The following is a 72089-nucleotide window of genomic DNA, read 5'->3' on the forward strand; positions in this document are numbered from 1 at the left end:
GTTCGGCCCTGGTCAGCCCATTAGTCCCGGTTCTTCAAGAACCGGGACCAATGGGGGGTATTAGACCCGGTTCGTGAGCCCAGGGGGCCGGCCGGGGCCTCGTGGGCATTGGTCCCGGTTCGTGTGGAACCATTTGTCCCGGTTCGAGCCACGAACCGGGACCAATGGTCCTCGCTGCTGGCCCACAACCTTTAGTCCTGGTTCATGCCACGAACCGGGACAAATAACTTGCCTACATATATACCCACCGCCGCGGCAGAGCACTCCACAGTGCTCTGTTTTTGTCGAGCCGGCGAGGGGAGGGCATTTGGATGCTCTAGTTCACCTCCTATGCACATGAGGTGTTCGATGAAATGCCGAGCCACACTAGTTAAGCATTCTCCTCTCGAAACTCGACCTCCGAGCTCCATTTTCAACAAGACTTGTCTAGATTTAGCGGTCCGTCACGCCCCGTCCCCGCCCCGTTTTCACCGCCGTCGATCGCCCGTGCCGATCTCGTCGCCGGCACCACCGTGGTGAGCCTCTTGTTCTTATCTTCTTTCTGAAAGAAAAAAAAATTCTGACTTCAAATAGATACTTGTCTAATTTTCTTACTTATATTATTCCTTGTTATTATATAGTGCGTTGGTTTTGGTATCCGCCCCCGTCGGTCCTCGTCCTGTCTATGATTCAGATGTGGTATATATTATCTTTTCATAACTATTTGGTTCATTTATTGTTTATGACAATTATGATGACCAACGTGACATATATTTTTAATCTAGGAGGTATGTGAACTGGAAATTCCAACCCACCTAGAAATGCTTCTCGAGAAGTTAACTTTGGTTGAAAAAGAAAACAAATACTTGAAGGAAAAATTGAAAATAATTGAGGATAAGAATATGGAAATGGAGTTGCAAGTTGCCGAGGTCATTGACGATCGCAAGATGAAGATCGATGTGATGCGGTTGAAGATGGATGCAATGCGCTTGAAGATGGATGAAATGCGCTTGAAGATTAGGAATATTAGAGAATATGCCATTGATAAAGAGACTTGGTATCATTATGCTGTTGGGTCAATTGTTACCTTACTTGCGATTTTGATCGCGTTTGTTGTTGCATTCAAATATTTTACATAGTTGTATGTTGTTTTATGAGAGAACTTTATGTATTTATTTTTCAATAATAACAATTGATCACTATTGTGCTTTGGTTTTAATGTGATGATGAACTTGTATTAATTTGGTCATTTCTCTATTCATTTTGTTCTGCAATGGTTTTTTGATATATACTTAATTTCATAATAGAGATGAACCGCCAATGGATGTACAGTGACCGACACACTTTGGAGTACATTACGAATCGGGGCTAATGCCCGAGTCGAAAAGGGTTGTAAATTGATGATGTGGCTTTGAATGGTGCATTTTGAACACAAAAAACTATGGAGTTCAAATAAGTTTAAAAAAATGAAATCCCTTTGTAACAAACGAGTTTCCGTATGAAACCCTGATACTTCGAAAGAGATTGTCCGTTTTGTACACGAAGTGCATCCAGTTTTTGCCGTAACCCTCTCAACTTTCTCGCACATGCTATGTGGGTGAAACGATGATACCATGCCAACTTGGAACCTTTTCAGAGTTCATTTCGAATGCTTTTCAATTTCATGGTCTTATAGCTCATAATAATCAGTAAATGCATGAATATAAATGAAGTCTGAAAGGGTTGTAAATTGATGATGTGGCTTTGAATGGTGCATTTCGAACACAGAAAAACTATGGAGTTCAAATAAGTTCAAAAAAATGAAATCCCTTTGTAACAGACGAGTTTCCGTATGAAACCCTGATACTTCGAAAGAGATTATCCGTTTTGTACACGAAGTGCATCCAGTTTTTATCGTAACGCTCTCAACTTTCTCGCACATGCTATGTGGGTGAAACGATGATACCATGCCAACTTGAAACCTTTTAAGAGATCATTTGAAATGCTTTTCAATTTCATGGTCTTATAGCTCAAAATAATCAGTAAATGCATGAAAAATAACAAATGAAGTCTGAAAGGGTTGTAAATTGATGATGTGGTTTTGAATGGTGCATTTTGAACACAAAAAACTATGGAGTTCAAATAAGTTCAAAAAAATGAAATCCCTTTGTAACAGACGAGTTTCCGTATGAAACCCTCACACTTCGAAAGAGATTGTCCGTTTTGTACACGAAGTGCATCCAGTTTTTGCCGTAACCCTCTCAACTTTCTCGCACATGCTATGTTGGTGAAATGATGATACCATGCCAACTTGGAACCTTTTCAGAGTTCATTTCAAATGCTTTTCAATTTCATGGTCTTATAGCTCAAAATAATCAGTAAATGCATGAAAAATAACAAATGAAGTTAGAAAGGGTTGTAAATTGATGATGTGGCTTTGAATGGTGCATTTTGAACACAAAAAAACTATGGAGTTCAAATAAGTTCAAAAAATGAAATCCCTTTGTAACAGACGAGTTTCCGTATGGAACCCTCATACTTCGAAAGAGATTGTCCATTTTGTACACGAAGTGCATCCAGTTTTTGTCGTAACCCTCTCGACTTTCTCGCACATGCTATGTAGGTGAAATGATGATACCATGCCAACTTGAAACATTTTCAGAGTTCATTTCAAATGCTTTTCAATTTCATGGTCTTATAGCTCAAAATAATCATTAAATGCATGAATAATAAGAAATGAAGTCTGAAAGGGTTGTAAATTGATGATGTGGCTTTGAGTGGTGCATTTTGAAAACAGAAAAACTATGGAGTTCAAATAAGTTCAAAAAAATGAAATCCCTTTGTAACAGACGAGTTTCCGGGACTAAAGATCCAGCGAAACCACGTGGCGTGACGCGCAAACACGTGGCGTGCCGCATATGTTATTAGTCCCGGTTCAGGACAAAAACCGGGACTAAAGATCCAGCGAAACCACGTGGCGTGCCGCGCAAACACGTGGCATGCCGCATATGTTATTAGTCCCGGTTTTATATACGAACCGAGACTAAAGGATTGCCTATATAAACCCTCCCCCTCCCACCCCTCTCCCGTGTTTTTGGGCGTTGAGGTGTGAGCATGCATGCCATGCTCTTGCCACTCTAGCTCATGCATATGAGAGAAGCAGAATGCCGGCTGTTGTTATGGGGGTTGCTCTTCCTTCTTCTCCTTGTGCTAGATATTTGTTATGCATTAGGGGAAGAAGGAATAGCGGCCATCATCGACGGTCAAAAAATCAGGTGAGGGAGTGTCCACCATATATGAGAGAAACTTTAATAGCAAAAAAAATTATCATAAAATAAAATTAATAAGTAATTATAAACAAAATAAAATAAAATAAATAAGTATTTTGTTGTAAGTAGAAACAAAACAAAATAAGCTAACTAGCACTTTGAATTTAAGTAGAAACAAAACAAAATAAACAAAACAAAAAATAAAAGAAAAAATAATCAGTGAATGCAACTAAAATTATCAAAGTATTTTTTGTTAAAAATCATTAAAAACAAAAAGAATTTTCATAAAGAATTTTTTTGGTTAGAAACTTTAATGGCAAAAAGAATTATCACAAAATAAAATAAATAAGTAATTAGAAACAAAAAAATGAAATAATAAAGCAAAAAAGAAAACAAAAAAAAACTGGGAAAAAATAAAAAAAATTGCCACCAACTCGGCCACCACGGCCTGAATACGACTAGAAACTCATCCATGGGCCAGGATTCAAGCCCGCAGTAGGCACAGAAGGCCCATCAGACAAAGCATTAGCAAGTAGACCCGTAAGCCTGCAGTGGAGAGAAGCTCGAGAGGGGTGCGACAGTGGGGCTTATAAACCACTGCGCGCCCCTCTCAACTAGCGAGGTGGGACTAAACTTTGGCCGCGACGCGGGTAGCACAAGGGCCTTTGGTACTGGTTTGTGGCACCAACTGGTACCAATGCCCACCCTTTAGTCCCGGTTGGTGCCACCAACCGGGACCAAAGGCCGCCGCTTCTCGCCCTTTGGGCTGCTGAAAAGTGACCTTTGATCCCGGTTGGTGGAACCAACCGGGACTAAAGGGGGGCATTGGTACCGATTGGTGCCACGAGCCGGTACCAATGGCTTTGATATATAAGCCCGCGCTTCTGAAATTTTCGTCAGTTTCTTCGATCCCTCCGACGTCGCCGGCAGGCTGCCCGAGATCCCGAACACGCCTCTGCCCCCCGACCACGCCACGGTTGCCCCCTCCCCGACCACGCCGCCGTCGCCGATGTCGCCGTGCCTCTGCCCCCGACCACGCCGCCGTCGTCGTGCCTCTGCCCCCGACCACGCCGCCATTGCCGCCGTCGCCGTGCTTCTGCCGCGCCCCTGACCCGCCCCGTTGACGTCGTCGCCGCCCTCTGCCCCGTCAACGCCGTCGCCGCCCTCTGCCCCGACCACGCCACCATCGCCCTGCCCTGACCACGCCGTCGTCGCCGCCCTCTACACCGACGCCGACGCCGTGCCTCTACCCCTGCCCCGACCAACCTCTCCCTCCTTGGTCAGGCCGGCGGCGCCGCCCCCCTGTCCTCTCCTCTGTTTTTTTCATTATATGATGTTTTTTTCCACATTATGTCTATATGTGTGAGTATATGTATGTATATGTTCTTTTCATTATTAGATGTTTTGTTTATATATATGATGATTTGTTTTTTGCATTTTAAAAAAAAATTGATATATGTATATGTTCTATGTGCATATAAAAGTTAGATTTTTAGTACATTTGAGTACATTTTAGGTTAGTTTTATCTATATATGTTCTCTGATTCAGTACATTTTAGGTTAGTTTTATCTATATATATTTAGGAAGAAGGAAGAAGAAGAAAAGGTTTTATATATGCAAAAGTTACATTTTTAGAAAAGTATTATATATCTAGCCAGGAAGATAAGAAGAAGAAGAAAATGAATGAGAGGAAAAAGGAAAATAAGAAGAGGAAGAAAATGAATGAGAGGAAAAAGGAAAATAAGAAGAGGAAGAAAGGAGAAGAAGATGAGAGCAAGAAGAGGAGAAATAAATAAGAAGAGGGCAATTGAAGAAAAAGAAGAGGAGAAGAAGAAATTTTCTATTTTTTTCTTCTTTCTCCTCTATTCCTTTCTATTTTTTTCTTCTTTCTCCTCTATTCCTTCCTTTTCTATTTTTTTCTTCTTTCTCCTCTATTCCTTTCTTCTTCTCCTTTTTTTTTTTTTTTTCTTCGATTGCTTCTCTTCTATTCCTTTCTTCTTCTCCTCTTTTTACGTTTGCCACTAATATATATATCCATCTGTATCATGTTTGAATAATAATTGACATGTTGTAAATATTTGCAGAAACTATGGATCACTCCCGAGACGAAGAGGAAGAAGCGATGTTGGGGGAGATAATCGCACAAGGAAGTGATGTCATTGCGTCGTTTCTCAGAGACACCGATGGTCTCGAAGGACCGGGTGAAGAAGAGGGCTATGTTCATGATGATCTGGAAGGACCGGGTGAAGAAGAGGGCGTTCATGATGATCTAGAAGGACCGGGTGAAGAAGAGGGCGTTCATGACGGCTCCGTTGACCGAACCGAGTCCGGCCAGGTATATATATATTAGTTAAGCCTGTGCTGACTAGTTAATTGATGCATTTATTGTTTTCATATGTACACATATTAATTAACTCTCGTCTTTCTTATTTTTTCTCTAGCCCTCCGGATTGACCTCAACTTCGGTAAAGAAACGAGGCCCGAAGAAAAAGTTGCGCTCGGATGAAAGGTTTGAGATCACAGCAATCGCGCGCGATGGCAAGCCGATTGAACCCATCCGGACAACGGATGCATTTCATGCTCAGTGCAGGGTTCTTGTTAGGGACAAGATCCCGATCAGTATCCAACAATGGTTAAAGCCAAAGAAGGAAGACCCTGAGGTGCCGACGTCTTATGTCTCCGATAAACAGAAAGAAGATCTTTGGACAACGCTTAAGGAAAATTTCACCCTACCGCCAGAGGAGGATCCAGAGAAGCCAGTTAAAGAGGAATTGATCAAGTCTCATGCTCTTAATAAGATGGCAGAACTTTTTAGGAGGTGGAAGGATGAGCTGAAAACGTTTGTCGACAAAGAAGAGACACCAGAATTCACCGGCCGGTTTGAGAAGATCAGAGATCAATGGCGCGCATTTGTGGACCACAAGACATCGGAAAAGAGTAAGAAGATGTCAGCGACAAACAAGAAAAATACTGCGAAGAAGAAGCATCACCATCGCACCGGGTCAGGTGGTTACCTCAAAGCCCGACCTTTGTGGGACAAGGCTGAGAATGACCTGATTACTAAAGGGGTCGAACTAGAGACATTGAGATGGCCAGACCGTTGCTGGACTTGGTTCTTCAGGGTTGGCGGAACCTTGGACCCTATATCAGGGGAGTGTGTTTGGACGGAAGAGCAACTGCGAATACCCGTCAGGAAGCTTCAGCACTATATCGCCGCAGCACATGAAGGGGCGTTCATTCCAGACAGAGAGAATGACAAGCTCACAATGGCCCTCGGGAATCCTGAGCACCCTGGATGGACACGAGGCACGCCAGGCTCCCTTCCGTGGAAGGCTGGGTTTCCGGACGCAGGGGGTACAAAACCCAGGAGAGGAGGAAGAAAGCGGAGCATAGACAACTGCAGGCGCTGCACGGAAGGGTACAAGGGCTAGAGGAACGAGAAGCAGATCGCAGCAAATGACCTGCCGAAGCTTCCCCTGAAGCTACCCTGCCATCTCAGCGGAGAATCAGCGTGGCTTCCACCAAGAAGACTCAGCAGCTGGAGCATGTCTTCACGTGCTACCCCGTGGATGCTATCACAGAGTCTCAACATTGCTACCTTATGACGCAATGGATGACATTCAAAGTCAAGGCGGCTGTTGGCTCTGTTATACCTAATGAACCTCGCTCAACCTACCACGGCTAGCCGATTCTAGAAGGATATGCTAGGGTGATGGTGGATCAAATAACAGAAGGATTTGAGGACCTTGAGCTTGACCACCCTACGGGTGAAGGGGAGATTCGGCTGGGTTCTTCTCTGAAGACTCCATGCCTATGGCAGAAGGAGCTCATCCACCTTCCGAACTGGACGCCTCCACCTCCTCCTCCTCCTCCGGCGAGTCAGGGCCCGCCTCCTACAGCGAGTGATCAGGGCACTCAGTCAACTTCTCCGGCGCGTGACGGCACTCCGCCTCCTTCTCCGCCTGCGCTGGCGCGCCCGAGCAGCCAGCTGCCTCCTCCTTCTCCGCCTCCTTCTCCGCTTCGTAAGAAAGGAAAGACAGTCGCAGCTGCTCCGTCTGCTCCGACGTGTAGCAGTACAGCCAGAGGCAGGCTATACAAATACGGTCCTTCTCTGAAGCCTCTAGAGAAGTTACCATACGAGAGGAGCCCGGAGGAAAACGAGAAGATCGTGGAAGCCGAAGTGAAGAACTTCTTTGAAGGGGTGAAAGCAAAAAAACATCCACCTCTGGAGGAGAAGATAGATCCGGTAAAAGCAAAGCGTACTCTGTCTGCCCTGAACAAACCACCAAAGTCTCCGACGAAAGGCAACTATGAGCGCATTATTACAAAGTCATTTATCGAAGCGCAACGGTCAGGAAGTACTGTCAGTGATCAAAGGTTAGCAGAATGACGAGTTGGGATAAAAGTTGCCCAGCTCAGCGAACAAGAGAACCAATCGTTCCCCCCGCTCAAGGTGTCTAGCGATATCGTCACTAATCATCCGGGGATCTTGTTGCCCGGTACCAATCCTGCAGATTACCTGCCCGATGATGCACATTTTGATTTATTGGAGGTGGACGAACACAAAATACGTGTACGGAAAGCCTCTCGTCAAAGATGAAAGATCTCTAACAACGATGATGCGAAGATTCCATGATTGGTACATGAAAACTTGCAAAGAGTCTGGGGGGTAATATTTTGATGCTGGGAGTTAGAAAGGAGCATGACCTCGTTGGACTTGAACTGTTGATGGTTCCATTTGAGGAGTTCTTCCCGATTTTCAATCTAAAGGTCCTCGATAAATTAATGATCACTTGCTACTGCCTGTAAGTAGTACTACTTCTATCATTAAGTCTCTATATATAGGTCAGCTCTATCATTGCATGTATTTTTAATTATCCTCACTATATTATATGCAGATTGAGGATCGTCGAATTGAAGAAAAGATAAATCGGTGATATTGGGTTCATTAACACAAATCTCGTAGATGCATTTATGATTAAATCTCAGGCCAAAGATACCGAGGCCAACCAGCTACAATCGTTTGTATTGAATCAAAATAAAGCTATAATACTCTTCCCTTACGAATTACAGTGAGTGTTACTGTCTTGTGCATATTCGGTTTCCCTTATTAGTCAAGGTTATAGTAATGTAATTGATGAGTTACGCATGCGTGTGCAGCTTCCACTATATTCTCCTAGAGATTAAGCTTGAGCAGGGACTACTAACCGTCTTAGACTCGAGACAAAAAGATCCCAACGAGTATGCGGACATGACTGAAATTCTAGAGAAGTAAGTTAAATCGATCATTATCGCATCATATCGGCAACTTTGTTCCTTTCCTGATATCAAGTAATTGTTTTCTTTGTCTGACAGGGTTTGGAAAAAATTCACCGCAAAAACTCCGGGACTGCCGAAGAAGCTGCAATTTAGACACCCGAAAGTAAGTACTATAGTAGCATGTTCCACGCATCTCCTAGTGATTCAAGTGCTAGTTTCATCAATACCATTTAGCATGCTTGCTAACTATTAGTTTGATTGACCTCTATTTCTTGTAAAGTGGTTATGGCAAGAACGAGGGAATGATTACTGTGGATACTACATTTGCGAGTCCATCCGCCACGTGACCTGTGAGCGGGGCTACTCTGACAAACAATATGACGTGCGTAAATAATAATATTCACAATTTTATTTTATTACCATCATTTGTGTTTAGTTTCATTTATTCATATATATGTACTGACCCCCTTCTTCAAATTAGATATATCGGATGCGGAATGAACTCCTACCAGCAGATCGTATGCGAGGAATTCAAGAGGAATTGGCAGCATTCTTTCTTGACCACGTGATCGCTAAAGACGGAGAATACCATGTGAACCCTAACGAGTTGAATTTTAATTAAGAGATTATATTGTAAGAGATAATTATATTGTATATATATAGCCAGTAGCGTCGGATAGATATACGAGAACTTCTTGTTCGACCAATCTCTCAGAGAAGGAGAGGTGGTCGATATCACTTCTCTTTGTATGCATATGTTCATGACGATCTTCTGTTTCCTTCATTTGCTTACTAGCTAGCGTGTCTAGTCCTCTCTATACGTATAGTATGCAGCGTCGACCAAGCACGAAGATAAGAGAGGACACTTCTCTATTCATTAGCTAGCTAACACAATATATGAAGCACCTAAATTAACCCCCCAAAACCCCCTAACCCCCCTCCATCTTTAAAAAAAACCCATCACCTGAAATGCTGACGCGTGGATGACTTTTGGTCCCGGTTGGTGTCACCAGCCGGGACTAAAGGCCTCCTGCCCGGGCTCGCCGCACCGGCCACGTGGAGGCCCATCTGTCTCGGTTCGTGTAAGAACCGGGACTAAAGGCCAAAGGCATTAGTAATGACCTTTTAGTCCCAGTTCCGAAACCGGGACAGAAGGCCCTTACGAACCGGGACAAAAGGCCCTTTTTCTACTAGTGAATTCTTTGTTAGTTTGGATGTTTTATTTATTTTTACCAATGAATTGCCGAAGAAACATACTCAGCAAAACCGATGTTGGAAGGACGATATAGATATTCTATGGCCCGACATTTAGACAGCAATATGTGAAGGCTGAATGTACACAGATTTCATCACAAGTCTGTCAACACAGGCTTTTGTCACACTTTATAAATAAAGCAACGACGAAACAACTTACACATCCGAACAATACAAAATGGTGAGGTCGCCCTCATACCATGTCGATCATAAGAAACCGGACCACAAAAAATGCACGCGACTACGCTACCCATAAAGAACATAGGAAGAAGAGTACAACGCCACGCTACGCCCTGTAACACTGAAGTCCCACGTCAACGCCCTTGGGAGGGAAAATGGCGCGTAGCGTCACCACTGCCGAGTCTAGACCAGACAAGGTTTTCACCTGGAACCCTGACACCTAGTGGAGCACCATAATGACATCTTCAAGAAGAAAGCGGAGCCCGCGGATGTCATCGTCGTCAGCGCCAAAGCGCAGAGCTTTCGCTCAGCAGCTCCTCCGTGCCACCACGGGGTCACCAGGACAAGTGCGACGTGTCCAAATACCAGGTCCGAATCGAGGTGTAGCCATTGCCATCGAGGGCACACCCAAGCCACCCGCCGCTACACCTCTCGCCATCCACACGACCAAGAGGAAAAGCCACCACCTCCGACATGGTGCCCACTAGAGAGCCAACCATGTGGACCACCGTTCGGAGCCTCCGCCATGACATCCATATCCGAGACACCACTACCATCCACATAACGATGCACCAACCATGGAAGGGGGAGTAAAACGGGCCTCCTTTCACTCCTTGCCCGGCATGAGACACATGATCTGGGTCGATGCCTCCACGGTAGGAGGCGTCAACGCTCGCGTCCCTAGCCAATCCAGATGGACCGGGAGGCGCACAATCCCACGCCAAGCCCCACCTCACCTACCCGAAGCAGAACCCCATGGAAACTCCATTCCTCGGGCCTAGATCAGGCCTGCCCAAACACGACCCCCAGATCCTTGCCTTACCCACCGTACGTGCGGCCGACACCACCTGAACCCGCCAAGCATGAACCCAAGTACGTGTGTTTTGTCCATACTGATTAATCTCACTAAGGAAAATCTGACAAAACATAAGCTACAAGGCAATAAACAATGTTGTTTTTGTGATCAAGAGGATATCAAGTATTTGGGTTCTAATAGGGGTGCTAGGTGTGGTATTTTCATCAATTTCTAGTTCTTTAGCTTTAACACTATGAGGGTTAAGTAATTCATCAAGTGGCGCAATAGTATTATCAAGCATTGTAGAATTATCAAGCATAGTAGAATTATCAAGCATAGTAGTAGCATCATCATAAATATCATCCATAATAGAAGCAGTGTTTATTACTTGCGAATATCATATTGAATAGCGGGTGATGGTGTCGCAAGTTAACTTAGGGCCAGTTCTTTTCGTCTGATTCTGGAGACCTGATGGTGTCGATCTAGTGTGGAGAATCAAACCACAATCATAGGGAATCGGTCGTGCAATCCAGAATCACAGAAAATGGTCACTTCTAGCGATTTTGAGCTCCCGTGAAAAGAACACGCTTCGATATGAGGGCTCTACCGTTTTAGCATGTAACTACAGCTAAAATACCACCACATCAAAACGATTGGGCTGGCCGTTGCTTCTCGCCTTGCTGGATTCCCCTCATCTCGCTTGGCTAGTTAAGGCGTGTGCCGATGCAAGTCTCTTAGTCAGGTTTCATAAGCATTTTGCTTATGTGGCACTGTATTTAATGAAGAAATACAACCTTGACACTTGGTCATATGCAGAAAAGAGGTGCTAACCCAATCACATGCATGCATGAGCCAAAATCATTAAATTTAGATACAACACATAAGATACAATGCATTGTACTAGTTGTTTCTTGTATTTTTATTACGCATATGATTACGTGCTAAGAGACGATGAATTGACACAGGCCTAAGGTTCTCACGCCGCCGCGCCGCATAACCAAAGTTTTAAATAACGCGCTAAGCCTGTTAGCGACGTAGCTCTTCTAAATGTTATAGCAATCCTATATCATGCTATTTAAGAGGTTTGCTCATGTCTTTGGACAAAAAAACCTTAGCATGGGACCTCTTCTAAATGCTATAGCGGGCTATTTAAAAGCATGCACACAACTGACCAGCAAGACGTCGGCTCCAGCATTCGAGTCTCTCCTTGCCTCGAGAGGACACCGGGCGATGCGACGCACCTCACCCGACGTCGAACGGTGCTGCCTTTGAAGCAGCAACCAGGCCACCTCTGTCGATGCGGGTGGAGCTCGGCAGCCTCAAGCGATGGATGTTTGGGTCCAGAGTGAGCTGCAAGTTCAACTTGAAGTTGTGATCAATGTGGTTGCCCAGTTGTTGTAGTTCATCTATATTGTAATTCTTTGAGTGATTATTGGGGATTTATCGATCGAGTACTTTGCCTTCTGGGTTTGCTTAATTCTTTAGGCTTTGTTCGGTTACTCCCTGTCCCAAGGGGATTGGAGGGGATTTGGGGGAATTTGACTTGCATGGGATTCAATCCCATTCAATCCCTGCCAAACCCTCTCCAAATCCTTGTCAACCGAACGCAGCCTTAGGTGGCAGAGAGCCATGTCATATCGGTGCACTGTCATGCACTAGTGCGGTAGTGCCTACCTTCATGTATGTACATCTTGTGTAGAGTTGATATTGCATTTCAATTCAAGGGCATTACGGTAATGTCGACATACAGTACATACAACAATGAGAGGTAGAAATCTTAGAAAAGATCTCGATGACTGATTTTGTGGACAGATGGTTTCGGAATCAGATTTTAGAGAATCATGAGCCGGAAAGAACTGGCCCTTAAAACAAAAGGTGAATCAACTACAGAGCTAGTTGGCAGTTCCTTACCTTCCCCTGACTTAGAGCGCATAATCTTAGTTCTGGAGTAATCACTTTCTTTGTAGTAATCAGAGGATATTAAATTCCCAACTGGACTTAATAAATAAAGCTATATTCTTGGGTAATGATGCGAGAAAAACGTCTTGATGACCCACAAGTATAGGTAATTGCAACGGTTTTCGAGGGAAGTATTCTACCCCAATTTATTGATTTGACATAAGGGAAGTCAAATAATATTTATAAAACTTACTAGTTGAGTTATCAATTCAACAACACCTGAAAAATTAATTATTTGCAGTAAAGTATTTAGTAGTAGTTTGATAGTTTTGATAGTAGTACTAACAGTAGCAGCGGTAACAATAACAGTAATAGTAGCAGTTTTGTAATAGTTGGAACAACAACTACAACAATAATAACTTAGCAAATACAACATGAGAAAAGCGTAGGCTTAGAGTATCGATGGATATTTTGATGAAATCAATCATATAACAGTTACAACCTAGAGCGACATAGAACTAGTTCCAATTCATCAATCATATGTGGGCATCTACTTCAATAAATAGTTATACGTGCTAGTAATAAAAACTTGCATAACATCTTTTGTCCAACCCTCCCATGATAGCGGGATCCTAATAAAAATCCAAGGGTAATAAGGCTTCATTTTAATCGAGAACTGGAACAAAGTATTACCATATATAATGAAAACATGAACTCCTCATACTACGGTCATCACTGGATGGGGTGTCACCATGGATCTACGGATCATAACACATATATGTGCACACAACTTGCAATATATGATCTAAAACACATTTATATTCATGAAAAAATATAATAGGTTTAGATCTGAAATCATGGCAGTCGGGCCCTAGTGATAAGCATTAAGCATAGCAAAGTCATAACAACATCAATCTCAGAACAAAATGCACTCTAGGAATCAATCACTAACAAATTGACTCGATTGCATAATCAATATCATTCATCTCCATCTACCTCTAGTATGCGTATAATCAAATTACTCATTCCCAATGGTGAGCATTATGAGGTTGTCGATGGAGAAGGGTTGATAATGATGACATCGATGATTTGCCCTTTCGGAGCCCAAAACAGGCTTCAGATCTGGCCCCCGATGAAGAACAGGAGGTGGCAACGACTCCATATCGAAAAACATGATGAAACTTCTCCAAGATATTTTCTCCGGATAACAATACTTATGGAGTTGGAATCGGGTCAAGCGGAGTTGTGAGGAGCCCACAAGGGCAGGGGGTGCGCCCTGAGGTGGGGCGCACCCTACCTTAGTGGACGGCGTGTTACCCCCCGACAGATCTTTATTCCAGCATTTTTCATTTATTCAATAAAAAAATGCTCGTCAACTTTCAGCCAATTTCGAGAATTTTTATTTCTGTACAAAAACAACACCATGATAATTCTACTAAAAATAACATTAGTCCGAGTTAGTTTCGTTCAGATCATGTAAATTAGAGTCCAAAACAAGAGCAAAAGTGTTCGAAAGTCGATATGTTTGAGGCGTATCATGCCTACACCCTACGACCCGCCCTGGTGCCTCGTCGTCTCCTCGTAAGGCTTCTGGCCCCCTCCCGAAGCTTTCTCGGTATCTTGTGTTCCACAAAAAACCGTTAATGTTTGGTTGCTTGGACTCCATTTGGTACAGTTTTTCTGAAAAATCAAAAGAAGCAGAAAACAATAACTCGCACTTGACACTGAATTAATAGGCTAGTTTTAAAAATAATACAAAATGATGTATAAAGCAAAAAAAATTAATAATATAATAGCATGAAACAATTAAAAGTTATCGATACATTGAAGACGTATTAGCCAGCGCCAGCAACGGCCACTAACAAAGAGAAGCGTACCGAAAGGATCCATGTTATAGACATACGAACACACACGAATAAACATTGTATCCACCAAAGACAAAACGTCGACCAAATCCCACGAGATCCGACTCCACACGTCTCCGATGACGCTAGAGACATTGCTGGGATAGGCTAAGTGAAAAAAACCTTATTTTATTTTCATCTTCAAAGAGCCACGGTCATATCATCTTTGTGAACAAGACATAAATTCTAACAAAACTAACCAAACACATCTAAAAATGAAGCCTTTTCACTAGCAAGGGCCGAGACTTACCGCGCTTCAATGACCCTATAGCCACATGAGACGAGACAGACCGATGACACTGCCGACGGGAGGCAAAGAAAACCCTATGCATACAAGCGAAGAAAGTCTGGGTGCGTAAGCCGGCTCCACTTCGCGCGCAAGCTCCTCACCCCGCTCCTCTCCAAGCCGCGCGACTTCCTCCCGCTCCGCGTCCTCCTCCGCTGCCTCCGCTTCCTCGGCCTCCCGCACCGCCGCCGGCTCGTCCCCTTCGTGCTTCGCTACCCGACCCTCTTCCGCCTCTTCCAGGCCACCATCTCCCGCCCCCTCTCGCCCTCCCTCTCCATCCTCACCGTCGCGCTCACCCCCGCCGCCCACGCGCTCGCCGCCGACCTCGCCGCCATCCGCGGGGCCAAGCTCGCGCCCGGCCTCGCGGACAAGGTCCACCGCCTCCTCCTCATGACCCCGCGGCGCAGCCTCCTGGTGTCCAAGCTCGCACACATTGAAAGGACATGGATGTCGCCTAGAGGGGGGGTGAATAGGCGCTTTAAAATAATTAAGGTTTAGGCTTGAACAAATGCGGAATAAAACTAACGTTTAATATGTCAAGCACAAAACCTACAAACAACTAGGCTCACCTATGTGCACCAACAACTTATGCTAAGCAAGATAAACAACTAAGTGATAGCAAGATATTACAATAAACAATATGTCTATCACAAAGTAAAGTGCATAAGTAAAGGGTTCGGGTAAGAGATAATCGAGGCACGGGGAGACGATGATGTATCCCGAAGTTCACACCCTTGCGGATGCTAATCTCCGTTAGAGCGGTGTGGACGCACAATGCTCCCCAAGATGCCACTAAGGCCACCGTAATCTCCTCACGCCCTCGCACAATGCAAGATGCCGTGATTTCCACTAAGGGACCCTTGAGGGCGGTCACCGAACCCGTACAAATGGCAAACCTTGGGGGCGGTCATCGAACCCGTACACGTGGCAACCCTTGAGGGCGGTTACCGATACCCGTACAAATTGCTCGGTGCAATCTCCACAACCTAATTGGAGACCCCAACGCTTGCCCGGAGCTTCACACCACAATGATTGAGCTCTGAGACACCACCAAGCTTCTAGGACGCCAAAGCATCCGCGAAGAACAATATCTAGGGTACTAAGTACCAAAGGTAATAAACTTCTCAAACTTCACTTCCACGTATCACCGTGGAGAACTCCAACCGATGCAACTAATGCAATGGCAAGAACAGACAAAGTGGTCAAGTCCCTCACACTCAAATCCCTCCACAACAACGAAAGCTATGGAGAAATATGAGAGGAAGAACAAGGAGCTCACAAAGAACTCCAAGATCAAGATCCAAGGGGTTCCCCTCACATAGAGGAGAAAGTGATTGGTGGAGATGTCGATCTAGATCTCCTCTCTCTTTTCCCTCAAGAACAAGCAAGAATCATTGGAGGGATTGAGAGTAAGCAAGCTCTAAGAATGTCAACAATGGAGGTAGAACAAGAGCTCAACAGATGGATGAGGCCAAGGGGGAAGAAGACCCCCTTTATATAGTGGGGGAAGGAATCAGACCGTTACCCCCACCCTCTGCCCGAGCTCCAGCGGTACTATCGCTGGCTGCAGCGGTACTACCGCTGGCCCCAGCGGTACTACCGCTGACTGCAGCGGTACTACCGCTGGCCCCAGCGGTACTACCGCTGGACCCCTGGTAGTGCAAAGGCACTACCACCGCCAAGAAAGTCTTCGCAAAAAGGTTCGTCCACGAACAACCGCTAGGCAGGCGGTACTAAGCTCCTGGAGCGGTACTACCGCCAGCCAGCGGTACTACCGCTAGGGCCAGCGGTACTACCGCCAACTCTAGCGGTACTACCGCTAGGTCCAGCGGCACTACCGCTCGCCACTGAAACAGCCATAACTTTCGCATACGAGCTCCGAATCGAGCAAACCCAAGCTTGTTGGATTCAGGACGACAAGAGCTATCCAAATCTTAAGACCATGCAGATATGAAAATGCCAATGATATAGAGATGTGAGTCCTCTATGAATGAAGAACCGGCAAAAACTCCAACATCGAAAACATCATAGTAGATGCATATGGACTCCGTTTTCGATGAACTCGAGCTTGTCACGAAGATGACCATAAGCTCTAAAACTCACAAAGAGAAACACCAAACAAGAACCAAGAAGTATGATGCAAGGATGCAAATGGTTTGAGCTCTCAACGAACGATATGATCAAGCTACTCACTTGAGAGCCCCCCTTGATAGTACAACAATCTATCCTAACCAGAAAACCTATCAAGGGCAAACCTATACCTTGCACCTCGTCCTCTTGAGCTAGATGATGATGATCTTGGCTTCCTCAAGATGGACCACCTTTCTTGATTGCGTTGGCTTGATGAAGACTAGTTGATTGCTCCCCCATACTCACTATGGGCGAGCCACTCTTCAGCATATCTTCACAAGTCCATTTCCACCACAATGGACGACAAGCTTCAAGCATGCTATCTTCGTGCTGATCCACTTGAACTTGCACATCGCAATCTTGATGACGATCACAACTTGACGTCATACTCCATGGGTTGTATGAGATCTTACCTTTGACGCAAGCCCATGGAAACACACCTAACCCCCACATAGAACTCTCACGAAGACCATGGGTTAGTACACAAACACGTAATGGACAATGCTTACCATACCATGGGATCACTTGATCCCTCTCGGTACATCTTGTACGCTTTGTGTGTTGATCATCTTGATTTACTCTTTGTCTGAGATCTTGATCAACCATGTGTCTCTACGACCATTCTTTGGATAATGCCTTGAATACCATCTTGGTCATCATATAAACTCCTTGAACCCAACAGATGAACTTCAAGAAGTGCCTATGGACAAATCCTATAAATGTAACTTAAGGCAACCATTAGTCCATAGGAATTGTCATCAAGTACCAAAACCACATATGGAGATATATGCTTTAACAATCTCCACCCCCGACCTCGGCCTCGCCATGGACTTCCGCACCACACTCTGCCCCCGCCACCCGGGCATCTTCAACTTCGCAAACACCTCCCACGGCCACGCGCTCCAGCTGGTCGACCCGCCGCCGCCGCACCCTTCACCGCTCCCTCCGCCGTCCGTCCCGACCGCCTCATCGACCGGCCGCGGAGGGAAAGGCTCGGGATGATTCGGGGTGGGGTTCGCTCTGGCTCGGGTCGGGTCAGGGATCGCGAATTTTTTTTCTTTTTAGCAAACGTTATCCCAGATCCACTTATGTAGGGACTACGGGTTCAAATATCAGAAATAGCAGGGGCTTTTTTGTAAAAATGTCGTGGCGGAAATTCCGGCAGAAGCGATAGCCTCTTTATTATTAGTTAAAAACCAGCAAAAGGGCCCGTTCGTTGCATCGGGTGTAAATAAATAAATATAGGCTTAGACAGTTGAAATAAACTACCACTAAAAACAACATAAATATATGGCAAATCTGCTACGTGGGCCTAAATAGAGGCAAGCGCGATACATAACTAAGCTGCGCCTGAGCAGGGTTAGGGCTTGCAGGGGCTCACCTCGTGGGCCTGGCCCAGGTGCTGGCGAGGTGGAGCAGGCAGGCTGCTGGGCTGAGAGAGGTGCTGGGCCACGACTGATAAGCCGGGGCGGCTCGTTGCTGGGCCTGTCCCATGGGGCAGGACACTGGCGAATCCCCAAAGATGTAAGATACTCACTGTATCCCACTGCATGACAAGCATGTAAAGGTCCAAAAATCGGTGCATACATATTGTGGCCCCTACACCAAAATAAACATTAGTTGTACGATTCAAATAAATGTCAATATAACAGCATCTAGGATCATTCAGAGAGTCAAGTAAATACAACGACCTGATTATATTCAACGCAAGATTACAGAGGTAGGATTCAACAAAAATTAAGCAATGTAGGGGCCTTTCACTTTCAGTTAGCAAAGCGACTATCCTTATGAAAATACGACCCTAAAAATACATAAGAGCAACATAAATTACTTCTACTAACATGAAAGCACTAAACTATCAGCACTTTTAGCGAACTAAGCAACTTCACTGTCACACAATGTACAGCAACCACGCACACAAGTGACAAAGATGTTGGTAAAACAAAGAGTTCTAGATTACTTCAACGGCAACAAAATCAACAATTTATGCTGCCCATCAAGGTAATTACCCTATTGATCAGCCAAGCATCCCTAACCTTCTAAAGCGAAATGATACGGGTAGGTAAGAGCGTCCCCAACCCAACAGCTGCTGCTTAAACACACACGAGCAAACAAGTAATTTGCAGCAGAGACAGCAAATTTCGTAAATCCGAGCTAAATGACCGAACAGCACAGCCTCCCGCTCAACTATCCAACGCATAAATCAGCTTAACGGAGGCACGATGAACAAGTGGGGGAGGAGGAGAGCAGTACCACACTGTTGCAGTTGATGCACTTGCGGTTGGGCGGCAGCTTCATGAGGCCGCGGATGATCTTCTCGTTCCTCTCCTCCTCCCTCCGGCTCCCCATGTCTCCATCGGATTGAAGGCAGAAATCACCCCCCCCGGAAAAACAATCACCCAAAAAGAAAACCGGCGGAAACGGAGAGCCCACGGCTAGCCGGCCTGGAATCGGCGAAACCTGGCTCGACTGGGGCGACGGATTCGGGCGGTGGCCCGCTGCTCGAGCCCGAGCGTAGCAGGGCCGGCGGCTGCCTCCACCGGCGCAAGGGGCGAGGGCGGCGAAGCTCCGGTGGCAGGTTGGCGGCGGAGATGGTCTCCCTCGGACCGGATCGGGGCGGCGGCGACCGAGATCGAGGTAGAGGGCAGCGCAGTACGCGCAATGGTCTCCCCCGGACCGGATCGGGGCGGCGGCGACGGAGATCGAGGCAGAGGATGGAGGAGCTGGGGAGGACTGCGGGTTGATTATCTAAAACTGTGAGGGCTTTTTGGAAAAAGACAAAAAACGGTTCGTTGTGACTTCAAATTGGATTACGGGTTGATTACCTAAAATTACGAGGGTTTTTCTGCAAAATGACCGGACTTCATTATTATTAGGGGAGAGGGGAGATTCGCATTTAATTTGAATATAAATATTTTCACCGTGAGAGAATTAAAAAGAAAACACAGCTGAGAGCTGACACGATAAACCTCCGACAGCCTCCTTCCCCTTCGTGCCCGACGGCGAGTCTCCCCGGTCGCCGGCGCCGCCCCCGTCTCCGGCGAGCCCCTCCCACGCCCACAGAATGCCGTCTCCGTCCCTCCTCCTCCCGCTCCACCAGCCGCCCCTCCCCCCGCGCCTCGCCGCCTCATCCCCCTCCTCCCCCCGCTACCCGCCCCCCTTCCTCAGAACCCTACCGCCGCTGGCCCGCGCGCCTCGCCTCGCCCTCCCCGCCGCGGCGGCTCGCTCCGGCGGGGGCGGCGACCGCGAGGGAAACCGAGCCGCGGAGCTCGACCGCGGGCGCGTCATCCCCATCGCGCGGTGCTACGAGGCGGGCCTCGCGCGGCTCGAGGTCTCCGGCGCCGCGCGGCGGGAGCAGGCCGTCGCGGCCGCGGCGGCGGCCTACGGCGGGTCGGCGGCAGAGGCGCACCTCGCCGCCGGCTCCGAGGCCATGGTCATGGAGGCCTTCCTCCCCGGAGCCGGTGGCGCCGCGTCCACTCGGGTGGTGAGCGCTTCCGTTCCTCCATGCTTCAGTGCCTGTCATTCGATTAGGATAGGCTGTCGTTACTAGGAGACATTCTTCGAACACACGCAGCATTTTAGTACTACTTCCATTACCTGAATCAGAGATATGCAACCAACACAAGGCGCAACCCATTGAAAGTTAGATTCAGCATGTGGATTCCCCATGGGAGTGCAGGTGGATAAGGCATTCATGTTGCAGTCGAGATGTGTGTGGTTTAAGAATGGATCGTTTTTTACCCCTCTTTGTTGTAATTTATCCGCAAGGGAGCTTATTAGTGTCTGTTTATATGTGTGAAATACGGCAAGGATTGTTGCTTTTAGTCCGATTTTCTCTCTTCATTATGTTTTGAGGAAGTTCTGCATTATTTGTAGATTTTGCAAGCCAAGGAAGTCAAAGAGAAGGCCACTAAGATAAGGAAGGACTTTGGTGATGATATTTTCTCTGAAAATGAATCTGATTCCGAGAGTATCTTGGCTATGGCTCTTAAGCAAGTTGTGATGCAGAAGCTCTCAAACTATCGGCTAGAAATCTTCTCCCCGGGTTCAGGGAGGGACTTCCAGGATTGGAGCAAACTCCGAAAGGTGTACATTGGGGCTTGATACTGAATTTTGTTTGTTTATTTAGCTCTTGCTAATTTGTGGTTGCATGCCAGGTTCCTGTGGATTTTAGCATCAGTTCATCGGATGCAAAACTTCTATCCGCTCTTGCTGAAGCAATTTTCTCATGTGTCATCGAGGATACCGAAAAGAGTTACCTCGGGGGCACAGGTGGATTTTTTCAAACGCAGAAGCTGAACTGCTCATCTGATTCCACTGTTTGTATACACAGAATTTCCGAGGCAGAAGTTGCAAATAATGCTAGGAGATGCTTGGAGAGTTTCAATCTTACCAAGTCCTCTCATGAAGTGGGCAGATCAAAGAATGCGTGGTGGCCAGCCCCAAAATATGGAAGGTTCGCGGAGATCGGGGATCCTGATTTTATCCTTTGGGCCCATGAGTTCGTTCCTTCTTATAAACTGCATGTTAATGCCAATGCATTCGAGAATACGAAGCTTGACGGCTGTCATGAGTTAGCAAATAATAGATGGGAAGTTCCCATATCCCACTTCCAACTGGTATATGGTTAATCTATCACTATCCTTGATGTAAACAGTAGACACACCTCTGTTTTGATCAGTATTATTAATTTAATTTTCTGCAACTGTAGGTGGAACTAGGGAATGTTGTTGACATGTATTTTGAAGATCAATTTACGATTCCTGGAAAAACTTTCCGTTCTCACTGGAATGCAGAACCATCGAAGATTAGAAGGAACAATGTATGCTGCTACTTTATGTTAGTTGAAGCTTGCATGTAAAAATATTTATCATTTCTCTTTTCCAACATTGCTTCTTTGGGTGCAGGGTTATTTGAACAACCTTTTTTCTTTCTTGGCTGGTAGTTCTGTTATTTTTATTGTCGCCGTCGTTGCTCAGTTATGCTGGCCTCAGTCTCTTAAAGGCAAAAGGTTGTTTATGGGCAGTTCACCCACCTCATCATCACAGAGCTATTATTCTGATGTCCATTCTCTGGATAACAGTAAGGTATACTCATTCCTTGTGACGTTCATGCTTGTTCTGTGGAGAAATTCGTTTTTTAGCCTGAATTCCTTTGTGAGTGCTTCTGTTATTCTGGGGTTTATGCGTGATATGCTGATGGCCCTTTCACTGGACATTGATTCATCATGATTTTCCTATAGTATTTCAGATTTAATTTTTATTTTCTTTCTAACCGATTCTAACTTTGATACTTGGTGTTACTCTAATAGGGAGTGTTTGTTTGTTACAACTTGCATGTAATAACTATTAACTGCTCACTATAAAACCATGGAGTCTCTGGAAGATGCTAAAGATGATTTATGGAAAAGTCATTTCTTAAGCCGCTTTTGCTTCATGACGAATGTTCTGTTTTCTTCTTGTTGCTAACATCATGTAGCATATTGGGTATATTTTTCAACTACTACAGTGCTCTTTTGGAATGTCCAGCATACCTACCTGCTGTGTATAATTAAGGGCATATCTGATGACAAATCATTCCTCTTCTAATTTGCTCCTCCTGAGCAGGTACGAGGTTATTGCATATCCGTTGTTAAGAAAATAAAAGATTCATGTGGTTGCCCTGGGGATATAGTGGTTGATGAAAATATTGGTGCTTGGATTGGAGAACTGCCTGACTGCTTCAAGGCCATCAATCTTGGTGACAATGCTGCTTCTGATGATGCTCAGCATTCTGGTATTGTTATCAAAGAAAATAAGAACCCATTGGGATCAACTCCCACCGAGATGGCTTCTCATCAGGAACAAAACGATAATACCCAGGAAAGTCTGCAGAACATTGCTAGCTTTCAGGTAAGTTTCCCTGATTTCTTAAAGACATCTCTGTAGCAGATGAAGATATTTGTTAGTTTAGATGGTGTATCTGCAACTCGAGTCTGATATTTATTTTCATAATATATTACAATTCCTTTGGAATCTTGGAAAATATTCATATGCTTATACAGTCATGAATTAATAACGTGCCATTTCTTAACTTTATTTCTGTTGTTTGCCATTCGATTTTTTGTCACGCGTGCTGAAGCAGAATGCATTTGCTTTGCCGCCTTAAATATTACGCCAATACAAATTATTATTTTAGTTTGGTATCCTTCAAATCTGTTTCACACTTATCTTACTCCAGCAGTGTATGCGTGGATTTAACATAATATTATGATTAGAGCGAACCTTTTGTAATACCTTGTCTTTCATGTATCAAGTTGGTTATTTGGTCATGACTAACGTGAAAGACATCACACTTTCTTTTACTGTTTGCTCAACTATTGTATGCTTATTGATACTTTGGTTAAAATTCGACTTATCCTTTACTTCAGTTATACAACAGAAAAATTAATTTGTAAACTACTTTCTTATACCTCTTAAATAATTTGTACTTGCAGTGTTTGCTACCTTTTTATGTGTGATCTTGTTCAGATGACCCCTAAATTTATTTTCCCCGTTGCTTTTTTTTAATATATTCTTTCCACATTGCTTTTGTAATTATAATGTTAAAGCTTCCTCTGTAAAAATAAATTGATATTCTATTCCTTCTCTTTGGTCAAATGCTATAACTTGCACCTTGTCACTTGATTCATCTATTTAGGTGGTGATGTCAGAAGAAGGTAAATTGGTAGGTTTTCAGCCAACAAGCCGCCTAGCTGTGAACCATTGGGCTAAAAATCCACTAGCAGCACTGTTGTATGAGGGGCGGAAGCTTTCTCCAGGTATTAGGATTGTCCCAGGAACTTATTCTTACTATTTGTGATTATATTTACGCTATATATTTTGTCCTGTCTGATACTTTCAAATGGATATTGTCAGCCTTTCTGGAGCCTAGGCTTAAAATTCCCCGTCCTGCTAACGTTGTCCCAATTGAGTTGTTGATGTCGGTAAATTCAGAATCTTTTTTTGCTTTGGCGAGGCCTGTTCAAGATCCATGCTAACGGAGGTACCTTAACCATTTCATTTATCGTCCTGTTTTTTTTTGGTCCAGCAATTTATTTCCCGCACATATAGTATAACGACCAGTACTATATTTACCCAAAATGTCCTATTTGCTGGCCTCTTCTACATAATCATTAGGTAACAGCTTCAGCCATCAGTGGGTGTTAAAAACAACTCTCCCTCATAATATTTTATAGGTCCTAGGTGTTCTAAGCATGATTCTACCTACCCATATGCAAAGCAAAAGTTAAGCTATCACTGAGAGGAAGGCAAGTACTTATGGAGCTCTATTCCTGACTGCATGGTTTATTTCCTCTCCGGATCAGGAGTACTAGACCGGTTTGTGCTATGGGTGTCCATATTGCTGGAGATTATCCATGGTCTGTGGTTGGGGGTGTGGGGGTGTGCGGAGGATGAAGAGCAAATAGACAGGGCCATATTTGTTATGACTATGCAAGCACTTTCAGTACCGAATATAATATCTGTGCCATCTTTAAAAGAATCGTGTCATCTTGCAGTCACAGTCATGGAATAAGGAATATAGTAGAAAATGGTATGACTGATCTGTTCTATTGAACTGCAATCGAGTATGCACTACAATAAAATATAAAATACTAGATACAATCTCTGTGGACTGTAGGCTTCAATTCACAATCTTGATCTAGGCATAAATCTCTCCGATTGAATTCATAATCGCGTGATCTGTGATAATTTGGTTCATTCTCTCTGTTTGGTGGACAGCATCCCAGTACATGTACGTGCTGGGATCTGCGCATGTTAATCGGCCTCTGCATGTTTGCCCAACTTCAATAACCCCTGTTCCACAGCAGCCTCTTGATGTCTCTGTCAACCCTGGCGTTTATAAAAAAACATTGTCAAAGGATCCAGTGAGTGTACACTTTTTTTTCCTTCCGTTCATTTAAAAGGGACCAAAATGTATCACGACTTACCAAAGGTTTTGGGGTCTATCGTCGCCATGCTTATGATTGGATAAACATCAATGAAAGTAGCTCTGATATCTCGTTGGTTCCTCAGAAAGTGCACCACTTCGGCTAGCCTTCTGTTAAATGAAGTTGCCATGGAGTTCATGTCTTCATGGCATGTTTGTGCACCCATGCCTAGCAAGGTTCTAACAAGTGGTAAACACCCAACTGGGGGCACTCCAACAAATACGAATCTCCTTCCTCCAAGTGCTCTCATTACCTGAGTAAAATGATAAGGGTTAGGTCACATCACTGAGCTAACATACAAAAGACAGTACACTATCATTTGACAAATGCTTACCGTGGTATAATTGGCGACACGTGTTATTAGTAGGTTCTCATACTGTGGCCAACTATCTGTTCCTGAACGGTTTGTGGCAAGATAGTGGGAAAACAGATCAGTTGTTCCAGCACTTATGACGAATGTAGCCCTCCTGAGAAGTTGAGCAGCTCTTCTTGGTCCCACTAATCTTTGGAGGTTTCTTCTGTAACGCCATAGGTCCTCGACTTGATTGGAAAGTGATAGTGTATTCTATCATCGAGAGAAAAAAAATGAAAACACCGCTAGCTAGTTAGTACCTAATACCAGCTCTGAATAATCGGATTAGTAACTAAATATAACTCATCTGTTTGTTACCCCATTTTAGTAACTATTTTCGGTATCCTTTTAATTGATATGATTTGCCTGACTTAACTCATATGATTTGCCTGACTTTGTGCTCTGATGGAAAAAATGTTGCAGGTTATACTGATGACATACCGATATCCTGGCAGTCGCATCATCATATCCAGAGCCTGCTGATGCAAAACTCACACCCCTTCTGAGCTGCCTTGGCCTCAACCTTGGCTCGCGGAAACCTGGAAGGCTCCTCGCCACACCTAGTCTTTCCGCTGCACATCCCAAAAACTGCACCGTAAATACCATACTGACCAACAGTGAGCGTCACTCACCTTTTGACCAAAAACACCAATCCTGTAGCCCAGTTGCTTGGAAGAGAAGCCCAGTTGTACCTTGTGCATGCATCATTTACCAGCGAAATAGATGCAAGGAAAGAAGAGTGCGGCTGTACCGAGTATGTCAGTGATGAGCCTGCCGTTGCTGAACCGGCCGGTGGGCCGGCCGCCAAGGAAGCCCGCACCGTACGGCAGGAAGTTGGCCCTCATCACCGTCTGCAGCCGGTTGTTGTTCCCGGGGTCCACCGTCGAGTCGCCGAACACCAGCATGGTCGTCCAGCCGGTGGTGCTGTAGTTGATCGGCCTCCCGGGAGCCGGCATTGGCGGCACCGGCAGCGGCACCGCGGCCCACCCCGGTTCCTGTGGTGGTACCACCGTCCGTGGCGGTGTCGGCTCCTTCGGCCCCCGCCTATGGTGTGGCGGCTCCGGCGGCTCAGGCTCCGGCGGATCGTCCTGCCTCGGCGGCAGCCGCGCACGCCGCGGGCGAGTTGCCGGTGGTGCTGGTGCCGGCGGCGCTGGTGCTGGTGTGTCAGGTTCCGGCAGCGGCGGTGGTGGCGGCGGCGGCATGGCACCCGGCAGAGTGGGTACCCCTGGCGCACCGGGCTCCTCCGGCGAGGGCGGCGACGGCAACAACGGGATCCCAGGCCAGGACGGGTTGTCCCCCTGCTCGTCCGACGGCGGCGGCATGCTTTCCACAGGTGGTGGGTCGTCGTCCTGCTCGTCCGACGGCGGCGGCATGCTTTGCGCAGGTGGATCGTCGTCCTGCTCGTCCATCGCGGCGGACGGGCGCCATGCGATGAGCAGGAGCAGCGCCACCGCGACCACCGCCGGCCTCCTCATGGGTCGTGGACCTGATGGTGGTATGCACTAGCGCTACAGCTTTACCAAGTACCAGGTGTGCCCAGCCATGGATGCCGGTGATATATATGTTCTGCGACTGGAACCCTCTGCCGCTCCAGCTGAGCTGAGCAGAGCGTGCTATCCAAGACGGCTTGGTGCTGTGTAGGTGAGGAGCAGCCTAGTTTACTTCCAGCCTGCTTTGTGTGACACGATTACTTTGTGATTCTCAAGACAGCTTGGTGCTGCTCAACCTGTGTGACTTCAAACCAGTTCAATTCTTGAGCCCTTTGGTTAACTTTGCATGGACGTTATAAAGTATACAGACTTAACACCAGCTATGTTTTATCTGTTTATTTGTTTAAGAGAAATAATACACATGCAGAATTTGTTTACTCAAGGAGAGTATACACACGAGAATTTTCGTTCATTTACCAGGTTGCCTTTTGAGTGCCCGAGTTACCAAGGAGAAATTAAAAAGATCCCCAAAAAGGGACTCATCTACCATTTTGTGAGAGCTTGGAAGGCACAGGTAGCAATTCTTGAACCCTCCACTTGTTCACCTAGTCTCTCTTCTATAGATGCCAATGCCATGGTAAAAGCAAAACATATCACAAGAGTTAAAATAAAACATTACTTAAAACAAGAAACATAATAGAGAGAGAGAGAGAGGAAGGAAGGAAGGCATGCAATGTATGTGCTTGGGTTGCTCATGTCTTTTCTATTCTTGAGAGAAGAAGGTTTGCTATGTCATGTACCGCGTCGCAATGCCACTCCCTGCATCTCCAGTCGGGCACCTGCTGACCATTCAACCCCGAGGAAGTGTATGAGGGATCAAGGTCTTCAAGATGGCGCCCCCAAGAGGGAGATCAATGTTGAAGACGCCGTCGCTGCCCGATCCTGCATCAAGATCTTGGCCTTCAAATGAAAAACTCAATCTTGGAGAAGAGGATTCGTGGATTCAAATTTATCTTTAACAAATCCTATCTTCACCTGAACGTATCAACATTTCTAACGGTTTCAATTGATGTTTCCACAACCTTTCAATGTGCTCGGAGATCCGTGCTGATAGGTGTAGGAATGCTCATGCACCTTGCTAGTGCAAACATTCTATTAGATCTCGGTTAACCAACCAGGTCATGTAAATCTTATTCACATTATTCAGATAAAATATCATTAAGGTTAAACTTTTCTCAAATATACTTGGATAAGATCTTAGTCTAATAATGCATATGTTGTGATCAATTATCAAAATCACCTTAGGATCTGTGTCATGGTCACTTTTTTTTTTCTACACAACTTGTGCCCTTCGATCTAGAACTGTCCGATTATGTTTATAATACCGAGAGTTGGAGATGCGTACGTGATTGAATCCGGTTCGGTTGCATTGGACAAGCAACTAGTTAGTTGTTCTTTTTGTCTTATTAGCAAAAGGCCCATGTGTTCGATTATATCATCATCATTATTATTAAGTATAGGTATAAATATAGATTTAAAAAGCTGTTTCAATCGTTTTCTGTATTGTGTTAAATCTTGACTGATCAAATATCGCTTGATTTTAGCCCAAATATAAATGGCACAACTAGCGTATTCCTCTTCTACAATCTATTTCATCCAAGGGTGAAGTAAATGTGCTTAACTGAGGGATGAAGAATAGTTTGCTTAAACATATTTCATTCGTAGAACGTGACCAAGTACAAAACTGTAAGCTACGCACCACCAAATTTCTACGTCTTTTATATACTCCTTCCGTTTCAAAATAAATATCTTAAGCTTAATACAATTTTGTAATAGATCTAGTATAAAGTTAAGACATTTATTTTAGACGGAGGGAGTACAATCTAAGACACAATGCCGATCAAAAGCTGAGTTCCTTTTCATCATGTCATGAGTCCTAAGTAAGCTATGTGTCAAAAAAATCTTACATTATGGGACGAAGCAATATATCGTAACTGAAGGATAACAAATCTATTTACAACATCGCCATTTCACTATTACATATCAATCACTCCTCTACACTGAGAACATCAACTACTCAAACAAGCTGATAACTAATTCCAATGATATTCTTGTTAACCTACTTGTGGTTTGAAAACTCCCCCATCAAACATGGCGTGTATGGGAAACATAAACCTAACTGGCTTTGAGTTTCCACGGGTAAGCATCCCAAGTCTTGGATCTCGGAGCTATTGAAGTGATATGACATTACTCTGTTGAGGGGTGTATGGAGGAAGACGATCTCTTCATTCGGATGAAACCCAAGTAGAGAATGTTTGATGTAACTTTGTTTTGACCTGTCTTTGGTACTACCGGCACTATCGTTGTCAAAAACCAAATCCTCCCCCACCAGTGCTTTGCTCCTACCATCTTCATCACACTTACCACACCGAACTTTCGACAGACGGTCATTGTGTTCTGGAGAGAAATCTGCTAGAAGAGGGTGAAGGTTGCTATCGCACTTTAAGATCCAGTTTAGGTGATCACTTGTTCCATCGAGGGACCAAATCCTAAGTCTGAAGGCATCGAGTAGTGCACAGTATACACCATTCTTCGATTTGCCGAAATGATGCTCCACAAAATATTCCCGAAAACCATCCGGCGGCTTGATTGTTTGGTATTTATTGCTTGACAAGTCCATTCTGCAAAAAAATAAACCACATTCAAAGTTAGATTAATAACCGGCTACACCAAAATGTATGCAACACAAATAAGGTGGTGTTTAATTAAGATATGAGTAGCTATGTACCTCATGAACAAGCCACGCTGGTGGAAGTAAAGTGCTTCTTGCCAGTATGCGGCAAAGCGATGGTCAGATGGACAAGCCTGCAACATGTCGTCTATGATCCCCGCGGCCTCCCCTTCACGAACAAAAGGCCTCTCCTCCCATTGATTTGTCTTCGATGAGTAGACAAGCAAGACAAAGGTGGACGGTGGCCATTCTGTCTCTTGGATGTGAAGGGCCACCAAATGATTGCTATCAGGCAACGGAATGAAGGGAACGTACTTGACTAAGAAGACCTCGTAGTGCGGCGACACCGTAGGGTTAAACACGAGGTATTGGTCATGGGAGTCCATGTAATTATCCACATCATACATGTCCTCCATGCCCGGCGTGCACATCGGCGGAGGGATAGGCAGGTGCGCCCATTGTTGCGTGGCGGGGTTAACCACCCATGCCTCTTCCGGTTCACTATAGTCGTCGGCGACGAGTAGAAGGAGGCCGTTGCAGTGTTGCCTAACCGCTAAGTAGTCATCGGTGTTGCGGGTATCCAAGTAGTCGAAGGGGGCGATGTTCGCAGCCGACGTGGCGACTGAGAAGTGCCTCGGGAGAGTCTCGCCGTCGAGGCCAAAGAATATGCCGGTGAGTGCGTGCGGTAGAAGGTCCGCGAGGAGTCGCCGGGTGTCAATCAGGGTTAGCCATGCCTTGCAGACGGAGCGGGACGCGGCGAGGCTGCGCGGCGACGTCTTCTGCAGGCGGAGGAGGACGTCGGCGAGAACGTCGTGAGGCAGCCGCTGCGTCTGGTCCTCCATGGTCAGATGATTGGCAACTTGTCGATGGTTCGCTATCTCTTATAGGAAGGGAGACGTCTTGGCAGGTGTTGAGATCGGATTCGGTGGCCACTCCGAACTGTGCTGGTGCTCGAGATCCGTAATAAACTGATTATGGTTCCCCTGTTGTTGCCTGGGGAGCGACGCGAGGGGAGTCGCAGATTCCTTTTTGTTGGATATCTGCAGTCCCTTTTACGTTTAGTTCCTTGACTTCCTTTTCAAAAACTGTGTGTTGCAATGGGAGAAAAAAATACCACACGTTTTTAATCATTTTATAATCATTTTAATTTATTAAAATAATAAGCTAACTAACCAATGTAGTCGGTCACTAGTGGGGACAGGGCCTATAGTCTCGGCCCGTAAGACGCTTTAGTCCCGGTTCACCAACCCGGACCAAAGAGGCGGGACTAAAGGCCTAACCTTTAGTCCCGGCCCTGTTCCAAGCCGGGATCAAAGGTGCTCCACGTGGGCGCCTCGGAGCGAGGGAAAGGGAGTACCTTTATTCCCGGTTCTACTTACGAACCGGGACTAAAGGATCCGTCTATTTATTTTGTTTGTTTGACCCGAAAAGGTAGTTTTCTTTTTAAAAAAATTTTCAAAATTTTATTTTTGAATATTTTTTATGTTTTATTCCAATTTTTAAATATTTGAATTATTTGACAATTTAATCTCTAATCACCCATCCTCACTGCTCTAGTGTGGATCACTAATTTCAAATTATCTAACTTCCCGGCTGATCACCCATCCTTTCACTGCTTCAGCCCGAGCATGCTTAACTTTCTGGTTCTATCGCCCCTAGTTGCCAAGTGTACACTTGTTGTTTTCCTGACAATAGTAAGCTATCAATCCTAAACAACTTGGGTCTTCATGTCATGTCACATGATTTAGTTTTTTTAAATTACAAACAATTATTAAAATAAACTTAATAAGTAACAATAATAGTGAATTTCAATGAAAACAACCTAATATTTTTAAATAAAATTATTTTTCTTTTTTTTTTGGAAAAAACTTCTTTTTGAAATAACTTTTTTTCCATTTGGAATTTTGAGCATGTGAGAAAACTTCACCGGGCAAGCCCGGATGAAATCTAGTACCAATTTTTTCTATTTTTTTTATATATTAATTTTTTTTGGACGTCATATGCAAAAGTTAGGGCCGTTTATTTTTTTTCCTTTTTTTGCAAAAACGGTCAAAATTCATATCTCAAAATTTCTATACCGACTAGACACTAAAACCTAACAACATCTCAAAAGATTTTATTTTTTGAAGATTTTATCATTTTGTTTATTTTTTGAAGATTTTATCATTTTTGTTTATTTTCTACAAAACACAAAGTATCAAGGTTTCAGACGAAAACCCATCTGCTACAAAGACATTTTTTTAAATTAATTAAACTGTAGATTTTTTTGTGCATAAAATATGCACCATACTACAACATGTTAAAATCTACAGAAAGAACTAACTAAAAATAATAAAAAACAACAATTAAATGACTAAAACAACTATATAAGCAAAACAATATTTCTTTAATTAAAATCCTAATTTAAATTATTCTAAAAATAATCAAATAAATCTTACCGTGACAACAATCTAACACATGAGTGGGAGCAAAAAGAATTAAATTAAAAACTATTTGTAAACTCAAGTTATTCAAAAACTGGGTTTGAAGCAAATTTAAAAGATTCAAATTTAAACCATTGAAATTTGAAAACTAATGGCACAAACAGAAACTAGACAAAATTTTGAATCTAATGCAAAAAGAATCAATCAAAAACATCAAATATCCTAAAAGATATAAGCAATTTAAAACAGAAACTACAAACAAGAATTTAAAAACAGAAAAAAAAATTTGAACACCTTTAGTCCCGGTTCGTGTCAAGAACCGGGACTAAAGGTCTATCCTTTAGTCCCGGTTCAAGACACGAACCGGGACTAAAGCCTCCAAACCCTTTAGTCTCGGTTCGAGACACGAACCGGGACTAAAGGTCCCATTTGAACCGGGACTAATGCCCGACCGGCGCCTTTGCTGCTTGAACCGGGACTAATGCCCGACCGGCGCCTTTGCTGCTTGAACCGGGGCTAATACTAACATTAGTCCCGGTTCGAGATACGAACCGGGACTAAAGGTTCCATTTGAACCGGGACTAATGCCCGACCGGCGCCTTTGCCGCTCGAACCGGGACTAATACTAACATTAGTCCCGGTTCGTAAAGGAACCGGGACTAATACTAACATTAGTCCCGGTTCGTAAAGGAGCCGGGACTAATGTGTTTTTCGAGCTGGGACGAAAGCCCTTATTTCTACTAGTGGGTCCTATCCTATTTTGTTGAGAAATTAACTCGTCCATTGTTAATTCCACCATGATGAGAAATTGAGCGCGACAAGCAAAGCAAAACAAAGAGGCTACGTGAATTGATCAATTGACTATTATCTTATTTCACTCATGGGGTAGAGAATGTGGGATCAGATAACAAACTGAATGTGGTGTTTCATTCTGTGTCTCTACAACAATAGAATCTTACATTCAATACATTCATTCATCAGCAAATAAATCCCCATAAAACAGAATTTTCTTGCCGGTGCTTGGCACACGGTTGGAGGCATGGGGAGGGGATCTCACCAGATGATGAGTTCCTGCTGGAGGAGGGGATACGATGAGGGGAGCAAGGGTTATGCGCCTCTATTATGCCATAAGAAGTCGTCGTTGCCGCGCCATAACCTCGGAGTTCCCCGTGTGAGCCATGGAGGCCCGCCTCCACCTGCAAGTACTTCGCTCCGCCGCGCCTTATCCGCGCGCCGCCGCTGTTCTGCATCGAGCAGACGCATCATCCCCAATCACTGTAGTTGTCGCGTTGATTTGATCCAGAAGCTGTGCTCGAGCGCCGAAACGGGGGTAGCAAGCGGGCAGAGGTACGGCCGCGGAGGCGGGTGGGTTGAGATCGACAACTGTGGTGGTTGAGGTCGGCCGCGGCGGCGAGTGGTGTGGCAGCGGCCTGGGCACAGGCCAGGGTGGACCAGGGTCAATGCGATGCGCTCGAGCGCCGCAACAGGGCAGTGAGCGGGAAGAGGTACGGCCGCGAAGGTGGGTGGGTTGAGATCGGCAGCGATGACGGTCGAGGTCGGCTGCGGCGGCGAGTGGTGTGGCGGCGGCCTGGGCACAGGCCAGGGTGGCACAGGGTCGACGGGAGGAGGCGATGCGTACGGGTATAATTTTTGCAGCGAATCGTTTTTTCCTTTTGGGTTGCAGATAAATGATGGAGCGCAGGTTGAATAACAAAAATTACAGGGGCTTTTTTATAAAAATGTCACGGTGGGTTTTCCGACGGAAGCAATAGCCGCTTTATTATTAGGTATAGATTTGATTAACTGCACTCCATCATAATACTATTACCTACCGTGATGAAGTATGACACCTATTGTTTGCTTTTCTCCCCTAATAATAAAGCGCGCATCGCTTCTGCCGTACGTCGTCGACACTTTTGCAAAAACACCCCTCGTTTTTCCAATATTCAATCCGTAGTATGTTTTTAAGTTATAAAAAAAGTTTCAGTTTTATTAAAAAAACACCCCAGCTCACCTTATCCACACCATCCTCCATCGCGGGATCCCCTCTCCGGCGATCCACCGTGCCGCTGCTTGCCATCAGCGTCCACGCCGCACGAACAAAGGAATGGAAGGCGTCGGTGCGCCTCTTGCCGTCGGCGTCCTGCCGCAGCAGCCAAGAAAATGGCGTGGCGGCGCAGACGGCCTCCTCCATCCCAGGAGGCCCTCTCTAGCGAGGTGAGCCCAGGAATGGGGCGAAGAAGGCGGCCACGAGCACGCTCCTCCGCAACCAGTCCTCTCCCCCCCCATCATATGCCGTTTCTGATGCGGCGACACCGTAGTCGTCGCCTACAACGATTTTCGTCCGTGCACCACCACCTGATCGAGGAGGAGGTTGTTTCACGCGAGATCCGGCGAGGAAGGGTGAGATACTGCAGCGCCAAATCACTCCCCCGATCCAGGCCGACCTCTGTCCCACAAGATCCGACGAGGAAGCGCTGGCCGACCGCCTCTGCCAGGGAAGCTTTACCTTCCACGACAAAGAAGAGGCCGACCATGGCGTGGTCCATCCTCCCCTGCCCCAACAAGGATCCAAAGCACTCCCCCCAACTTCCATCCGCACAAAATTTGGATAGGAAGTGCTGGCCTTCGGCCTCCGGCAGGGAAGCTGCTACCTTCCATGGCAAAAAAAATTACAATTCCTCCGCATCCTCCTTGCATCCTAGCCTTCCTATCCCGAAATACCGACCAAGCCTTTCCCTGAACCCAATCCCATATGGCACTATTGCATCTTGGTTTTTGAATGCTATTACATTATGAAAAGAAGGGGAACTGACTATTGGTTTAAAATAATTGGGGGGCATAGAGATGTGAGAGATTGCGGGGTTCGGCTCTGGAATATTATAGAGAGAGATGGTGGGGTTCGGTTGGGGATTTGTACTGTATCATGTTGCTGTGTGTTCCATTCTTTATTCTTTGCGCTTCTTGGGGCAATTTTGGTGTACATGGAGCTATGATTTAGATCAACTATATACTTATGTGTGATGTTCTTTCATGCTTTTGGTGCTCCTGCCGAAGAGATATTATTTTTAGCTATTTTTATTGATTATTGCTACTGATGTTGATTGCATTTATTTTTGCTAACATATGCAGATTGTCGTGACTGTATGAGAGATTAATACCATTGTCTCGTGTGTGCTAGGTTTAAACGGATGAGTGATGCTTGGTGTATTCTTTTGTGTCAATCTGAACAAACATGGAGGGACGAGTAGGCTTCAGTTCACTGTGACTCCATGAACGGAGTTCAACCACTCTGAAAAAGGTCATGCTCTGTAGTAAGTTCATTTATGGTTGTATGTGTTTCTATTGATGTATTTGAAATGTCTATTCATTGCATATTCAGTTGTTCAAAAAAGGGGTGGCATTTGTGCCATGTTAATCAACTAGGAAAAGTAACACTTGATCACAGCGGTAATAAAGTTAGTAGGTGCACGTAAAGTTATATAGCTTCATCAAACATATGTGAGCTTAGTTGTTGGTCAATTGTGTAGCTGCTCTCCAGTGACCTTTTGAATTCAACATGTCATCAGTCAAATACACAAGGAGGACAGAGAAAGGAAGTAGCAAGTTGGTAAATCTGATTTGATGCTTTCATTTCGTGGAACCCTATAGCTTGTGAAATATTCATGTGTTCTATCTTGTTTGTTAACCCGCTGCAGTTGTCCACCAGCAGGGCAGCGCACGTAGAATCCGCTCGAATGGCGCGGTGGCGGTCGTGAGTGAAGTGCATGGTGGCCTCCGGCTATAGAGGAAGAGAGCAGAATAGATGACGCGGCTTAGAGGTCCTTCATCTAAAGGTGCTCGATGACGACATACATCCTACTTTTGCTGTAATTATCTGTTTCGAAGCTATTATTTATAGATTGTTGTGATGGAAGTTAACAATACTTTTGATTATTTCAAAGCAATGTCAGATTTAATAATTTGAACTAAACTGGAGTTGACGTAGATGAGTCTGAACACGATTAACATAATCATGCAATTTTCAGTGACTAAAACAGGTTGGTGAGGTAATTTTACTCCCGCTGCCAGGACACTGGAAACAATAATTCGTCTATCTACTGCCCATGCAAAGATGAAACTGAGACATGATGTATTTTGCTCCATACAAATCCAATTACCAAATGAAGTTACCTGCAACAACTATCTAGACAAGCAAAGTGCTTGTGATGCTTGTTTAAAAAATTATGCTGTCGTTCTATTTTTGGAAATAGCTGCATTCATTATTTTGAAGGATAGCAGACACATGATATTTTTCCTTGAGAAAATATAATGACATGACCTGTATCTTGTTGCAGGTTCTGAAAATTGATGTTGGGGCTGCACTGCAAGTTCTGAATTTTGCAATATTCCCTAAGGAATTGACTGACATGGAAGACCGTGAGCAGAGGGAGACTGAGAAACAACAAGATGCAGGTGCAGGTGGTGATAACGTATATGGACCTGGAGGAGCAAGTGGTGGCAATGACGTGCATGGAAGGTGAGTTTACACCTTTATGCAGTGTTAAGTGTTCTATTCCCTCTGGTTGGAAATAAGTGTTGTACGCCACTTATTTCTGATAGGAGGGAGTATTAATTAAGATCTGAATCATCCTTTTTAATATTGAAATGGTCCTCCCTCCATTGGACTTTCCCAGAAAGTAGTCTGTCTCTATTCAACTACTCCTGGGAATTATTTTGTTAGATAATTTAACTCCATCCAGCTCCATTGATGTACAGGAATGAATGTTAAATGAAGATTACTAATCCCTCGTTGGCTGGCGGTCAATTTGTTACTGCTTTGTTAGATTATTTTGTTAGGATATTTTTTGTTGACATGCAATCCAATCCCTTGTTGGCTGGCGGTCAATTTGTTACTGCATTGATTCAATATTAAGGATATATGTCATCGCTAAGATAGTATACCATGTTGTAGTTTCGACCGTTCACGATGTAGTAACACGACGACGGTGATTTCCCGTTGCAAAGCCTTTTGAATACTCGAGATTGTTGAAGCATGTTGATATCGTTGTGAGAACTCGACATTCGAAAGAAAGCATGCCAAATTCATAAGTCATGTGGCCTCGCACCAGCGGAGGGGATGAACGGCAAGGGGAGGCCACCATTGGAGGTACATCGAGAGCTCAACTCCACAAGGAATGGAAGGGACGGGGTGGCCACCATTGAAATGGGGGGGGGGGGGGTGACGGGAACAAAGTGAAGAGATAAGGACAACTTTTTTTTTCTTTAAGAAAAAGATGAGGAGAACATTTTTTTTGAGAAGAAGATGAGGAAAGTGCTCCGGAGGACGCGCTTTGTGTCTCGTGTGGAGGCTTGGTGTCTACGCTCAGAGCAGCTCACTCGCAAGAGCTTAGCAAGTTGTGTAAAAATAAAATAAAATATATATTGTTCAATTTATTTTTTGAAAATATGTTGTACACAAAAATGCTATTACCCATAAAAAAACATTATTACCACTCAATAAAAATGATAATTATTATTAAAAAACTAATCCAATTTTTATGTAAGCATTATATTATATTTTAAAACTTTAAAAGAAACTCCTTCCGTTTAAAAATAGATGTCTTAATTTAACATCGTAATTTACATTTAACATTTAATGAAAAAATAAATAGGTTATGCACTTTTTTGTAGCCCGGTGCAACGCACGGGCATTTGCACTAGTAGCTCATAAATCGCCATTTTTGACTAACAATTACTGTGTGCCTATGATTTGTTATATCCGTTTTTTACATTCACGTCATTTTTGGGACATAATTGAGTGCCCATGAACCGAAAGATTTTGACATCGCAACCTTTGGCGTAGAACCGACTTCCATTGGAGATATTTCACTCTATTTCTTTCCCATTCTTTCAATAAGCGTAGGAATGCTTGTGCACCTGCCTGGTGCATATATTTTGTTAAATCTCGGTTAATCAAATATTACTCGATTTTAACCCAGATATAAATGGCATAACTATATATTTCCACTTTTATAATCTGTTCCTATAAATGAAGGAGATGTAATGTGCCGATAAAACTCAAGGAATGAACAATTTTCCTTAAAGGATTCCATTCAAGGAGCACCGTACAAAACTGTAATGAAGAAAATTTCTATGCCTTTTGTACCACCTACGACTTTGCCGATCAATGTCTCTGTTACCTTGCCATGAAATAAGCCATGTTGTACCAACAATAAAGTATAACAATGAATTTATTCAGAAGATGTTAATTTTGCTATATGAATATCACCCTTGTTCCTAAAGTTCATAAAAAACTAAAACGTTCAGCTAATCCATCCTACCTTAACAAAGCTGCTTCTTGTTGCTTGAGAGCTCTCCCATCAAACACAATGTGTATGGGAAAGACAGCCATATGCGGTCTGTAGGTAAGAATCCCAAGTCCTCGGTCTTGGATCTATTGAAATGATAGGCCATTATCCTTTTGGAGGGTTTTTGCAAGACAAATACGATCTCTTTGTTTGGATGAAATCCAAGTATAGTTTCTTTGTAATAACTATCATTGATGCTGCACTTTAAGACCCACTTTGTGTGATCACCTGTTTCAACGAGGTACCATATCCGAATCGTGGGGCCATGATGTAATGCACAATATAAACCGTTCTTAGATTTTCCTAAATAATGCCCAAAAAGATGTTTTCGAGCACCTTTTGGCGGCTTAATTACTCGGTATTTGTCATTTGAAAAGTTCACACTGCAAAAGATAAAATATGGACAAAATTAGAATAATGATTGCTAGATGAAAATGTAATAAAATATATAAATTGTGTTTAAGATACCAGTAACCACTTACCTCATGAACACGCCATGTTGGCGAATGTAAAGTGATCCATGCCAGTATCACTAGTGGGGACGGGGCCTTTAGCCCCGGCCCGTAAAGGCTTTTAGTCCCGGTTCACCAATCGGGACTAAAGGGGCGGGACTAAAGGCCTAACCTTTCGTCCCGGCCCTCTTACAAGCCGGGACTAAAGGTGCTCCACGTGGGCGCCTCGTAGCGCCCCAGGGGCAGGCCCTTTAGTCCCGGTTCGTTACACGGACCGGGACTAAAGATTTTCAGATTTTGCTGGTTTTTGAGTTTTTTTTGAATGAAATTATTTTTGGGTTTTAGGGTTTTAGGGTTTAGGTGTTCGGGAGATTAACGTGATGCCTCGTTTGGTGTTCGGGAATTAGTTTTCATATAATTTAAATAGAAATAATTATGCATATATATATATATATAAGATTAACTTATCTTACAAGCGATCATATATATACAATTATATGGAGATCTGAATTATCGGGACTAGAACCCGTCTATTCGATTACATGGACGAACATCAGTAATGGCCCTTAGCTACACTAAATCGTCCTTTGTCTTCTATAGCTTTCATCCTCAGAAATCCCGCAAGCTCCTCTGCAACAGCAATCGCGCATTAGTCTGGTAGGACCTTCGTCCTCATGGCCGTGTGCTATATAAGAAGAGGAGATGAATATGAACATCAATCATGATAACAAAGAATGACGGGTAAAAATAGAGGTGTGAATGTTCATTGCTTACGTCGAATCTGTGATCCTTGAACTCAGAGGTAAACGTGCGAATGGTCTTGCATACATAGTACCCGCATAGATGCGTCCCCCCTGGCTGCTGGTCGCACTTTACGAGAATAGAATATATATAATCAAAATAATAATCTAGCATCATAAATGTATTGAAAATTAATAGAAGTATATCATACTACTACTTACCTGAGCCGCTCTAAAGGTCAGCTTCTTAGAAAAGTTACCGGGAGTCACGCAGTTGAACCGCTTCCAAACCCTGCCCGACAAGGATAATGATTTGCTAAGTTTTTCATTAATTGATATATCAGAAAATCATCGAAAGAGACCGATAGAGCGCAAGAATGATTAAAATTACCCTTGGAGCATGTCCTGCAGGCTTTGGAACTGTTCCAAGGGTCTCGATAATGGGTCGAAGGCATCAACTCTTCCCTTATCAATTTGAATGATTTGAATGTCCAACATAATCCAATGGAAGCTGCACATATATATATATATATATATATATATATATATATATATATATATATATATATATATATATATATATATAAATAGTATATATATATATACATATATGTGTGTGTGTGTGTCAGTAACTTATCAATTACACTTATAAGTGAATGGACACAATAGAGTAAAGACCCTCACCTGAAGTTGTATGGAAACAGTATGTGGTCACATAAATTTTGATCTATGAGAAACCTTAGAAGATTTTCCTCCGTCTCCTTGGGTTTGTCAGTTAGCGTCGCTATATGTATTTTATCTGGGTCAATAAACCCAATATTTAGGATGCTCTTACTTTTACAATCCAGAATCTTCATTCTGCATAATAGAGTACAAGTTATATATAGACAATGAATTGAAATAACTAAACAAGTTATATGTAGACAACGAATTAAAAAACTTACAGACAATAGCAACTCATAAGCGATTTGTCGAGGGCGTCGCCATTGTACATCTGGAAGAGTTCATCAAAGTCGATATGGATTTCTTCGGAGCGGCCGTAGTACTCCCGTGGGATACTCAGCACGATCATCGTTCTCCCATTCTTTGATTCACTTAAGTACCATTGATGCAAGTAACGCATATTTGTTGGGAGATCATCTTTGCTGACCAAAGGCTCTCCCATGACAAACTGTGGCTTAGGGGCTACCACAACCTTGGGTATACTGTCGTCTTGGGAAGCCAGCAAATCTTCAATCGAGATACCACATTCAGCCGCCAACTCCTTTGCTCTTTCAAAAGCTTGCCCCTGCACCGGAGGGGGAACATTCTCGGTTAACACCTTGAGGGGTGGGATCGACTGTTTGGCCCGTTGTCCAAGCTGAGGAACGTCTGATTTTTTCTTGCTTGTAGTTGAACTTGATTTGCTCCGACTTGCACTTGCACGTGAGCTGCTCTTTTTCACTTCCTTCTGCAATGTGCGTGTATAGTCATCAGGCTTATAGTGTAAGTCATACTGTGATGGAAGGGTTATGAAGTCTTTTGCCCATGCTATTTGCTTCTCGGTGTATTCCGGGCAGGGCTCGGGTTCCTTCTTTTTCATCTGCGCATCATGCTGTTCCTTTGCTATCCTAGCGTTTTCCTCGGGGGTACGATCATAAGGTCTGATAGGAAGATTAGCAAGAGGTACCTTTGGGAGGGGCGACAGTTTGCGCTTTGGGGAGCTCCGTCGCTTAGAAATCATCGACGGAGCGTTCTTGCTGGCACGCTTCCGCTTAGTATCATGTGCGGGCGGCGGCGGAGACGGACGACCCAAGTCCGGCGGCGATGATCGAGATGGACTCGTGTTGTGCTGGCCGACGTCATGTGGAGGGCTTGGAGGTAATGGAGGTGTAGGTGACCTGCGATGACTCGGAGGCGGTGTTGTCCTTGGGGCCGAGCCTGGAAGCTTGATGTATTTCTTGTCCCATAGGATAACTCCACCCAGTACTTCTCCGAGTGTCCTCTCATCTTCGGGTCCAGCTATGTCGAGCTCCATATCATTAAACCCCGTCATGATTTCATCCACCCCGACTTTAGCAAAGCCAGCTGGAATCTCACGGCCATGCCAGGGTGCATCAGGGCCAGAAGGTAAAGCTTGTCCGACGGCCACCTTCATGGATATGTTCTTAAATTTCTGATGGAGTTCACATGATGTTGACTCCTTGATTCCATCCACGGGGTAGCCGGGACCGCCCTCTATCATTCTTCGTTCATCATCGGGCGGGGCCTCAGATTCAGCCACGCTGCTTTTCCGCTTAGATGGGGCGCCGGTAATATCAAGTGCAGGATCTTCCTGGCGCGGTACTCCTCTAAGCTCATCAATCTGCTTCTGTTGCTCGTTAATCCTGGCAAGCAACTAGTTGAACTTGTCATTCTCCTCATCCTGCTGCCGCTTCTTTGCTCTCTCTCGGCTTCTGTAAGTGTCTTGGTCTCTGGCAAACCCAAGCCACCACGGGTAAGAAGGACCGAAGCCTCGCGTTCGTCCTCCATGTTCGTCATTGCCGAGGACCAGTGTGAGCAAATCTTTATCTCTATCTGCAGTGAACTTTCTTTGTCCCTCCTTAATTTCTTTCACTATCCTTTTCCAATTCTCCCTGGGTATCCTAAGATCGTCACTGCAGATGAGGTCCCCTGTTGTTTCGTCGTACGACCCACCATGCGCAAGGAACCAATTTCTTGCTCTCAATTCCCACTCATCACGGAGTGGTTCAGGTACGATGCCTTTATCTATCAGATCTTGCTCTTTCTTATCCCACTTTGGGATGGCAGTCTCATAGCCCCCTGGCCCCAGCTTGTGGTGATATTTCTTCTTGTCGGCATTTATCTTGTTCTTTTCTGATAATGCCTCGGCATCTTCTGACTCCTTGTACTCTTGAAATGCCTTCCAGTGATTCGCCTGCTTGGCTAGATACCCCTCGAATACTGGCACTTTCTTTGTCTTCAGATAGTTTTTCCATAGCTTCTTCTTCCAGCTACGGAACAGTTCGGCCATCTTCTTCAGAGTCCACTGCTTGACTTTGGCCCTCAGTTTGTTTGCGGCGTCTTCATTCTCACATTCTGGTAGGTTGAAATGTGACATGAGATCATTCCAAAGATTATATTTGTACCTTTCGGTGACATAGTCACTATCGGCTGCCCCTTTGTGCTTGTTCCACTCCCGAACGCTGATCGGGACGTGATCCCTAACGAGAACTCCGCATTGCTTCTTGAATGTGTCAGCAACATTCTTAGGAAGCTTGGGTTCGCCCGTAGGAAATATCACCTCAAATGTGTAATGCGTCTGTGCATCCAACTTTCTAGTCTGGCCTCGTTTCGTAGCTTTGCTCGATGTGGAGGCCTAAGAGGGAGAAACATTCGTCAAATGAATGTATATGTATACAATATAGAGCTATCTCCAATATTTTTCACATATTACAAGTGATTGTCGAACTTCATATGTATACCTCGCCGGACTTCTCCTCTTCACCGGCTTCTCCATCAGTGGAGCTATCACCTTCTCCGTCATTGGACCTATCTCCTGCCCCATCGGCTTCATCTTCGTGTCGCTCGACCTCCATTCCAACGTCCTGGTTTAGATATGACGATGGAGATTCAGCTGGTTCAACGTCGGGGCCATCTTTGATTATATCTTCGAGAAGTTCTTCCTCTTCGAGGTTCCTGATATGTGGATCCATAGTTCTGCAAAAAACGGATTCTCTTAACCTTTGCACCAAAAAAGAATTATTCTACCAGGAACTCCGTTCCAAAACAACTTAAGTCCCGGGTCGTGGCTCCACCCGGGACTCCTAGATTTCTGCATAGTATTCAAACTAGGAGTACTTTTCCAATTTGAGCATTCAATAAGCAAAACCAAATCGTAAAATAAGGTAGTATTCAAATTAGCATGCATTCAATTATAAGCTAATACATCATCACTTTTGTCCGTACATCGTCGAATATTATCATACATATAGCATCACTGATACATCTAGAACCGTAGCGCCCGACGGGTATCGGCGCGGGCGGTGGACACCCAAAGAGAAGGAACCATCACAGGATCATAGCTCCAGTGAGATCCTCGAAGAACCTGCCAGGTATGCTCGAACCTGCCCTCCAACGCAACCATGTAGCGATGGACGTGCTCATCCTCCTCGCTGACACGGTGACGTACCACCTCCGCGGTGTCCGGAAGCCTCGGCACCCTCACTGGCCCACGGGACCGCCACCAAACAAGGATCGGGTCAACGACGGGCTGGCTCCTCACCAACCTACACCCCCCGGAAGGTAGCACCTCCCAATACCAGCCGGGCGGAGCCCAGTCCCGGACAGGGCCCCTCTGATCAAGCAGGTGTCGTCCGCCGAGTCGAGGACGAGGATGCGGGATAGGCATCGTAAAATGAACTAAAAAAATAAACTAGTTCTATTAATTTTCTTGCTAAAAATAAACTATTAACACTTAAGCACATACAATAGCAAAATTAAACTATTAACACTTAAGCATATACAATAGAAAAATTAAGCAATAATCTAAGAAACACTATTAACACTTAAGCATATACACTATACAATAGCAAAATTAAATGACAAAAAAATATATTTCTTCTTCTTGTAACCCTAAACTAATTTTTCCTCTTCTTCTATTTCTCCTCTTCTTCTACTTCTTCTTCTACTTCTACTTCTCCTCTTCTTGTAGTACTTCTCCTCTTCTTCTACTTCTCCTCTTCTTCTAGTTTTCCTCTTCTTCTCCTCTCCTCCTCTTCTTATTCTCCTTTTTCTTCTTTTCTTCTCCTCCTCTTCTTATTTTCATTTTTCCTAATCTTATTTTCTTATTTTTGTTCATATTTCTTCTTCTTGTAACCCTAACCTAATTCTAAATATTACTAACCCTAATAATCTAGCACAAACCTGATAACAATAGGAATTAGATGACAAAAAAAATCTTTTTCTTTTTCTTCTTTTTCTTCTCCTTTTTCTTCTTTTCTTCTACTGGCCGGAGTGTTGGGGAGGCGGGGGCGGGGGGCTTACCGGGCGGAGGTGTCGACGGCGCGCGGCGAGGAGGACGACGGCGACGGCGAGGAGGACGGCAGGCGGCGGCGAGCAGGACGTCGGGCAGCCTGACGGCGTCGTTGAGTTCGTCGCTGTGCCGCGCCGGGCAGGAGAACGAGAGGAAGAACAAGAGAAATGGACGAATTGGGTTGGAAATTTTCGGAGTCCCGCTTAAATAGGTGGATCTATAGTCCCGGTGCGGGGCTCGAACCGGGACTAAAGACCCCCTTTAGTCCCGGGTGGAGCCACGCCCCGGGACTAAAGGCCTTTTTTCGGGCAGACCAAGAGGCGGGAAGCAGGGGGTCTTTAGTCCCGGTGCGTGGCTCCAGCCGGGACTAAAGGGGGTCTTTAGTCCCGGGGCGTGGCTCCACCCGGGACTAAAGCCCCTCCTCGGCTGCACGATAAGTTTAGTCCCACCTCGCCCAGCGAGGGGGACTAACACTTGTTTATAAGCCCCGTCGCAGCTTGTCCATCGAGCTCCTCTCTAAAGCAGGCTTACAGGCCTAAACTTACTGAAAATTAAAACTATATTCACTTTGAATTTAGACTGAATTTTCTCTATGATTTCTCATATAGTTTCAATTTTTATTTATTTTCAAAATTAATTATTTTTACTATCCAAACTATTAACTTATTTTGTTCTTTTCAATTAAAAACTATGTTTATTAAAAATTCTTTTTGCATATTTGAGAATTTGACAAAACTATGATAATGAAAAGTGTTTCAAATTGAATAAATAATGCAAAACTATTTTTTGTTTTCATAATTAATAATTTTCACTATCCAAACTATTATCTATTTTGTTATTTTCAATTAAAAACTATGTTTATTAAAAATTCTTTTTGCATATTTGAGAATTTGACAAAACTATGATAATGAAAAGTGTTTCAAATTGAATAAATAATGCAAAACTATTTTTTATTTTCATAATTAATAATTTGGACTATCCAAACTATTATCTATTTTGTTATTTTCAATTAAAAACTATATTTATTAAAAATTCTTTTTGCATATTTGAGAATTTGACAAAACTATGATAATGAAAAGTGTTTCAAATTGAATAAATAATACAAAAATATTTTATATTTTCAAAATTAATTATTTTGACTATCCAAACTATTAACTTATTTTGTTATTTTCAATTAAAAACTATGTTTATTAAAAATTCTTTTTGCATATTTGAGAATTTGACAAAACTATGATAATGAAAAGTGTTTCAAATTGAATAAATAATGCAAAACTATTTTTTATTTTCATAATTAATAATTTTGACTATCCAAACTATTATCTATTTTGTTATTTTTAATTAAAAACTATGTTTATTAAAAATTCCTTTTGCATATTTGAGAATTTGGCAAAACTATGGTAATGAAAGTGTTTCAAATTGAATAAATAATGCGAAACTATTTTTTATTTTCATAATTAATAATTTTGACTATCCAAACTATTATCTCTCGAAGTAGCAGCGTTTCGAACGAGAACTCATCTCTTACAAAGGGATTTCATTTTTTTGAACTTATTTGAACTCCATACTTTTTGTGTGTTCAAAATGCACCATTCAAAGGCACATCACAAAATTTCAACAATTTCTGACTTCATTTGGTATTCTTCGTGCATTTACTTATTTTTTTTGAGCTAGTTGACCCTGAAATTGAAAAGCACTACAAATGAACTCTGAAAATGTTCAAAGTTGGCATGCTATCATCATTTCACCCACATAGCATGTGCTAAAAAGTTGAGAGGGCTACGACAAAAACTGGATGCAGTTCGTGTACAAAACGGACAATCTCTCTCGAAGTAGCAGCGTTTCGAACGAGAACTCATCTCTTACAAAGGGATTTCATTTTTTTAACTTATTTGAACTCCATACTTTTTGTGTGTTCAAAATGCACCATTTAAAGGCACATCCCAAAATTTCAACAATTTCTGACTTCATTTGGTATTCTTCGTGCATTTACTTATTTTTTTTGAGCTAGTTGACCCTGAAATTGAAAAGCACTACAAATGAACTCTGAAAATGTTGAAAGTTGGCATGCTATCATCATTTCACCCACATAGCATGTGTTAAAAAGTTGAGAGGGCCACGACAGAAACTGGATGCAGTTCGTGTACAAAACGGACAATCTCTCTCGAAGTAGCAGCGTTTCGAACGAGAACTCATCTCTTACAAAGGGATTTCATTTTTTGAACTTATTTGAACTCCATACTTTTTGTGTGTTCAAAATGCACCATTCTAAGGCACATCACAAAATTTCAACAATTTCTGACTTCATTTGGTATTCTTCGTGCATTTACTTATTTTTGAGCTAGTTGACCCTGAAATTGAAAAGCACTACAAATGAACTGTGAAAATGTTGAAAGTTGGCATGCTATCATTATTTCACCCACATAGCATGTGTTAAAAAGTTGAGAGGGCTACGATAAAAACTGGATGCAGTTCGTGTACAAAACGGACAATCTCTCTCGAAGTAGCCGGGTTTCGAACGAGAACTCATCTCTTACAAAGGGATTTCATTTTTTTGAACTTATTTGAACTCCATACTTTTTGTCTGTTCAAAATGCAACATTCAAAGTCGCATCACAAAATGGACAATCTCTCTCGAAGTAGAAGCGACCCCCACAATAAGAGACGACATTCTTCTTCTCTCATATATGGTGGACACTAGCTCACCTGATTTTTCAACCGTCGATGATGGTCGCTACTCCTACTTCCCCTAGTGCATAACCAATATCTAGCACAAGGAGAAGAAGGAGAAGCGACCCCCACAACAGAAGTGGTTCCGCGGCACGCCACGTGGATCCGCTGCACGCTACGTGGTTCCGCTGCACGCCACGTGGGACTAATGGTCTTTCATTTTTAAATGACTGTTTTAATCAAAAACAGATCTGTTACAAAAGGGATTTCATTTTTTGAACTTATTTGAACTGAAGACTTTTTGTATATATATGTGGTCGAAATGCATGATACCATGAAGTTAGAAAGGGCTAAACCATTCAAAAGTAGCAAATGAAGTTAGAAAGGGCTAAACCATTCAAATTTGGAAACTATAATGGCACAAACAGAAACTAGACATATATAAATTGGTCCAAGAAGTACATGATACTAGTCCAAACAGTACATAATAATAGCTACCATAGATATATATATAAGTGTTCGACGTTCAGAACACTACTCGTCTGAATCGTCTGAATCATCTAAATCAGAATGTCCACCTTCCTCGAGGTGACGCTGGCCATAGTGGACGACTCGAATCTTGCGGTACAACTCGTATGAAACGTATGCATCTTTTGCTGCGTACTCAATGTTGATATCATCAAGTGGGCCCTTGTCCCAAAGTTTGTGCTGAGACTTTGGGAAACTGGTCTTCATATCAGCATATGAATCGTCGATCAAGGCAACTGCCATATGAGCCATCGAAGTCCTGTCATGTCGAAGCCTGAATATGGTTTGGAGATCAACGAGGCAACCAGCTGGTATCTCAATACCGAAGCTGTGCCTCATCTTCAGCTTGTCGTTCCTTATGTCAACGGAAGCAAAAGTGATGCCGCTGCGAAGGAAGTCCATGAGTTCTGGACAATGCTTGTCACTCCTGCAACAGAAACAAATTAAAATGGAACAAATGTTACATATTGCTGCAATAAGGAAACATGTTTCACTACAACTAAAGAGAAAATTATCTTTAGGATTCAAATAGAACATATGCAATGGAACCTAGAGAGATCACTATAGCTATCCAATGGAACCTAGAGAGATCACTAGCTATATGCAATTTTCATGACTATGACATATCATATTGCTATCCAATGGAACCTAGAGAGATCACTAGCTATATTCAATTTTCATAACCTTGGATCAAAGAACACCGCATAAAATTGTATCACTTCAACTATGATTTTCATAACCTTGAATCATATTGCTATCCAATTTTCATTTCCAATCAGATTGTGTTCCCTTCAACTAATCAAAATTGTTTCACTACAACTATTTGAAGCGAACCAACTATGATTCCAATGGAACATATTAAACACTAGTTGATTCTAATACGATTTTTCAGATTATGGAACATTATTCCAATCAGATTGTGTTCCCCTTCAACTAATCAAAATTGTTTCACTACAACTATTTGAAGGGAACCAACTATGATTCCAATGGAACATATTAAACACTAGTTGATTCTAATACGATTTTTCAGATTATGGAACACTATTCCAATTAGATTGTGCTCCGCTTGAACTAATCAAAATTGTTTCACTACAACTATTTGAAGGGAACCAACTATGATTGAAACAAATAAACTAACTTACCTCGCCCATTGGAAGATCAAGACATGGCGTGCGAAGCATAGTTGGATGACGGCAACACCGCGTTGATCGGCCGTGTACTCCAGATCAAGCCCCAAGAACTTCTCATGATCCACTACGTTGTCAAACCATCGTTCCTTCAACTGTTGAAGAAAAAACGGCACCTCCCTGCTCAGGTTCGTGTACACGACATGGAGCTTGGTCGTGCCATGTGCGAGCACCTCATGAAAGCTAGTTGGCATGGTGGAAGAAGAGAAGGGAAGAAGAGAGGAGAAGAACAGAGAGGGAGAGCGAGAGAGAAGAAGAAACAAAGAAATTGCGACTGTACGCTTCGGTTCGTGCTTTTCATCGCCCGAAATGACGCGGGATGCAAACCGTTTGGGTCTTTAGTCCCGGGTTGAGCCACCAACCTGGACTAAAGAGGTATACCAACGGTCGCCACCACTACGGCATGCCACATGTTAGTCCTTTAGTCCCGGGTTGAGCCACCAACCGGGACTAAAGGGGGATACGAACGGTTGCCACCACCACTCCCCGCCGCGTAGCCCTTTAGTCCCGGTTTGGGACACGAACCGGGACTAAAGGCTCCTTACGGGCCGGGACTAAAGCCTCGAGGGAGGCATTGAGAATTGGGGCGACGTGGCGGGGCCTTTAGTCCCGGCCCAGAGGGAGGCCGGGACTAAATGGTCCCGGCCAAAGGCCCGTTCTCCACTAGTGTATGCGGCATACCCGTGGTCGGACTGAGGAACGTGTAACATGTTGCGAACGGTCCCCGCGGCTTCCCTTGACGAACGAAAGATTTCTCTTCCCACCGCCTTGTTCTCGATGAGAAGTCGAGCAAAACAAAATTCGACGGTGGCCGTTCTCTGTCTTGTATGTGCGGATCCACCAATTTGTTTATATCTGAAAACGGAATTGTTGAAACAACACTCCAACGACCGCCTTCATCTGTGCATGCGCGCGCGTATCGCCCCTGCGCTCGCCCACGACCGAGCCCAGTCCACGATCGTTATCGCATGCGCCAGATACGCTTCCTCACTCTCCACTTCCCCTCCTTCTAGCTCGGGTTAGTTAGGGTAGTTAGCGCAGCTTATCTTTTCCCCCTTGTACATGTATAAATAGCCTGTATGTCAATGAGAATCTGTGTGTGCAGCAAATCCTTCCCTCTCTCGCTTTACATGGTATCAGACGCTCATCCTTGATCGTCTTCGCTTCCGCTTTTCTCCTCACCGGCCATGGCCTTGCCTCGCTCCGCCGCCTCTGGTGAACTCAACCCCTTCGGTTTTGAGCCTGTCAACCCCAACTCTCTCCGTCTTCTCCACATCCAGGACCACGTTCCGATCACCCTCGACCTCCACACCCCGTCGTTCTCCACCTAGTGCACCTACTTCTCCCTCACCTTCCGCGAGTTCGGCATCCGTGATCATGTGGATGGTACGGTGGACGCCCTTGCCATGATCGTGGACGAGCATCTGTCGGTTGACGCCACCATCGTCAAGTGGCTCTACCGCACGGTGAGCCGCAAGATCCTCTCGCAGGTCATCCGCGACAACGACACGGCTCTCTGCGCCTGGACCTCCATCTGCCAGCTCTTCCTGGACAACCAGCTGCAGCGCGAGGTTCTGCTGACGACGGAGTTCTACAGCCTCATCCGGGAGGGCATGGGGTTGTTCGACTATTGCCTGCGCATCAAGGTCCTCGCCGACGAACTGCGCGACGTTGGCGCCCCCGTCTCCGACGCCACGATGCTGACCAACCCTATCCATGGTCTCGGGCCCGACTACGCCAACGCCGCCTCCAATCTCAACCTCCTCACCGAGCCTACCTTCGCGCGGGCCATCAACTACCTTCGCTTTGAGGAACGTCGCATGCGGCAGGCCTCGCTGCAACGTTCTCAAATGGCCCTCGCCGCTGGCACCGTCCGCCCTCCGACGCCTGCCGCGCCTCCGGCTCCTGTCCCGGCGTCCTCTCCTCCGGGCAACACCCGCAAGAAGAAGCGCGGCAATGACGGCCGCCCTCAGAACGCCAGCCCGTCCTCTCGCGGGCCTCGTGCTCCGGCTCCCCCCGTCGCGCCCACCTCACCGGCACCCTGGTTCGGTGGCGTCAACCCCTGGACTGGGGTCGTTAACGCCTGGGCCATGCCGCCCACTCGGGCGCCTCGTCCCGGCATCCTCGGTGCTCACCCTGTGGGTCATCAGGCGCTCCTGGCCGCGCCTCACCCCGGCGGGCCCGCTCCGTCGCCCTGGCCGACTGCACTCCCTCCCACCTGGACCGGCGCGTCTACCAGCAACTACGACCCCGCCCTCCTCGCCGCTCTCCACCAGGCTCCTTCCCCCGGTGCCTATTCCGGCAACGGGGATTGGTTCATGGACACCGGCGCCTCCTCCCACATGGCGTCCAACCCCGGTATTCTCACTTCCGCTCGTCCCTATCCCACCGCCACTCGCATCATCGTTGGTGATGGGTCTTCTCTTCCCATCACTCACCGCGGTGACCTCTCCATTCCCTCCTCCTCTTCTTCCCCTATTCGTCTCTACGATGTTTTAGTTTCCCCTAATTTGATCACTAATCTCATCTCTGTCCGTGCTCTCACGCGGCAGCACCCCATGACTGTTGAATTTGACGCTTTCGGTTTCTCGGTCAAGGATCTACATACCAAGACGGTGCTCCTCCGATGTAACAGTCCCGGTGATCTCTACCCGCTGCGTCCACCAACACCAGCCACTGCCGCTCCGATTGCGCTCACAGTCGGCCTCGACCTCTGGCATGTGCACCTCGGCCACCCCGGCGCCTCCGCACTGCATCAGCTCGCTCGTTATTTCCCTTTTCATTGTAATAAGACAGCCCAGCACTCCTGCTCGTCCTGTCACCTTGGCAAGCACACTCCTGCCCTTTTCTTCTTCTTTTGCTAAAGTCGGGGTGGATGAAATCATGGCGGGGTTTCATGATATGGAGCTCGACATAGCTGGCCCCGAAGATGAGAGGACACTCGGAGAAGTACTGGGTGGAGTCATCCTATGGGACAAGAACTACATCAAGCTTCCAGGTTCGGCCCTAAGGACAACACCGCCTCCGAGTCGTCGCAGGTCAGCTACACCTCCATCACCTCCAGGCCCTCCACATGACGACGGCCAGCACAACACGAGTCCATCTCGATCACCGCCGCCGGACTTGGGTCATCCGTCTCCGCCGCCGCCCGCTCCGGATACTAAGCGGAAGCGTGCCTGGAAGAACGCTCCGTCGATGATTTCTAAGCGACGGAGATCCCCAAAGCGCAAACTGTCGCCCCTCCCAAAGGTACCTCATGCTAATCTTCCTATCATACCTTATGATCGTACCGTCGAGGAAAATGCCAGGATAGCAAAGGAACATTATGATGCGCAGATGAAAAAGAAGGAACCCGAGCCCCGCCCGGAATACACCGAGAAGCAAATAGCATATGCAAAATACTTCACGAACCTTCCATCACAGTATGACTTACACCATAAGCCTGATGACTATACGCGCACATTGCAGAAGGAAGGGAAAAAGAGCAGATCACGTGCAAGTGCAAGTGGGAGCAAATCAAGTTCAACTACAAGCAAAAAAAGATCAGACGTTCCTCAGCTTGGACAACAGGCCAAACAGTCGATCCCACCCCTCAGGGTGTTACCCGAGAATGTTCCCCCTCTGGTGCAGGGGAAAGATTTGGAATTAGCAAAGAAGTGGGCGGATGAATGGGGTATCCCGGTTGAAGACGTTCTGGCTTCCCAAGACGACAGGTTACCCAAGGCTGTGGTAGCCCCTAAGCCACAGTTTGTCATGGGAGCGCATTTGGTCAGCAAAGATGATCTCCCAACAAATATGCCTTACTTGCATACATGGTACTTAAGTGAATCAAAGAATGGGAGAACGATGATCGTGGCGCGTGCCCCACGGGAGTACTACGGCCGCCCCCAAGAAATCCATATCGACTTTGATGAACTCTTCCAGATGTACAATGCCGACGCCCTCGACAAATCGCTTATGAGTTGCTATTGTCTGTAAGTTTTTCAATTCGTTGTCTACATATAACTTATTTAGTTATTTCAATTCATTGTCTACATATAACTTGTACTCTATTATGCAGAATGAAGATTCTGAAATGTAAAAGTAGGAACATCCTAAATATTGGGTTTATTAACCCAGATAAAATACATATAGCGACGCTAACTGATAAACCCAAGGAGACGGAGGAAAACCTTCTAAGGTTTCTAACAGATCAAAATTTCTGTGACCACATACTGTTTCCATACAACTTCAGGTGAGGGTCTTTACTCTGTTGTGTCCATTCACTTATAAGTGTAATTAATAAGTTACTGACACACACACACACATATATATATAGGATAATTTTTATCTACCACCGGTGGTAGTTACCACCACTTGTGTTTTGTATGTTGTATGTATTATCTATCAAATCGGAGAGTATGTATGCGTAGTATGTAGTATATAATCATGTTTAGGTAGTATATATATACTATTTTTTGTAGTATGTATCATATTTTGTGTATGCTCTTTTTTACATACAAATATATGCGTATTTCATAAATATAATAAAAACTATGGATCAATTTATAATTTTTTCATGTAACTCACTTTGAAAAATCTTATATATAGTATATGAACATAATAAGAATGATAAAGTAGTATATATACTCCCGCGTGGTAGTATATGGAACACGTGGGGTAACTACCCCTGGGTGGTAGGATGTATTTTTCATATATATATATATATATATATATATATATATATATATATATATATATATATATATATATATATACATGTGCAGCTTTCATTGGATTCTGTTGGACATTCAAATTGATAAGGGAAGAGTTGATGCCTTCGACCCATTATCGAGACCCTTGGAACAGTTCCAAAGCCTGCAGGACATGCTCCAAGGGTAATTTCAATCATTCTTGCGCTCTATCGGTCTCTTTCGATGATTTTGTGATATATCAATTAATGAAAAACTTAGCAAATTATTTTCCTTGTCAAGCAGGGTTTGGAAGCGGTTCAAGTGCGTGACTCCCGGTATCGAGCATGAGAAACTGACCTTTAGAGCGGCTCAGGTAAGTACTAGTATGATATACTACTATTTTCAATACATTTATGATTCTAGATTATTATTTTGATTATATATATTCTATTCTCGTAAAGTGCAACCAGCAGCCACGGGGGACGCATCTATGCGGATACTATGTTTGCGAGACCATTCGCACGTTTACCTCTGACCACAAGGATCACAGATACGACGTAAGCAATGAACATTAACACCTCTATTTTTACCCGTCATTCTTTGTTATCATGATTGATATTCATATTCATCTCCTCTTCTTATATAGTACACGGCCATGAGGGAGAAGGTCCTACCAGAGCAACGCACGATTGCTGTTGCAGAGGAGCTTGCGTCCTTTCTGAGGACGAAAGCTATAGATGACAAAGGACGATTTAGTGTAGCTAGGGGACATTACTGATGTTGGTCCATGTAATCGAATAGACGGGCTCTAGTCCCGATAATTCAGATCTCCATATAATTGTATATATATGCTCGCTTGTAAGATAAGTTAATCTTATATATATATATATATGCATAAACATGTATATTTAGAATTATATGAAAACTAATTCCCAAACACCAAACGAGGCATCACGTTAATCTCCCGAACAACTAAACCCTAAAACCCTAAAATCCTAAAATAAACAAAATCTGCAGAAACTCTTTAGTCCCGGTCCGTGTTAAGACCCGGGACTAAAGGGCCTGCCCCTGAGGGTGCTCCGAGGCGCCCATGTGGAGCACCTTTGTTCCCGGCTTGGAACAGGGCCGGGACTAAAGGTTAGGCCTTTAGTCCCGTGCCTTTGGTCCCGGTTGGTGAACCGGGACTAAAGCCCCTTACGGGCCGGGACTGTAGGCCCTGTCCCCACTAGTGGTCGTTCCATGGTGGTCTTTTGTGTTTTATTTTACACTAATATTGTACTTCCTCCGTCTTAAAATAAGTATCTCAAGCTTATTACAACTTTATAATAGATCTAGTACAAAGTTGAGACATTTATTTTGAGACGGAGAAAATACCATCTTCTATTTCCTATTTTTTTTTAAAAGTACTTTTCAAAGAGATCCCAACCCTAGATCTAGCGGGCGGCCGATCTCCTCGCTCCCTCGTGTTGGAATTATGCCCTAGAGGCAATAATAAATATAGTTATTATTATAATTCCTGTATCAAGATAATCGTTTATTATCCATGCTATAATTGTATTGAATGAAGACTTATATACATGTGTGGATACATAGAAAAAACACTGTCCCTAGCAAGCCTCTAGTTGGCTAGCCAGTTGATCAACGATAGTCAGTGTCTTCTGATTATGAACAAGGTGCTGTTGCTTGATAAATGGATCACGTCATTAGGAGAATCACATGATGTACTAGACCCAAACTAATAGACGTAGCATGTTGATCGTGTCATTTTATTGCTACTGTTTTCTGCGTGTCAAGTATTTGTTCCTATGACCATGATATCATATAACTCACTAACACCGGAGGAATACTTTGTGTGTATCAAACGTCGCAACGTAACTGGGTGACTATAAAGATGCTCTACAGGTATCTCCGAAGGTGTTCGTTGAGTTAGTATGGATCGAGACTGGGGTTTGTCACTCCGTGTGATGGAGAGGTATCTCGGGGCCCACTCGGTAATACAACATCACACACAGGCCTTGCAAGCAATGTGACTTAGTGTAAGTTGCAGGATCTTGTATTACGGAACGAGTAAAGAGACTTGCCGGTAAACGAGATTGAAATAGGTATGCGGATACTGACGATCGAATCTCGGTTAAGTAACATACCGAAGGACAAAGGGAATGACATACGAGATTCAAATATGGTTGGTTACCGAATGTTGTTCGGAGTCCCGGATGAGATCACGGACGTGACGAGGGTTTTCGGAATGGTCCGGAAACGAAGATTGATATATAGGATGACCTCATTTGATTACCGGAAGGTTTTCGGAGTTACCGGGAATGTACCGGGAATGACGAATGGGTTCCGGGAGTTCACCGGGGGGGGGGGGGGGGGAACCCACCCTGGGGAAGCCCATAGGCATTGAGGGTGGCGCACCAGCCCTTAGTGGGCTGGTGGGACAGCCCAAAAGAGCCCTATGCGCATTCGAAGAAAAATCAAAGAGAAAAAAAAGGAGGAGGTGGGAAAGGGAAGAAGGACTCCACCTTCCAAACCAAGTAAGACTCGGTTTGGGGGGGGAGACCTTCCCCCTTGACTCGGCCGAAGCCCTTGGGGGTCCTTGGACCCCAAGGAAAGGCTCCCCCTCTTCCCTCTATATATACAGAGGTTTTAGGGCTGATTTGAGACAACTTTTGTCACGGCAGACCGACCACATATCTCCACGGTTTTACCTCTAGATCGCGTTTTTGCGGAGCTCGGGCGGAGCCCTGCTGAGACGAGATCATCACCAACCTCCGGAGCGCCGTCACGCTGCCGGAGAACTCTTCTACCTCTCCGTCTCTCTTGCTGGATCAAGAAGGCCGAGATCATCGTCGAGCTGTACGTGTGCTGAACGCGGAGGTGCCGTCCGTTCGGCACTAGATCGTGGGACTGATCGCGGGATAGTTCGCGGGGCGGATCGAGGGACGTGAGGACGTTCCACTACATCAACCGCGTTCACTAAGGCTTCTGTTGTACGGTCTACAAGGGTACGTAGATCACACATCCCCTCTCGTAGATGGACATCACCATGATAGGTCTTCGTGCGCGTAGGAAATTTTTTGTTTCCCATGCGACGTTCCCCAACACCTCGGCCGTTGCCGCTGCCGGTGCTGCCGGTGGCGGCCACGCCCGTCTGCCAAAGACGGGGACGAGGGCGGCGCGCCCCGATGGCTCCCCTTCGCACGGTGGGGGGTTGTCCTATGGGGGCGCAGGTGGCGGTGCGGCCAGCGGCGCGTCGTCGCGGGCGCACCTCTGGGCCGTGTGGTGAGAGGCTCTCCTGGTGGCCGGCGTGCCTCATGTGGCCGGCCGTGGTACAACCCTTGTGTGGTCAGCCGTTGCGTGGCTGCTGTGGCGGCCGGCGGCGCCAGATCTAGCCGCTGTCCTCCGGCCCTGATCTGTGGGCCTCTCTCCTGCGGATTCTTGGCGGTGCCGGCGTGGTTGCCGGGGCCGTACCTGCGGGTGAAGCTGGTGGAGGAGATTCGGATTGGGGGAAACCCCTTGGTTGGCCCAGGCCGGCCACGCCGACGACGACGCTCAAGGGCGCCGTTTTTCTTTTTGGAGACGTCGGTATACATCTGCTCCTCTGCTCCCCTTCCTTGCCTCTCGGGTGAAAACCCTAACTCCGGTGGGCGGCGGCGGCGTCCTTGACGTCGGCACTGTGTGGGTCCTGAACGGTTGCTGGTGGTGGACACTACTTCGGGGGAAACACTAGGATCTGGTCTTCCAGATCGGACGATGGCGGTACTGCGGTGCCGTTTCTCTCTTGGGAGCATCGTTTGTGGAGCAGCGCTGGCAGACTAAGGCAGGAGGTGGAGCGGCTTCGTCTTGCACGGTATTTCGGTGGAGCTGCCAAGTCATGCCTGGTCGACAGGTGCTACGCTGAATCATGCATGGTTGGCAGGTACTACTCACGACAGATCTCCCGAAGTCTTCGCATCTGGACGGATGAGCGCAGGGCGTTGGCGACGTTGGGCGCCGTGGTGGCGTCGACGGATGTTTGGACTGGCAAGGATGATGCAGATCTCTTTCCTGAAGATGGGTCAGTGGTTCGATGATGATGGCGGCTTGTAAAACGTGTGCGTGAGGTGTGCGTTTTAGGTGTGCTGCACCGGCTGTTGTTCCCGATACGTTATGTGGATGGATTGGCGACAACATCCGCCTGGAACACCACAGCGTAATGGTGTGTCCGAACGTCATAATCGTACTTTTATTAGAGATGGTGCGATCTATGATGTCTCTTACCGATTTGCCATTATCATTTTGGGGTTATGCATTAGAAACAGCTGCACTCACTTTAAATAGGGCACCATCAAAATCCGTTGAGACGACACCATACAAACTGTGGTATGGCAAAATGCCAAAGTTGTCGTTTCTTAAAGTTTGGGGATGTGATGCTTATGTCAAAAAGCTTCAGCCTGAAAAGCTGGAACCCAAAGCGGAAAAGTGCATCTTCATAGGTTACCCAAAAGAGACAGTTGGGTACACCTTCTATCTCAAATCCGAGGGCAAAGTGTTTGTTGCTAAAAACGGAGCTTTTCTCGAGAAGGAGTTTCTCTCGAGAGAATTGAGTGGGAGGAAGATAGAACTTGACGAGGTTGTCGAACCTCTCATCCCTCTGGATGGTGGCGCATGGCAAGAGGAAACCTCTGTCGTTGCGACGCCGGTTGAGGAGGAAGTTAATGATGATGATCATGAAACTCCGGTTCAAGTTCCTGTCGAACCACGCAGGTCGACGAGACCACGTGCTGCTCCAGAGTGGTACGGTAATCCCGTCTTATCAATCATGTTGTTAGACAACAATGAACCTGCAAATTATGAAGAAGCAATGGTGGGTCCAGATTCCAACAAATGGCTAGAAGCCATGAAGTCCGAGATAGGATCCATGTATGAGAACAAAGTGTGGACTTTGGAAGTACTGCCTGAGGGCCACAAGGCTATTCAGAACAAATGGATCTTTAAGAGGAAGACGGACGCTGACGACAATGTGACCGTTTATAAAGCTCGACTTGTGGCAAAGGGTTTTTCACAAGTTCAAGGAGTTGACTACGATGAGACATTCTCACCCGTAGCGATGCTTAAGTCCGTCAGAATCATGTTAGCAATAGCTGCATTTTTCGATTATGAAATCTGGCAGATGGATGTCAGAACGGCGTTCCTTAACGGTTTCCTTAAGGAAGAGTTGTATATGATGCAACCCGAAGGTTTTATGGATCCTAAGAATGCTAACAAGGTGTGCAAGCTCGAGCGATCCATTTATGGACTGGTGCAAGCATCTCGGAGTTGGAACAAACGCTTTGATGAGGTGATCAAAGCATTTGGGTTTATACAAGTGGTTGGAGAATCTTGTATTTACAAGAAAGTGAGAGGGAGCTCTGTGGCGTTTCTAATATTATATGTGGATGACATATTGCTGATTGGAAACGACGTAGAGTTTTTGGAGAGCATAAAGGATTACTTGAATAAAAGTTTCTCTATGAAGGACCTAGGAGAAACTGCTTACTTTCTAGGCATTAAGATCTACAGGGATAGATCAAAACACCTGATAGGACTTTCACAAAGCACATACCTTGATAAAGTTTTGAAGAGGTTCAAAATGGAACAGTCCAAGAAAGGGTTCTTGCCAGTTTTACAAGGTACGAGATTGAGTAAGACTCAGTGCCCAGCAACTGATGTAGATAGAGAGCATATGCGCTCCGTCCCCTATGCTTCAGCCATAGGTTCTATCGTGTATGCAATGTTGTGCACTAGACCGGATGTTAGCCTGGCCATAAGTATGGCAGGTAGGTTCCAGAGTAATCCAGGAGTGGATCACTGGACGGCGGTCAAGAATATCCTGAAGTACCTGAAAAGGACTAAGGAGATGTTTCTCGTGTATGGAGGTGACGAAGAGCTCGCCGTAAAAGGTTACGTCGATGCAAGCTTTGACACAGATCCGGACGACTCTAAGTCGCAAACCGGATACGTATTTATTCTTAATGGGGGTGCGGTAAGCTGGTGCAGTTCCAACCAGAGCGTCGTAGCAGATTCTACATGTGAAGCGGAGTACATGGCTGCCTCGGAGGCGGCTAAGGAGGGTGTCTGGATGAAGCAGTTCTTGACGGATCTTGGAGTGGTGCCAAGCGCACTGAATCCAATAACCTTGTTCTGTGACAACACGGGTGCCATTGCCCTAGCAAAGGAACCACGGTTTCACAAGAAGTCCAGACACATCAAACGACGTTTCAACCTCATCCACGACTACGTCGAAGGGGAGGACGTAAATATATGCAAAGTGCACACGGATCTGAATGTAGCAGACCCGCTGACTAAACCTCTTCCACGGGCAAAGCATGATCAACACCAGAACTGTATGGGTGTTAGATTTATTACAATGTAATTCGCATGATGATGTGAGGGCTAGATTATTGACTCTAGTGCAAGTGGGAGACTGTTGGAATTATGCCCTAGATATCATTATGCCCTAGACGTAGCATGTTGATCGTGTCATTTTATTGCTACTGTTTTCTGCGTGTCAAGTATTTGTTCCTATGACCATGATATCATATAACTCACTAACACCGGAGGAATACTTTGTGTGTATCAAACGTCGCAACGTAACTGGGTGACTATAAAGATGCTCTACAGGTATCTCCGAAGGTGTTCGTTGAGTTAGTATGGATCGAGACTGGGATTTGTCACTCCGTGTGACGGAGAGGTATCTCGGGGCCCACTCGGTAATACTACATCACACACAAGCCTTGCAAGCAATGTGACTTAGTGTAAGTTGCGGGATCTTGTATTACGGAACGAGTAAAGAGACTTGCCGGTAAACGAGATTGAAATAGGTATGCGGATACTGACGATCGAATCTCGGGCAAGTAACATACCGAAGGACAAAGGGAATGACATACGGGATTATATGAATCCTTGGCACTGAGGTTCAAACGATAAGATCTTCGTAGAATATGTAGGATCCAATATGGGCATCCAGGTCCCGCTATTGGATATTGACCAAGGAGTCTCTCGGGTCATGTCTACATAGTTCTCGAACCCGCAGGGTCTGCACACTTAAGGTTCGACGTTGTTTTATGCGTATTTGAGTTATATGGTTGGTTACCGAATGTTGTTCGGAGTCCTGGATGAGATCACGGACGTCACGAGGGTTTACGGAATGGTCCGGAAACGAAGATTGATATATAGGATGACCTCATTTGATTATCGGAAGGTTTTCGGAGTTACCGGGAATGACGAATGGGTTCCGGGAGTTCACCGGGGGGGGGGGGACCCACCCCGGGGAAGCCCATAGTCATTGAGGGTGGTGCACCAGCCCTTAGTGGGCTGGTGGGACAGCCCATAAGAGCCCTATGCGCATTGGAAGAAAAATCAAAGAGAAAAGAAAAAAAAGGAGGAGGTGGGAAAGGGAAGAAGGACTCCACCTTCCAAACCAAGTAGGACTCGGTTTGGGGCGGAGACCTTCCCCCTTGGCTCGGCCGAAGCCCTTGGGGGTCCTTGGACCCCAAGGCAAGGCTCCCCCTCTTCCCGCTATATATACGGAGGTTTTAGGGTTGATTTGAGACAACTTTTGCCACGGCAGCCCGACCACATATCTCCACGGTTTTAGCTCTAGATCGCGTTTTTGCGGAGCTCGGGCGGAGCCCTGCTGAGACGAGATCATCACCAACCTCCGGAGCACCGTCACGCTGCCGGAGAACTCTTCTACCTCTCCGTCTCTTTTGCTGGATCAAGAAGGCCGAGATCATCGTCGAGCTGTACGTGTGCTGAATGCGGAGGTGCCGTCCGTTCGGCACTAGATCGTGGGACTGATCGCGGGATAGTTCGCGGGGCGGATCGAGGGACGTGAGGACGTTCTACTACATCAACCGCGTTCACTAAGGCTTCTGCTGTACGGTCTACAAGGGTACGTAGATCACACATCCCCTCTCGTAGATGGACATCACCATGATAGGTCTTCGTGCGCTTAGGAAATTTTTTGTTTCCCATGCGACGTTCCCCAACACCTGGCCGTTGCCGCTGCCGGTGTTGCCGGTGGCGGCCACGCCCGTCTGCCAAAGACGGGGGCGAGGGCGGCGCGCCCGGATGGCTCCCCTTCGCACGGTGGGGGGTTGTCCTATGGGGCGCAGGTGGCGGTGCGGCCAGCGGCGCGTCGTCGCGGGCGCACCTCTGGGTCGTGTGGTGAGAGGCTCTCCTGGTGGCCGGCGTGCCTCGTGTGGCCGGCCGTGGGACAACCCTTGTGTGGTCAGCCGTTGCGTGGCTGCTGTGGTGTCCGGCGACGCCAGATCTAGCCGCTGTCCTCCGGCCCTGATCTGTGGGCCTCTCTCCTGCGGATTCTTGGCGGTGTCGGCGTGGTTGCCGGGGCCCTACCTGCGGGTGAAGCTGGTGGAGGAGATTCGGATTGGGGGAAACCCCTTGGTTGGCCCAGGCCGGCCACGCCGACGACGACGCTCAAGGGCGCCGTTTTTGTTTTTGGAGACGTCGGTATACATCTGCTCCTCTGCTCCCCTTCCTTGCCTCTCGGGTGAAAACCCTAACTCCGGTGGGCGGCGGCGGCGTCCTTGACGTCGGCACTGTGTGGGTCCTGAACGGTTGCTGGTGGTGGACACTACTTCGGGGGAAACACTAGGATCTGGTCTTCCAGATCGGACGATGGCGGTACTGTGGTGCCGTTTCTCTCTTGGGAGCATCGTTTGTGGAGCAGTGCTGGCAGACTAAGGCAGGAGGTGGAGCGGCTTCGTCTTGCACGGTATTTCGGTGGAGTTGCCAAGTCATGCCTGGTCGATAGGTGCTACGCTGAGTCATGCATGGTTGGCAGGTACTACTCACGACAGATCTCCCGAAGTCTTCGCATCTGGACGGATGAGCGCAGGGCGTTGGCGACGTTGGGCGCCGTGGTGGCGTCGACGGATGTTTGGACTGGCAAGGATGATGCGGATCTCTTTCCTGAAGATGGGTCAGTGGTTCGATGATGATGGCGGCTTGTAAAACGTGTGCGTGAGGTGTGCTGCACCGGCTGTTGTTCCAGATACGTTATGTGATGGATTGGCGACAACACCTGTCTTAGATATGTGGAGTGAGAGCACTCCATATTATCGAGTTTGTAGGTGTGAGTGGTGGCTTTGGGTGAATTGATGTATACTCTTGTTAGACCTTTGTGGAATAATCTTTTCCTAATAATAAATGACGGAGTGCTTCTGTCGTCCAACCAGGCTTCGTTCGTAGCGCACGCTTCCTATTTTCACGCACAAGCCCTATTCTTCGATGCACAAGCAAGTAGCGGAGTGGTTTCACTCTTTCTACGCCAGCCTGAAGACCTGGGTTCGAGTCCCACCTTACACCTTTTTTCACCAATCTTTTTATACCAGCCTGTAGACCTGGCTTCGAGTCCCACCTTCCACCTTTTTTCGTTTTCTCTTTAAAATCCTTTTTTTTTCATGCACGCGCTAGCTGTGGTGGCTCAGGTTCGACCCCTGGTTGCCGCGCTTTTTTCATCCCCTATTATTACTATTTGTTATGTAATTAAAATGCACATATGTATTGTATTGTCCCACCTCGCTCCCGAAAATATGTAAGGAGTTAATCCGTCCGTCTCTCCATAGAATTAATTAAAATGCACATATGTATTTTATTGTCCCACCTCGCTCCCGAAAATTTGTAAGGAGTTAATCCGTCTCTCCATAGAAAAAAAACTTATGGGATTATTATGGGGGAGATTACTGAGGGAAAGAAAAAGATCGGGAGACGGAGAAAATTGTGGGGTTATGGAGAGAGACAAATCGGGAGAAAATTGACATGCAACAAATGAGAACGGAAGATTGCGGGATTATGGCATATAATTAATGGCAGAGAGTGGCATAGACTTAATGATAGAGAGAGACCTGGAGAAAAAAAAATCAGAATTGATGGGAGAGCATCCACGCTGCCCTCAAAAATCATGTGCTATGTATGCATCCAGACCAGAAAGAAGATGACATGCTTAATGTTTCCAAAGGTGGACACACTGGAGGTGGTATGGACGAAAATTGTTAAAAAATATTAACAATTAAAAAGTTGTTTGCAAATAACAAAAATTGTTCATGAATTAAGGAAATGTTCTTTGTTTTAAAAAATGACAAAAGATTGTAAAAGTGTTCATGAATTTGAAAAATATTCACGATTTCAAATATGTTCATGAGTTTAAAAAATATTCATAAATCAAGGAATTGAGAATGATAATGTATCTCGGTGATGCAGCAGAATGTGATTATGATCATTCAATATTATGAATTTTTTTTCTCCCGTTGCAACGCACGGGCCCTTTTGCTAGTTAATAAATATGGTTGCATGCATCGATTGATGCAGTGGCCGGGGGTTCTAACCTCCTTTTCCAAAAAAAAAACTTTTCAAAGAGATACATTTCATAAAATCAACGCGTTGGAAGGTACTGATAATTTAGCTGCATGTATCACCCCATCCGATAGATCGTAGTCGCCATGTGAGCAATACAAAGCAGTTCTATACTTGTGTGTCTCCACGAAGAAGAAAGACGCCCAATATTATCTCTTCACGACCTGGGCCTTGGATGGTTGGTTCAGTGACAGGGTGGGCTACAACTGGCCAGGGCATGGAGAACACCGATTCAGTAGTTAGGCGTTTTAGAAAGGAAGTTATGCGTTTAATCAAAAGAAGCAAAAAAAGGATCAACTGTTGAATACTTGCAGATGTTTATTAAAATGATGATGGAACTAGGGTAAAAAAAGACGATGGAACTAAGAATCAGATAATTGCAGGCTTCTTGAAATCCCGTTGCGTACTTGTGTTGTAACCCACACGACCATACATTTGCACACATAGCCAATGGTAGGCTAGCTAGCAACACATGTGCACACCGCGGCGATAGCGAATGGTGATTGTAGTTGTAGTTGTTATGGTGATTCGCACACATAGCCAATGGTGATTGTAGTTGTTATGTCATATAACTTTCTCTTCTGTCATTGGTTTCGCCGCACCATAAGTTTAATTTACTTCCCTCCGCCAGGTGTGGCCCAAATATGGCTTGATCTCTCTTGAGATTGCCCCGGAATTGGCTGCTTACGACCAACACTTTATTTGTCATGCACCCTGTCTGAAACACCTTGTTAGTGACCCCACATGGCCACATCGATCGGAGATCACGCAATATCCATTAGGCGATGTGACGAGACGATTTCAAAGAAGGCATATCTCTAATTCTCTTTTTATTGATACAATCATCAATGACAATATCTAAGTGTATTTGTTTTTTAGCCCCTCTGTATTTCAACCTCGCCCTGGGCCCCCGAAATATCAGGACCGCGCCTGCTCTCCTCTCTATTATGTTACGTTGGTGAAAAGTCTAATCTAAACTTAACGTCACCCGCATCTTCATAGTGATCCCGGGAATTGCCCAACCGACGTGTTTTGGCATGCTCCCCATCTATTTGCTTGGTTTCCTTTTGTTTATGCTGTTTTGGGTGGGAGAGGCCTGTTATGATGGTTGTCATGGTACTTCCAGGTGAGGACATAGATTTGATTTTTGAAAGCTTGCTTGAGGAAACCTATTACTATGTTTTCACTCTGCATGCTTGAGCAACAAAAGAATTATTTATTATATTTTCAATTTGACCTGCAAATAGAACATTGTGTGTTGTTTACTAATGTGATTTGTACATGTAATATAATTGTGCCAAGCATCTTGAAACAAGTATTTTTTTCTCAGTCATTCTTATGCAAGATTCAAAGGTAAAAATATATTTGTTTGATTTATGTTCTTGTTAGTATTGTTATATTATAAGTCACTTTCATATATTGTCCTAGGTATGTTCCTCTACGTTGCCACGGGGGACAAATATTTTTGAACACAATAGGAGGACCATATAGGACAAATATTGATGCAAAGCAAATAGACAAAACAATATTATGTTTTCGTAATAGGGTATAGATTTTCGAGTTATTCTCAAATAGATAAAATATGTATGTGCTCATGGTTATTTTTATTTATTGGGTTATCAAATATAAAAGCTTAATTTATATTTATTTGCTTTTGGGCCATGAATTTATTCCTATTTATTGGTTTTCCCAAGATGTAGAGACTTAAGTTGTAGAGATTGTTGGTATTAGGGCATCTCCAACGCGGCATAAAGGGAAGATGGGGAGAAAACTGAGTGGGAAATGAAACCTTAGGTTTTTCTTACGGTTGTAGAGACTTAAGTGGTAGAGATTGTTGGTATTAGGGCATCTCCAACGCGGCGCCTCAAACCGTCCGCATACATTTGGATCACCCCGTATGGATCCTGTAAGTCATCTAATTCGGTTCTGCATCGAACTATCAGTCCACCGAGCGGTCTGGACCACATTGTCCCCTAAACTTGGAACAAATGTTAGGTGGCTTTGCGGGAGTCCGGACACGAGACACGTCACCCTCTTACACCCATGGCCCACCCAAAAGGAAGGCAGATCCCGCCAAAACATCATGTATTGTTTCCGTGCCAAAATACCCCGATGTCTTCTTCCATCTCGCCGCTCTCCACCCAATATTCGCTCTTTTCAGCCACTTTATTCTTTGCTGCCTCCGCGGACGCATGGAACTACATGAGGACCTACCGGAGATGTTATTGGTGGAGGTGCTAGAGGATCCGAGCATCATCCTTGCCCGAAGATCAACACGGCGAAGTGACAAAATCGCCACATCAAAACAAAGGACGCAAAGGAGGCAACACTCATGAAGCAGAAGGCTGGCAAAAGGCATGCTGATGGCGTTTGTGGCGGTGCGCGTGCTGGTCGAGTACTTGGCAGAGGTCGCAGCCATAGCCGCGGAATTCCGATGGTGTCGCCCATCATCCACACTCCGCCATGGCCAGAGCATTACAAGGCTCCTTACTACTACGCCGCCAAGCAGCTCGGTAGGTAGTCCACAGCAATTGCCACCGGGCAAGTGCCTTATGTTGTCGACGTCAATTCCGTGCTGCTGCTCTTCTTAGAGTCTTCTTCACCACAACTCGTCCAGGCGCGGACGGCGGGAGAGGAGCACATGGGTGCCCGCACGTTGTTTGCTTCTATGCTGGGGGAGAAGGCGTATGATGATGCGAATAGGGGGATGCTCGACATCATCCATGATGAAGGCGGAGGAGGAGGTGGTTAAGAGGATGGACAGGTGGCAGACTCAGACCCCACCTAGTCCGGCAACTATGCCCAGATGCAGCAGGGCGCATGGGCACACAACAGCAGGATTGGGCCGCAAGACAAGAATTTTTGTTTCATGTAATGAATGGTAAGATTACGGACTCCAAATATTTCTCAACAGACTAATCAAGAAATTGATGTTACGTAAATCATGACTAGGATGTGACTCCCAACGTTATCCATATATAGTTTGCGACCCCAAACACCACCTTCTTCGATCATCAGGACCTCCCTCTCTATCCTACTTCGCTCTCTCCCACCACACCCTCAACATCTTCCTTCTTCTATATTTATGTTCTAGATAGAATTATTTTTTGTAGTCTAAAATAATTTACCAAAATAATTAAAGATAAAAACTTGGGCCGTGTGTGGCTACCACCATGCGTAGCAAATTATTTGTGCCGAAGGTAATTGCTTATATCTTTGTAGTACACGAGTTACTCGAATCCACTTATTTTTACCATCATTTATACATGATGGAATACCTTTACTGTGCTTTGAAGTGGTTACTGGTTTCTTATATACGCCCTTTGGTTGATCAATCAAATCAAATTAATAATTGTGTTTGTCCCCCTTTGGTTGATCAATCAAATTAATAATTCTGTTTGTCCCATTTTGGTTGATTGACGAAATAAATATCCACAAGCCGTAGCCGAGCATGGGGATTTTCTACGTACCTCCCCCACCGTCAAAGTGTCATATAGAGGAGGCATGAACCCATGGCGGCAGATGGTGGGACTATAAAACTATATAGATGACACTTTCTTTTCTTCTAAAAACCCTTAAAATTAACCAAAATAAAATCTATCCCTACTAATAAAGCACCGACGGTTTCTGCCGTACGTCGTGACGTTTTTGCGTAAACGTCCTTGTACTTTTCTATAATTAAACCCGTGGTCCTTTTTAGTGGAAAGATAACGTTTCCTTTTTACAAAAAGACCCCTGTATCCAACCCGCGGTCATCCTCTTTCTCTTATCCACTGCCAGACGCCCCCATTTGTATGCGCCGTCGGCAGCTCTCTTCGGCCTCCGCCTCGCCGGGGCGTGTGCTCAGGTGAGGGGCGTTGCCCTTGTCGGCGACGGGGACAGCTCTTCCTGGTCCCCATGTAGGTGCCCAGCGCCCTCCACTGCTGTTCTCGAAGCAGAGGACTACGAGAACGCAAGGATGCACAGGCTTCGGTTAGCCAAGGTGCGGCCGAAGCAGAGGACGATGAGGGGCTGTAGACCAGGGCTGCCGAGGTGGTCGAAAGCAGGGAGGAGGAGAGGCGAGGACGGAGCAGCGTGACCGCAAGCGCTGCTGGTGGAGGGAGAGCACGCATCTTGGAGGCAGGGTGAGTACGCCTGCGCGGGGTGGTGCGCATGAGCAGCGCGCGGAGGTCGACGTCGGCGCGGGACAGGTCGACGTCGTACAGGTCGTAGCCGAGGAAGCGCGCCATGGCGGCCGCTAAGGTGGACTTGCCGGTGCCGGGCGGGCCCTGGAGCAGGTAGCTCCGGCGCCAGACGCGGCCGAGCCGGTGGTAGTACGCGCGACCCTTGGCGAAGCTCTCCAGGTCGGCGCGGACGCGAGCCTTGAGGTCCGGGTCCATGGCCACCAACTTACCGAAAGTGCCCAGGTACAAGTCCTTGTTTCCTGCAACACGACCAATTCTTGCTTGCCAGCGTCCATGTTGGTGGTGCCTGACAAAACATATCACTATCAAGGACTAGGTCGAGCAGGTTGTAACTGACGCGGAACATATTGATCAAACTGATGGGCTCCTATAGTTGAAAATTACCTTGTGACACCTGTGTACACGGATGCACCCCTAGAGAAGCCACTGCTCTTCCTGCAGATTTACACCAGCCAGTTCATTTAGGATCACCAAACAGACAGTTGTAAGCACAAAATATGATGCTTGGCATGAATATGACAAGTTATAAATACGAACCTCCTTAGTGAAGCTACAAGCTCCTACCTGCTCATGTTTTGCATCTCCTCAAGCTCTCTGATGTAGTTTTCTTTCTGTAAAGCAAACAAACTCAATGTTAAGCAAATATTGCTGAATTCAGAACCAGCATAATGATTTTTTTGTAACAGAAAGGAACCATTTAGCACAACTGAATAAAGTTGACACAGACTTCCAATTATTACCAATGGAATGCAAATATAATATATTGCACAAATGAACTTAGCAATATGAGGTGCACCAAACAAAAAATAGGCTGCTGCTGGGATAACATGTGAGTTGAATTTATGTCTTTCAATCTTTACCACAACATGAGTTCAGAGAGGTGATAGGATAACAACAAAGTATTCAAAGCAAGTGCAGAAGAAACACATACATCAATTGCCTATTAGAGAATGACACTTACAGGGAAATTAGTGGTAGCATTGGAGCCCCAGTATTTCAGAGCAGCAAGATCATATGCCCTAGCAGCCCTATCTTCTTTTTCATAGCCACCTGCGCAGTACCAAATATTGCTTTTAAGTTTCTACCAAATGATGCTGAAAAGACACGACACACTAATATAAAAGGTAGGAGGCAGTTGTTCATACCCAAGGAAACTGAAGGAAAGTCCCCGCATAGTCGCTAGATTAGCAAGCATAAAAATGGTAGAGAATACAAGCCAAGTTAGTTCGAACTTTGAACTGATAGAGGAGAGAAAAAACAAACTAAATGCATAGAGAAAACATGCATAACTATCATGTGATTCTTCTAACGATAACAGATGCACCACACTTAATTCGCACCTAACTGAGCAAATATTTACTTAATTATGATTGGGTTGCCTACCATGGACACGTCGAGATACCATTAATTAAAATCAAGTACCCATTGTGAGTTGAAGGTGGTTACTTACAAATAGACCGCATGTTCCTGTATTACGCAGATGTTGATTAACAACAAGATTGACATGCGATCTAAGCTAAATTGAAAGAGAGAGAGAAAATACTCTTCTGAATTTATGCTTATAGTAGTAGTAGTATCCAAGCCATGCTTATTGACTGTATTCTTCCAAATTGGAACGATTATGATATTATGATATCAATGTTCTGAACAAGTTCATTTCATCACTTTCCCTACATTGTAAAATGTAGCTACAATATGCATCACTAAAGGATATGCAGCATGAAATTCATTCATTTTCTTGGGACTAAACTAACATCTTTTTTCTTGTGTCCAGATCTTTTATCCACGTGATGTGTCTCTGATTATTCACAGTCTTCCTGTAGCTATTTTCCTTCTTACACCATTGTTCCTGAGCTTCCCAAATATTACCATGATATCATTGTTTCGGACTTTTATGGAGTTAGCAAAAGGTATGTTGTTGAAATGTACTATGAAATGGTGTGATATCATGCTTTACCTACTGGATGTTGTGACATGTGCCTTGAAAGGGGATATAACGCTATTCATCACCCAGGGTGCATAATAAGTTATTCTGCACCAGAGTTTTTCTTATGTTGTCTCATTAAGAATTTATGTTTGATATACAAATAGTTTCGTTCATATTGGTATAAGAAACCAAAATATAAGTTACAGTACTTACAGAATTTACATTATGTGTGTGTGTGTATACTATTGTAAGCGTGAGTGTCGGCATTGAGTAACCGTAGAATTATCTTTTTCTTAGTGATACTATAAAAAAAGGGCCAGCCCGATGCATGTAGCTCCCGCTTGCGCAGGGTCCGGGGAAAGGTCCGACCACTTTGAGTCTATTGTACGCAGCCTTTTCCTACATTTCTACAAACCTATACAAATTAAGATAGGGCTTGCTAATCTTCTGTGTGTATATATAGTGTATATTTGCCTACATGGACAGTAAAATCAAGTCAGCATATAACATAATTTATCTTCTATTTATTTATTGTCTGTAATATTTTAATATTGATTCAATTTTCAGTTGATATAGAACACAATATTTTCAATTCCAGCAAGACCGAGCGACCTATATTATAAACATAGCATCCCGATTTAAAGTATTGAGCTACAACCACTAGCTAGCTACTGATTTCAAAAACAAATGCTATTGATAGTGACACTGTTTCAGCTACAAATGCTATTGATAGAGTCCTCTATGCAGCTCCATTCTAAGTTTTTGATTCCACGGTATATGATGCAACTACAACTACAATCCACATCATCCGCCCTCAATTATTGTTCTTTTATGACAAGGTTTCTCTGTATTTTTGCATGCCTAATTTGGCTATTTTTATGTGCAGTCTATCTGGAATAGTACCGCTGTCACTGTTGGCAAGAGCGGAAAGGAGGACAAGCGACGACATGGGCGGGGTACCATGTCAAAAAAGAGGACACATATATGTGGGTTTTTGAGTTATGCTTATTGGCTAAGGATGTGGGATATTATTATTTTCTCCCGTTACAACGCACGGGCTTTTTTACTAGTAAACAAACAATTTACATATATGATACAAACTTCTATGTGTATTGATGGTAGTGCCTCTCGAAAGGAGGACGGATCAGGTTCATGGTTAAATTTATATATGCATTTAGACGGCCCCTGTACGAGGTCTAACGATGGAAATTAATAATGTTCGTTTCCGTTGAAATGTAGGCAACAAAGTTCTAGCAAAATATCATTTGTTCTCAAATTTTTAGTATAATAAAAAAATCAATCATTCTCGTGTATATAAACTAAACAACAAGAACTGAATATGCTAATTGAATGTCATAGTATATCTACACTAGTTGTCTGATAGTTCACCGATCTGACATGGTGTATATGGAAAAGACATCCTTATTTCGTAGGGACTTTCCGTTGGGAAGCAGCCCAGGTCTTCAATATTGGAGCAACCAAAATGATAAGCCACTACTCTCTGAGAGGGCGTATGAAAGAAGACAACCTCTTGGTTAGGGTGAAATCCAAGTAGGGAAAGGGCATATCGACGGGGATTATACCCAAGATCGTGTGGCTTAAAGTAGTCGAAACTCCAATCAAATTCCTCTTTCATCGGTGCTTTGTTGATGTCATTGTGATCAACGAAATTGCCATATTGAAAGGTCCAGGGGCTATTATCGTAAATCCATGGAAAATCTGCCAAGAGAGGCTTAAGGTTGATGTCATGCCTCAACGCCCACTTCATCTGGCCGCAGGATTCATCCAGTAAGCAAATCTTAAGTCCATAGCCATCATATCCATAACCCAGGCCATCAAATTTATAAAGGAAACCACAATAAACTCCGTTCTCCGATCTTCCTATATAAAAGTTTTCAAAATCTATATCACAACCTTTCGGAAGGCCAATCAGTTGGTACTTGTTATTTGACAAGTTTATTCTGCAGAAATAAGGAAATTGTTATATTAGCCGTGCATCAAAACCATAACTAAATTAAGCTGGGAATTTAATGTACTAAAGTTTTTACAAAGTGAAAACACTTAATTTCAAACGGAGGAAGTAATGAGTTAATAACCGGATGTGCTTACTTCATAAGAAATTCATGCT

General features: G+C 44.9%; 3 protein-coding genes across 4 annotated transcripts; 2 read left to right on the forward strand and 1 right to left on the reverse strand.

Annotated features, from left to right (window-relative positions):
• Positions 1 to 20000: 20000 nt before the first annotated feature.
• LOC123404885 lies at positions 20001 to 25768 on the forward strand. The gene is made up of 9 exons (XM_045098815.1): positions 20001 to 20420; positions 20813 to 21022; positions 21094 to 21555; positions 21648 to 21758; positions 21844 to 22023; positions 22543 to 22827; positions 23615 to 23735; positions 23833 to 23959; positions 25681 to 25768. The coding sequence occupies exons 1-8, from the start codon at positions 20001 to 20003 to the stop codon at positions 23952 to 23954; spliced, it is 1911 nt and encodes a 636-aa protein (XP_044954750.1). The 3' UTR covers positions 23955 to 23959; positions 25681 to 25768.
• On the reverse strand, positions 23969 to 27154 carry LOC123403616 (GDSL esterase/lipase At5g45950-like). Its single transcript, XM_045097538.1, has 5 exons — positions 26009 to 27154; positions 25699 to 25829; positions 25240 to 25470; positions 24906 to 25158; positions 23969 to 24807 (listed from the first exon to the last, which is right to left on the reverse strand). The coding sequence occupies exons 1-5, from the start codon at positions 26730 to 26732 to the stop codon at positions 24617 to 24619; spliced, it is 1530 nt and encodes a 509-aa protein (XP_044953473.1). The 5' UTR covers positions 26733 to 27154; the 3' UTR covers positions 23969 to 24616.
• A 6696-nt stretch (positions 27155 to 33850) lies between these two features.
• On the forward strand, positions 33851 to 37174 carry LOC123402748 (DNA replication licensing factor MCM3 homolog 3-like). Of its 2 annotated transcripts, XR_006611346.1 has the most exons (4): positions 33851 to 34058; positions 35023 to 35142; positions 35554 to 35677; positions 36179 to 36782. XR_006611346.1 is itself a non-coding variant. In XM_045096700.1 (3 exons), the coding sequence occupies exons 1-3, from the start codon at positions 35956 to 35958 to the stop codon at positions 36854 to 36856; spliced, it is 261 nt and encodes an 86-aa protein (XP_044952635.1). In that variant the 5' UTR covers positions 35906 to 35955; the 3' UTR covers positions 36857 to 37174. The 2 variants fall into 2 exon arrangements, 1 of the variants encoding a protein (XP_044952635.1); XM_045096700.1 differs by lacking the exons at positions 33851 to 34058; positions 35023 to 35142; positions 35554 to 35677 and adding exons at positions 35906 to 35973; positions 36796 to 37174 and having other exon boundaries at positions 36179 to 36360.
• Positions 37175 to 72089: the final 34915 nt, after the last annotated feature.

Source organism: Hordeum vulgare, chromosome 6H (assembly GCF_904849725.1).
Source record: "Hordeum vulgare subsp. vulgare chromosome 6H, MorexV3_pseudomolecules_assembly, whole genome shotgun sequence".
Taxonomy (NCBI): domain Eukaryota; kingdom Viridiplantae; phylum Streptophyta; class Magnoliopsida; order Poales; family Poaceae; genus Hordeum; species Hordeum vulgare.

What these genes read in the sequence shown, in the direction of transcription:
- LOC123404885 (XM_045098815.1), top strand. Translation starts at nt 20,001, where the DNA reads ATGCCGTCTCCGTCCCTCCTCCTCCCGCTCCACCAGCCGCCCCTCCCC. An exon ending in ATTGGAGCAAACTCCGAAAG is followed by an intron (nt 21,023 to 21,093) that starts GTGTACATTGGG and finishes GTTGCATGCCAG; the next exon opens with GTTCCTGTGGATTTTAGCAT. An exon ending in AGAACATTGCTAGCTTTCAG is followed by an intron (nt 22,828 to 23,614) that starts GTAAGTTTCCCT and finishes TCATCTATTTAG; the next exon opens with GTGGTGATGTCAGAAGAAGG.
- LOC123403616 (XM_045097538.1), bottom strand. Translation starts at nt 26,732, where the DNA reads ATGAGGAGGCCGGCGGTGGTCGCGGTGGCGCTGCTCCTGCTCATCGCA. An exon ending in GCTCATCACTGACATACTCG is followed by an intron (nt 25,830 to 26,008) that starts GTACAGCCGCAC and finishes TGGGATGTGCAG; the next exon opens with CGGAAAGACTAGGTGTGGCG. An exon ending in GTGTCGCCAATTATACCACG is followed by an intron (nt 25,159 to 25,239) that starts GTAAGCATTTGT and finishes CATTTTACTCAG; the next exon opens with GTAATGAGAGCACTTGGAGG.
- LOC123402748 (XM_045096700.1), top strand. An exon ending in GGCAATGACGTGCATGGAAG is followed by an intron (nt 36,361 to 36,795) that starts GTGAGTTTACAC and finishes ACCATGTTGTAG; the next exon opens with TTTCGACCGTTCACGATGTA.